This window comes from Lontra canadensis, unplaced genomic scaffold, assembly GCF_010015895.1.
Source record: "Lontra canadensis isolate GAN:19392208 unplaced genomic scaffold, GSC_riverotter_1.0 scaffold43, whole genome shotgun sequence".
Classification (NCBI taxonomy): domain Eukaryota; kingdom Metazoa; phylum Chordata; class Mammalia; order Carnivora; family Mustelidae; genus Lontra; species Lontra canadensis.
In genome coordinates this window covers 12397207-12465137 of record NW_022631037.1, presented here as the reverse complement: position 1 = coordinate 12465137, position 67931 = coordinate 12397207, and the positions used below count along the sequence as shown (strand labels likewise).

General features: G+C 52.8%; 4 protein-coding genes and 1 pseudogene across 6 annotated transcripts; 2 read left to right on the top strand and 3 right to left on the bottom strand.

Annotated features, from left to right (window-relative positions):
- The first annotated feature begins 27490 nt into the window (after window positions 1-27490).
- LOC116875940 lies at window positions 27491-27811 on the top strand (annotated as a pseudogene).
- Window positions 27812-34232: 6421 nt separating this feature from the next.
- Window positions 34233-49079, bottom strand: OSBPL7 (oxysterol binding protein like 7). 2 transcript variants are annotated; one of them, XM_032871403.1, is made up of 23 exons: window positions 48939-49078; window positions 47453-47607; window positions 47196-47321; window positions 46951-47004; window positions 46228-46341; window positions 45791-45889; window positions 45563-45680; window positions 44848-44951; window positions 44410-44502; window positions 44193-44325; window positions 44013-44107; window positions 43729-43824; window positions 42921-43058; window positions 42260-42353; window positions 41327-41574; window positions 41058-41195; window positions 37661-37724; window positions 37487-37565; window positions 36203-36347; window positions 35945-36089; window positions 35726-35852; window positions 35414-35536; window positions 34233-35265 (listed from the first exon to the last, which is right to left on the bottom strand). In XM_032871403.1, exons 2-23 carry the CDS (start codon window positions 47525-47527, stop codon window positions 35157-35159), a joined length of 2517 nt encoding a protein of 838 aa, XP_032727294.1. In that variant the 5' UTR covers window positions 47528-47607; window positions 48939-49078; the 3' UTR covers window positions 34233-35156. The 2 variants fall into 2 exon arrangements, 1 of the variants encoding a protein (XP_032727294.1); XR_004384273.1 differs by lacking the exon at window positions 34233-35265 and having other exon boundaries at window positions 35423-35536; window positions 35726-35808; window positions 48939-49079.
- A 2342-nt stretch (window positions 49080-51421) lies between these two features.
- MRPL10 (mitochondrial ribosomal protein L10) lies at window positions 51422-57227 on the bottom strand. The gene is made up of 5 exons (XM_032871402.1): window positions 57146-57227; window positions 54644-54813; window positions 53620-53784; window positions 53225-53369; window positions 51422-52018 (listed from the first exon to the last, which is right to left on the bottom strand). Exons 1-5 carry the CDS (start codon window positions 57195-57197, stop codon window positions 51762-51764), a joined length of 789 nt encoding a protein of 262 aa, XP_032727293.1. The 5' UTR covers window positions 57198-57227; the 3' UTR covers window positions 51422-51761.
- Window positions 57228-57541: 314 nt separating this feature from the next.
- Window positions 57542-62415, top strand: LRRC46 (leucine rich repeat containing 46). Its single transcript, XM_032871401.1, has 8 exons — window positions 57542-57657; window positions 57756-57861; window positions 59239-59347; window positions 60405-60451; window positions 60735-60844; window positions 61033-61102; window positions 61440-61588; window positions 61911-62415. Exons 1-8 carry the CDS (start codon window positions 57645-57647, stop codon window positions 62276-62278), a joined length of 972 nt encoding a protein of 323 aa, XP_032727292.1. The 5' UTR covers window positions 57542-57644; the 3' UTR covers window positions 62279-62415.
- A 502-nt stretch (window positions 62416-62917) lies between these two features.
- On the bottom strand, window positions 62918-66449 carry SCRN2 (secernin 2). 2 transcript variants are annotated; one of them, XM_032871400.1, is made up of 8 exons: window positions 66401-66449; window positions 65855-66028; window positions 65442-65623; window positions 64707-64906; window positions 64071-64286; window positions 63768-63933; window positions 63476-63656; window positions 62918-63215 (listed from the first exon to the last, which is right to left on the bottom strand). In XM_032871400.1, exons 2-8 carry the CDS (start codon window positions 66026-66028, stop codon window positions 63057-63059), a joined length of 1278 nt encoding a protein of 425 aa, XP_032727291.1. In that variant the 5' UTR covers window positions 66401-66449; the 3' UTR covers window positions 62918-63056. The 2 variants fall into 2 exon arrangements, with proteins under 2 accessions (XP_032727291.1, XP_032727290.1); XM_032871399.1 differs by lacking the exon at window positions 66401-66449 and having other exon boundaries at window positions 65855-66300.
- Between the last annotated feature and the right edge of the window lie 1482 nt (window positions 66450-67931).

Below are 67931 nucleotides of genomic sequence, written 5' to 3'. Positions count from 1 at the left end.
ATTTATATGTGTAGAGTTATTCACAGTTTTCTGTATTATACTTTTAATGTCTTCATTGTCTATAGTGATATCCTCTGTTTTGTTCCTAATATTGATAATTTGAGGGTTTTTTTTTTTTCCTCTTGCTAGAGTTTTGTTAATTTTATTTATCTTTTCAAAGAACCAGTTCTGGGGTACCTGGGTGACTCAGTTGGTTGAGCACCTGCCTTCATCTCAGGTCATGATCCCAGGATCCTAGGATCAAGCCCCCAATCGGGATCCCCACTCAGCAAGGGGCCTGCTTTTCCCTCTCCCTCTGCCACTACCCCTGCCTGTGCTCTCCTGCTCTCTTTGTCAAATAAATAAATAAAATCTTTTTTTTTAGTTTATTTATTTATTTATTTGACAGACAGATCACAAGTAGGCAGAGAGGCAGTCAGAGAGAGAGGGGGAGGCAGACTCCCTGCCGAGCAGATAGCCTGATGCGGGGCTCAATCCCAGGACCCTGAGATCATGACCTGAGCACCCACTGAGCCACCCAGGCTCCCCAATAAATAAAATCTTTTTAAAAAATGAAGTCTACTTTAAGATTTTAAAATAGCTACTTCTGATTTCTTTTCATGTTCGCGTGACTTTTGAAAGAGATTTTATTTATTTATTTATTTATTTGAGAGAGAGAGTGAGTAAGAGAGAACATGAGAAGGGAGAAGGTCAGAGGGAGAAGCAGACTCCCCATGGAGCCAGGAGCCCAATGTGGGACTCAATCCTAGGACTCTGGGATCACAACCCGAGAGGAAGGCAGTCGCCCAACCAACCGAGCCACCCAGGTGCCCCTCATGTTCACATGATTTATATTTTTCCATCCTTTTATTTTCAACCTGCCAATAATAATATATTTTAAGTGACTTTCTTGTAGACAGTATATAGTTGGGTCATATTTTTTTCATCCACTCTGCCAATCTCTGTCTTTAAATTGGTGTATTTATGCCATTTATTTTTAATATAATTACTGCTATGTTGTGGATTAAATCTCCCATTTTATTTTTTGTTGGAGGATTGTTCTTTCCGTTTTTCATTTCTGTTTTCTTTTTTCTGCTTTCCTGGAGGTTACTTGAATATATTTTTAGAACTCCATTTTGAGGGGTGCCTAGGTGGCTCAGTGGGTTAAAGCCTCTGCCTTCAGCTCAGGTCACGATTCCAGGGTCCTGGGATTGAGCCCTGCATCAGGCTCTCTGCTCAGCAGGGAGCCTGCTTCTCACCCTCCCCTCTCTCTGCCTATTTGTGATCTATGTCTGTCAAATAAATAAACAAAATCTTTTTAAAATATTCCATTTTGATTTCTCTATAGTGGTTTTTTTTTTTGTTTTGTTTTGTTTTGTTTTGTTTTGTTTTTTTGTCAGAGAGAGTGAGCACAGGCAGACAGAGTGGCAGGCAGAGGCAGAGGGAGAAGCAGGCTTCCCGCTGAGCAAGGAGCCCGATGTGGGACTCGATCCCAGGATGCTGGGATCATGACCTGAGCCGAAGGCAGCCGCTTAACCAACTGAGCCACCCAGGCGTCCCTCTATAGTGGTTTTTTAATAAACTATTTTTTAAAAGATTTTATTTATTTATTTATTTATTTATTTATTTGTCAGAGAGAGAAAACAAGCGTAGAAGCAGGCAGATCAGCTGGCAGAGGTGGAGAGAGAAGCAGGCTCCCTGCGGCGCTTGGAGCCCGATGTGGGACTCTATCCCAGGATCCCAGGATCCCAGGATTGTGACCTGAGCTGAAGGCAGCAGCTTAACCAACTGAGCTACCCAGGCGTCCCATTAATAAGCTATTTTTTTAAGGATTTTACTTACTCATTTGAGAGAGAGAAAGAGAGAGAGAATGAGCAGGGAGAGGGGCTCAGGGTGAGGGAGAAGCAGACTCCCCACCGAGCAGGAAGCCTGATGTGGGGCTCATTCCCAGGACCCAGAGATCATGAGCCAAAGGCAGACACCTGACTGACTGAGCCACCTCATCTATTGTGTTTTTAAGCATATCAGTTTGTATAGTTTATTTTTGTAGTTGCTCTAATTATTACATTATACATTATGCATATCTTTTTTAATTTATTTTATTTTATTTTATTTTTTTTTAAAGATTTTATTTATTTATTTGACAGAGAGAGATCACAAGTAGACAGAGAGGCAGGCAGAGAGAGAGAGAGAGAGAGAGAGAGAGAAGCAGGCTCCCTGCCAAGCAGAGAGCCCAATACGGGACTCGATCCCAGGACCCTGAGATCATGACCTGAGCCGAAGGCAGCGGCTTAACCCACTGAGCCACCCAGGCGCCCCTGCATATCTTTTTTTAAAAGACTTTATTTATTTATCTGTCAGAGAGAGAGCCAGGCAGAGGGAGAAGCAGGCTCCCTATTGAGCAAGAAGACTGATGTGGTACTCAATCGCAGGACCCTGGGATCATGACCTGATCTGAAGGCAGATGCTTAACTGACTGAGGCACCCAGGTGTCCGCACATTATGTTTATCTTTTCATGGTCTTAAAGTCAGTGTTATTTTACCAGTTAGAATGAAATATAGAAACCTTATCTACCCTTATGTCCTTTTACTCTCCCCATTTTTAGTATAACAGTCTTAAACATTTCTTCTATGTTTGCCTGTTTGTTTATTTGTTTATTTGAAGTAGGCTCCACACCCAGCATGGAGCTCAACACAGGGCTTGAATTCACAACCCTCAAATGAAGAACTGAGCTGAGATCAAGAGTTGGGTGCTTAAGGGCACCTGGGTGGCTCAGTCAGTTGAGTGGCCAGCTCTTGTAATCTCAGGGTCCTGGGATTGAGCCCTGCATTGGCCTTCATGACCAGCAGGGAGTAAAAGAATTGAATGCTTAACCAAATGAGCCAACAGGTATCCCTCCTTTATGTGTGTTTAAAACCACATCAGATAGCGTTATAATTTTTGCTTCAAGAATCAAACATAATTTAGAAAACTCAAGCAGAGAAGAAAAGCTTATTGAATTTACTCATATTTTTCCTTATTATGTTCTTACTTCTTGATGTTCCAAAATTACTTCTTTTAGAGTTTTCTTTCTATTTAGAGAACTCTTAGTCTTTTTTTTTTTTTTTTAGGTAGGTCTGCTGGTAACAAATTCTAGCTTTTTAAATCTGAGAATGTTCTGAGTTCCTCCTTCTTCTTTCTTTTTTAGATTTATTGATTTATTTATTTGACAGACAGATACCACAAGTAGGCAGAGAGGCAGGCAGAAAAAGAGAGGAAGGGAAGCAGGCTCCCTGCTGAGCAGAGAGCCCGATGTAGGGCTTGATCCCAGGACCCCGAGATCATGACCTGAGCCAAAGGCAGATGCCTAACCCACTGAGCCACCCAGACACCCCGATTTCTTTTTCCATTCAGTTTGACAACTACCTCATTCTTGATAGAACAAATGACTTTCTACTGAAATTTCTACATTTGGGTATTATGTTCTGATATGCTGGATCTTATTTAATCTTTCTGTTTTATCTGGCTTCCTCTGACACTGCTCAGGCAAAGAAAGAGGTGGAATCCCTTCCTTACTTTCAGGTGGAGGTGATGTCCAGATTCTGTACATCATTCCTGCTGACACGGTGTATGTTGGGGGTGGGGATTGCCCTCAGTGGGGATGAAATTTCTGACTTTATATTTAGCCTTGCCTTGACACCAGTCCAGTGGGCTGAAGAACGGAAGAGTCAGTCACCTCTTTATAGCCTGGCAAGGTTGGGAGTCTAGACTCCCCACTCGGTCTTTGCTGACCTGTGTGGGATTTAGGCTACCGTTTTTACTGTACTGTTGGGCTCTCATAAAGTGGATACTTCCCAGTGGTATTGAAGTCACTGGGGATTTGATAGAAAAATAACAGATATTGAATGTGATACACAACTGGCAGTCTTCAGTATGGTGCTGCAAGGTGACAAAAACCTTTCTTTAAAATTTAAAAATTTTACCGAGGAGATTGGAAAATTAGCTTTGTTAAGAAAGATCATCTAGTCTCTTCGTGATCAGTGATCTAAGACCACCGAGAGATAATTCTGTACTACATGTAATTGCAAAAGTTGAATTTTATTTCTATGCTAAAGTTAGGAGGAAGCAGAGAAAACAATCCATTGTAATCATAATCTGTTTATCTTTTTTCCCCCTATCTTCCCCATCTTTGTCTTATCCTACCTCATACCTCTTATGCCACTTTGGGTAACTTAACTCATAGTCTCCACAGCCCTCTTGGCTGACAGCAGCTCCTGCAGCAGCTACAAGCTTCCTTATTCAATATCATGAAGGAAGAACAAGAAAAGTCCCAGCATTTTCAGCAAAAGTCAGTCCTGTGATTTATTCTGATTGGGGCTGCTGTAGATCATGTGTCCCTCCCTGAATGATCATTTCGGCTGGGTCGATGGGAACATACTGATTGACATACCTCTAGATGTGGGGGCAGAAAGCAATCCCAGATTAAATCTCTTGGAAAAGGATGGAAATGGGCAGAGATGGCTCCCAAAGGAAATTCAAGATTTCAGTCCAGAAGGGATGCTATAAACATCCTTGAATGCTATAAACCCCAGAAGTCCATACACCAAGGAAGAACCTTCACTTAAGGCCTAGATGGATCGTCAGACCCTGTTGCTAAGAGACGAACCACAAGAGACCAGCTCAGAATCAAGTTTCATGACTGGGCAAGATTTCTGGCATTGGTTACTTGCACATGGCATCCCTAGGAATTGAAATGGCAGACAGCCAACTAGGATTTAAGGGAGTTGTATCACCAGAGAAATCCCAAGCCTGGCAAATGGGGGCTCTGATTGCTCAGCCCTGAGATAATTCCAACTCTAACTATGCCAGCAGGAAATGGGGCACTTGAGCAGGACACCTCCCGAGAGGGGAATTCTCTTTAAACTGGCCATGGAGGACAACGGATGAGATAAATCCAGACAGCAGTCAAAATCAGGGGCAATCAGACTTGCTAAGAGACACCTGATTTCACTGCCAGGGAAGCGAGTCCTTGCCGGTCCTGTCCTTCTGCTTGTGGTATTTTCTAGACGGTAAACCTCTGTTATTTTCCCTTCCTCATTCTCTTTAAAAAATATATGTTTAGGGCGCCTGGGTGGCTCAGTTGTTAAGCATCTGCCTTCCTCGCAGGTCATGATCCCCAGGGTCCTGGAATCGAGCCCCGCATCGGGCTCCCCGTTCAGTTGGAAGCCTGCTTCTTCCTCTCCCACTCCCCTGCTTGTGTTCCCTCTCTCGCTGTCTCTCTCTCTGTCAAATAAATTTTTAAAAATGTAAAAAAAAAAATAATAAATGTTTAAATTTTTTTTACAAAAACAACAAGTGCTCCTTTTTGTAACACCAAATAAAAAAATAAAAGGTTATTAAGTGAGACCCTTGTCTGTATCCCAGACAATATACATTATAACATATATATTATAAATAATATATTTAAATGTTTATTTCCTAACTTCTCTTTGGATTATTACCTGTGTAAAAATGACTTTCTTTTATTCCCATACATGACTGACATTTTGGCTGGGTATAATTTCCCCCTAATATCAGTTAGGGTTATCTATAAATAAGAGACCCAAAATAGCGGTGGCTCCAACAAGCTGAAGTTTATTTTTTTCTCATGTAAAAGACTTCTGGGGGCTAGGCGTCTCCCAGTTTTCTACTCTGACTCATGCAAGATGTTGTCTTGTCCTCATGGTCCAAGACGATGGCCTCATATTAACTTTCCAGGTAGCAGGATGCATGGGAAAAGGTCCGAAGAAGGAAAGGGACAGCCAGAACTTAGTCACATGGACACACTTATCTTCGAGGGAGGTGGGAAATGTACCCTTGGTTCTGGAATGCGACGTGCCCAGCTAAAAACCCAAGGTTGTATTACTGAAGTAGAATTACACACTTGCTGTAGCATCTACCCGCCCTCCTGTTGGCCTGCCTCTGGGGGAACAGAGACTGGGGATAACTAGTAGTCTTGCTATTCCCTTTGCCGTCTGCCGGCTTTGTACCACTGTCTTCTTGCACTGAGGTTGCTGATAAGATGTCTGATGACAATCTGATTTTCGTTCCTTTGAAGGTAATCTGTAATCTGTGATCATCCCCTGGATGATTTCAAATGAGAGACAAGTGCATCTGCGGAGGACAGAGCATTTGCTCACAATGTGTTACTAACCTGCACTTGTTCCTTTCACAGACGTCTTCCTTCCTGTGTCCTCTGTGTTCACCCATTCAGCCCGTGTGGGTGTTCACCAGCTTTGCGTCTGCAGCTCTCCTCTCACTCTCGCTGGGTGACAGCCTCCTCCCATGGCTCCGGCTGCCATCCACTGGGATGAATCCGAATGATCTCCGCAGCTTCATCTTTTCCTTCAACCTCTGGATCCAAAGCATGCAGTCATCTACTGACCGGACTGACCCATGGCCGCCCCCCAGTCCCCACCAAACATGCCATCTGAATTTGCCACTTCCTCTCACTGCACAGAACATTCTTCTGCGTCCGTCTTTCGAGGAACCACGAAACATTTTGCCCTTTTGCCCATGACAGAAACCTGCCTTTTCTGTGTGGTCTATACCTCTATATAGTCCTCTTTTTTCTTTCTTTTTTTTTTTTTTTTAATTTCCTTCTTCCTTTCTTCCCTTGGCTAATTTTTTTTTTTTTTAATTTGAGAGAGAGGGGCGCCTGGGTGGCTCAGTGGGTTAAGCCTCTGCCTTTGGCTCGGGTCATGATCTCAAGGTCCCGGGATCGAGCCCCACATCAGGCTCTCTGCTTGGCGGGGAGCCTGCTTCCCTCTCTCTCTCTGCCTGCCTCTCTGCCTACTTGTGATCTTTCTCTCTCTGTCAAATAAATAAAAAATAAAAAATCTTAAAATAAATAAATAAATTTGAGAGAGAAAGGGTGGTGGGGGGGAGAGAGGAAGAGGGACAAGCAGACTCCCTGTTGAACCTGGAGCCCAACGAGGGGCTGCATCTCACGACCCTGAGATCACGACCTGAGCCAAAACCAGGAGTCGGATGCTTAGCCAACACTGCCTCCACATGAAAGGAGTCTCTGCAGAACACAGCCAGGCAGAGATGAGCGGAGAAAAGACATGGGCAGGGAAGGAGTTCTGATGGCCTTGACTCCTGAGTTCCAGCTCTGCTGGCTCCTGGGCTCCTTCCCTCACTCCTTCTCTCACAGGACCTCCCCCAGGTACTCGAACCAACAAATTCCCTTTTTGTTTAAATTGCTTTGAGTGGGTTTCTAACACTTGTAAGGGAAAGAGTTCTAATAGAGAACTCCATAACAGTTTAATGAAAACGTGACTGGATGAACCATCCCCAGTGCCTGTTTCCCTGACCCTCGCCCCCTCTGAGCATGGCGGGACACCCCCTCAGCCAGGCTCTTTGGAGAGGGCAATACCGGCCCTTGCCTACACTTACTGCATTGAGTCGGAACTTCTCAGCCTGACAGTTGAGACTTTTGCCAGCTGACCCCAACTGCCAGCCGATGTCCTGTCCTCTTCCTAGGCAGCCTCTGTGGGAGCCAGGTAAAGCTCACTACTGCGTGCACTTGCCTTGTTGTTCCAGAACGTTACATGTATGAAGGAGCCTCAACCAGGAGTATTCTCCCTTTCTTCCATGAAGCCCAATCTACCCTCTAAGACTAATCGCGAGGGGTACCTCCTTCATAGCCTCCCTGCCCCCGCCTAAACAGGGTCCAGTCTCATTTGCTGTAGCAGTCAGCTTCCTGTACACCAGCACACTGACTGCAATTATGGTTTCCTCATTTGTCTCTTGCTTGCTAGACAGAGTTCCTCAAAGGCAGAGAGCTGCTCTTCACCTCGTTCTGTGTCCCATCTCCCAATACCCACAGTGGGTTGTCAGCTAACATGTGGTGAGTGAGTGGAGGTCTTAGGAAGAGGCTTCATTTCCTTATCTGTACATGGTAGAAGTGGAGTTCTTCTGAGCCCACACACCCCCATGTTTCAGGTTTCAGAAGAGAGGCAAGTCCTATGATCATTCACCAGGACCCGCTTCATGCCAAGAGGGTCGAGAGTGGAAAGAGAGTGTGGATGCCTCCTGACTGGCATGTATCTACACTGGCTTCTGGCTCAGTTAGTGATGGCACCATATTGTCTTAGGGAACTCTGATGCTCCCTGAGATTTTGAATTTTGAGCAGCCCTGCTTCCTCCCTCACGTTCTACCCCCCAGCAGTGGTAGAAAGAACCAAAAAGGTCCAAAAAGAGGGGTTCTTGTAAATCTTCCAATCCTCCATTCACGTGGTGGGACAGACTCCTCCCCGGGGTGTGTGGGGTGAGCTCTGGGGGAGTCAGAGAAGAAGCCTGGGGAGCTGGGGAAATTCTTTCTGTTGTACACACAGCTGTCTTCTGAGTGTGACCCTGTGTTGCTCTGTGAGGCCTCCCACACCAGTGAGAGGCAGCATGGCGAGAGTCTAGAATCCAGAGTGGCTGTGTGACCTCAGGTAAGCCACTTAGCTTCTCTGGGCCACAATTTCCTCATCTGTAAAGTAAAGATGATAATAGTACTTACCTCACAGGCTAGCTGTAGGGAATAAAGGAGCTGTTATTTGTGAAGTCCGTAATAAGTACTATGCAAATGCTCGTTCAGACTGTATTGGGATTTCATGCATGGAAATCCAATGGGGGATCCTAGAAGACTTTTTGACTTTAATAAAGAGACCCCTGGATAGGCCTGTAGTGGAGGTGGTGGTGGTCTAAAGGGTCCTGGAACTACCTGGGGGGAGCGGAAAAGACAGTGAAATTTCTCAAGTATCCACAAGAGGGCACCCAATTGCGCAAAAGAGTCCACTTCATAATGGAGAGCCCATGGCCTTATGGCCTTCATTTACTTCTACTGGAGTATCTGTTCCAAAGCAGGTCAGTCAGACCCAGACCACAAGTGGGTGACAATGGGTGACTGTGCTACCCAGTCATGATAAATGACTCATATGGAAACCTCCAAATTCAGGCTGTGTGCACCCCAATACACTCACTACTCAGAGACCTAGATATCCCCAATCTTAGACACTGTCCCTGAACCTGCTATCCTGAGGACTGACTGGATATTTAGGAAAAAGAGCATCAGGTGTTTCCATGCCTTGATATGCTTGTCCCCTCACTCTGACGCCCCTCCCCGGGGGAGTCAGACCCACCCGCTAGCTCACCTATTGGGTCCTCAGATGGTCCTAACACACCATCACGGATTCTTCTCCTACCCCTCCCCTAGCTACCTGAGTCTGACCAGAGTCTGAGCTGGGCAAGCTGTATCCAGCTCTTGTCCTCAACTATGGCTTCTCAGAGAGAGCTATAAGGAGGGGCTGGGGAGGTGGTGGGATGGAGATTTCTGTCTGCCTGCTGAGAGGGTGATGGCTGAGGTGGGGAGAACAAGCCCAGGCCCTGATTCTGTACAGAACTCCTGACTGACTAGAGACATCACTGCCCCTGGGTCACAAAGGGTTGGGAAGGTGGAGGTTAAGGAAGGGAGGTCTAGCCCAAACTCTCTCTCCTCCTCTCCCTTCCTCCCCACAATCCAGTCCAAGGCCCCACCTTTCCAGCAGCCAGCAAGGCCAGGATGCAACCCTGCCGCCCAGAACAGAGGGAGTGGGAGGCAGAGGAAAAAACACCGGGCTCTAGAACAGACCCAGCTTCCACACGTGGCCACTGTCACCTCCCTGAGCCTGTCTCTTCCTCTGTAAGTCCGGGTGGGGGAGTGGGAACGGATAACAACGTCTCCCAGCTCAGGCAATGCAGTGGCAGTCTGGTTCCTGCAGGAGATGGAATCCCTCTCAGAAGGATGAGAGGAACAGGAATCCTGCCAACCAGAGGTGGAACTCAAGAAATAGTTCCTTAAAAAACAGTTTAGTTGGGGGCGGACCAGAGAAGACAGTGGAAACTTAAGTTCCCTCTCAAACGTTGTCGGGGTCCCCCATCTCTGTGGTGCCCTCACTGTCAGTCTCTGAGACAGAACCCAGCATCCTTCTGTCCCTGAGCTGACGGATCCCCTCCCCAGTTAGGGAGCCCCCGGGCCGTGGGAGCTGCTGTCCCCCCACCTCACACGCCCCGGGAAACCTGGCCCAAACCCTCCAGACAGTCCTCAAGGCCAGGAAGCCCGAGGAAGGTTGAGGGGGCAGGTGCTCCCGGGCATCCCCTTGAGCGCGCGCGCTGGCACGGACACCCGGTGGCCGGGGCGCGTGCGGGTCGCCGGCGTCGCCGGAGCCCTGGGGGACCAGAGCCGCGCCGCCCAGCCCGGCGATCGGCTGCAGCCGGCACGGTGGCCGCGGGGCGGAGCCCGAGGACCGGAGACGCCCGAGTGTGGGGCCTCTGCCGCGCGGAGGGAGCGGGCGCGCCGCGGCCTCGGTCGCCTCTGGCCGCGGCGGCGCGGGGGCCCCGATTGCCCTGGCGGTGGGCTGCGGGGCTGCGGGGCTGCGGCGCTCGGGCCGCGCGGGATGGTGGGGCGGCCGTCCTCGGACCCCGTGACCCGCGGCGGGGAAGCCCGGCTGCGACGAGAGACGGAGGGCGCCAGGAGCCCCAATTCCCGGGCGGGACCGAGGGGGCCGGAGGGGACGCGCCTTCCTGTGCGCGGAAGGCGCACACGAAGGCGCGTCCCCTCCCCGACACCCGCACACGGGGACCGCGCCCCCCAGACGGCACCCCCAGGGCAGAGAGAGCTGCCCACCGCACCCCGGCCACTGAGAGTTACTGACGGGACGGAAAAGGCACCTCGGGTCCCACGCATTAAAGGACTGAGGGTCGAGAGGTGGTTGGATTGGGGGCGGGGCCACTTTGGAAGAAAAAGTCTGTGTGCGCGCGCGGGGTAGGTGGGGGGCGGTGGGAGGTGTGGGAGGCACGAGCCACTGCCAACAGCATTTTATACCATTTATACAGGGTCTGTGGACCCTTTCCAGGCTGAAATGCTCTTCGCATGTATTTGATTAAGTCGCTGCTGGCTTCTTTCTTGCAGATAAAAGCGATGCAAATCGATTGCAGAAAATTTGTGACAAAATTCAGAAAATTATAAGCTGCTCCAAATCTTACCACCCAGAGACAGTCATTGGTAAGCAAACTGTATTTAAATCCCTTTCCTGCTCTCAAGATCACTTTCCCATATCATCAAATAATCGGTGAAGGCATGATTTTTTAAGTTGTTCCCTATTTAAGTGGAAGGCTACATGACCACTTGTTCAGCCGAGTCTCTATTTGCTGGCCGGTGAGGCTGTCAATCTCTAAATAGTGTCTGGGAGCCGCAGCCAACGTCCTCCCACGGGGATCCGAGCCCACGAGGGAGCTTAGTCTTTTAGCACGAGAACTAAGAGTAGGATCATTGAGTGAATATACAAATGCTCTTTCTCAAATTTATTTGAATTCTAAAAGAAGTACCAGCTCCTTGGGAAATATAAAAGCCATCCTAAGGGTCCAAAAGAGACCACCAAACTCCTACCCCTTCCCTCTTTGTCTAACTGCCCTGGGGTGCCACTCACTGTTGAAGCTTTTGTAGAGAAGGTTCAAGATTTTCCCATAGGCATTGAGAGAGAGACACGCCCTAAGCTGTATATGTGTGTATGATGGGGCAACAGCAGATCACACAACCAAAAGTCAGAGTTATTTGAAATTAAATTAATCATTGTAAGAAAAATATAAATTCCCTGTAGACAGCAACAACTCATCAAATAACATTAGGAAAGAAAGAACGTAATTGTTATCATAATGATGAACACCTGAGAACTTAATTAGGAACTAGCTGAGTTGAGACTTGTACTCTCTTCCCCTTTCACCTGCCTTGTTGGGGGGGGGTGACCCCACCCTAGGGGTTCCCTGGGGGATGTCAACTCTGCCTTCAGAGCTAAGGAGCAGGAGGGATCCTACTACATCAGACCCGCCACTGTCAACAGGCAGTGTGAAAAACTCAGATCTCTGCAAACACCGTCATAGGCGTCATCTCAAAGTCCCTTAAGTAGGAGGTGGAAAGACATTCCAGAAAGGGAAGGAACACAGTGGGGAGGAGCCAAAGTGCCTCATATGCCTTTTTGTTTCTAATCCTTGTACCAGTCTACTTGGTGAACACTATTGCCCCATTTTACACAGAAAAAGTACAAAATCAAGGCCAAATTCTCCCCACACCCCTCTACATCTTTCAGTATCATTATCTGCCTTGGCACCTCACCAGAACCTCACCTCACCTGAGTGGCAGGGCACAGCCAGGTCCAGACAGAGGCACCCAGAACATGGTGGATAAGGAGATACAATATAGGCTTCTAAGATGATTTCTGGCCAGAAGGACAGGTTAGTGTGTGCTCAGAGCCAGGTGAGAGCGCTTCATAGGACACTGGCTCAGTCCTGGCACCAGGAGTGAGGTCCCGGGAGCTCTCCTAGGCTCACCTCCAAACCGGTCCAGAGCCAGGCCCTGGGAAAGGGCTACGGGAGGCGCCTGTCCTATATGCCACAAGGGTTGGGAGAGGATGGGCATTTCTTGCACAGACACAGATGGACACCCCGGAGCACATGAGAAACCCAGACTTCCCTGTTGAAAGCCCACCACCACCACCACTGACACTCAAAGTACAGCGCCCTGTCCTCTAGAACCATGGGTCCTAATGGCACTGGCATCATAGCTTCCATCCAACCTGCACTAACCCACTCTGGGGTCTCCCCTCCAGGACCCGAGGTTCAAGGGTCTGAGGGCCTTTCCTCAGGACCCTCACAGAGAGTGGGCCTCGATTTACCACCATGACCATGAAAGCAGATATGGGGACAGTAGGAGTCAGGAAGATGCTCTCAGTTCTGACTCTGCTTTCTTTCCTAATGTTATTTGATGAGTTGTTGCTGTCTACAGGAATTTGTATTTTCTTTGGCTTTTATATTTCCCAAGGAGCTGGTACTTCTTTTAGAATTCAAATAAATTTGAGAAAGAGCATTTGTATATTCACTCAATGATCCTACTCTTAGTTCTCGTGCTAAAAGACTAAGCTCCCTCGTGGGCTCGGATCCCCGTGGGAGGACGTTGGCTGCGGCTCCCAGACACTATTTAGAGATTGACAGCCTCACCGGCCAGCAAATAGAGACTCGGCTGAACAAGTGGTCATGTAGCCTTCCACTTAAATAGGGAACAACTTAAAAAATCATGCCTTCACCGATTATTTGATGATATGGGAAAGTGATCTTGAGAGCAGGAAAGGGATTTAAATACAGTTTGCTTACCAATGACTGTCTCTGGGTGGTAAGATTTGGAGCAGCTTATAATTTTCTGAATTTTGTCACAAATTTTCTGCAATCGATTTGCATCGCTTTTATCTGCAAGAAAGAAGCCAGCAGCGACTTAATCAAATACATGCGAAGAGCATTTCAGCCTGGAAAGGGTCCACAGACCCTGTATAAATGGTATAAAATGCTGTTGGCAGTGGCTCGTGCCTCCCACACCTCCCACCGCCCCCCACCTACCCCGCGCGCGCACACAGACTTTTTCTTCCAAAGTGGCCCCGCCCCCAATCCAACCACCTCTCGACCCTCAGTCCTTTAATGCGTGGGACCCGAGGTGCCTTTTCCGTCCCGTCAGTAACTCTCAGTGGCCGGGGTGCGGTGGGCAGCTCTCTCTGCCCGGGGGGTGCCGTCTGGGGGGCGCGGTCCCCGTGTGCGGGTGTCGGGGAGGGGACGCGCCTTCGTGTGCGCCTTCCGCGCACAGGAAGGCGCGTCCCCTCCGGCCCCCTCGGTCCCGCCCGGGAATTGGGGCTCCTGGCGCCCTCCGTCTCTCGTCGCAGCCGGGCTTCCCCGCCGCGGGTCACGGGGTCCGAGGACGGCCGCCCCACCATCCCGCGCGGCCCGAGCGCCGCAGCCCCGCAGCCCCGCAGCCCACCGCCAGGACAATCGGGGCCCCCGCGCCGCCGCGGCCAGAGGCGACCGAGGCCGCGGCGCGCCCGCTCCCTCCGCGCGGCAGAGGCCCCACACTCGGGCGTCTCCGGTCCTCGGGCTCCGCCCCGCGGCCACCGTGCCGGCTGCAGCAGATCGCCGGGCTGGGCGGCGCGGCTCTGGTACCTTCGCCCCCACCCCGGGCTCTCGCGGCACAGGTGGCCGGCACGCGCCGGACCACCAGCCAGCCGCGGCCACCGGATGTCGGTGCCAGAGCACGCGCTCAAGGGGATGCCCGGGAGCACCTGCCGATTTCTGCCCCCTCGACCTTCCCCTTTTGTCCGCCGGGGCTTCCTGGCCTTGAGGACTGTCTGGAGGGTTTGGGCCAGGTTTCCCCGGGCGTGTGAGGTGGATGGGGCTCCCTAACTGGGGAGGGGATCCGACATAAGATACTAGACGTAAAGGACGTGTTTTCTCCGTGGAGTGCACTGTGTTGAAGCCGGGATCTGGTATTCCTGCCTGACCACCAGAGGGAATGGGCACTTGATCGGGACACGTAGTCAGGAGCCCAGAAGGGAGGACTGTCCAGGCTGATAACATTTCTAGTCTATTGCCTTCTGAAGTGCACTTGCTGCTTGCTTGCCCCCCCCCCACCATAGTTTATATTCTGCTCAGTATCACCACCCTCTTAGACGTGTCTGTCAGCTTTGCGGGTGGGGGGCGGGGGTGGAGGACATGGGAGGAGGGATCAGGATTCAAGGCTGAGCCAGGCAGGGCTGAGAAACTGACTGTCCTAGGAGTACCCAAGGCCAGGGCTTTGTGGAGGAAACTGATCGCATAGGTTATGGCAAATGTGCATTGGAGTTGCATTGGCACGGTAGACTAGGTACACCTCTGCACCTTTCACACCAAATCTCAGGGAAGGACGGGAGAGAGACAGGGGTGCAGGGATAGTGCCTGCAAACTGGAAATGCTGAAGAAGTTCTAAAATATGGAAATCAGCCTTCCTGAGGAAGTAGCTCACTACACACATTTTTGGAGAAGACCGCTCTGGGTGGAGTGTGAGTCAGGGTAGCTGGCAGTGCTGCCTCTGGAGCTGGGAGCAGCAGCGATGAGGGGGAAGGCAGCACCATCCCCCCCTCATCACTGCTGCTGAGCGGCACGAGTGAGTGACACCTGCAGAGCTGTGGAAACAGACTGTGAGCCCCACGATGGAAAAGGCAGGATCTAGATGTCCTCGTGTGCAGAAGACGAACTCCCAGCTCATCCCTCCTGGCAGCAATTTGCTGCCAATGGAAGGTCTAACATCCTGAGAGTTAAGTGAGCAAACAAGAGATGCGTCAAGAAGTACAGTTAGTACCTCCAGGAGGCTGACTGGCAGTGAGACACATGGGCAGTCCCCAGTGAACCAGAGCTCCTGATGTCCCCGTCCTTGGTAGTCCCCCTTTCGCGCTGGCCCTGGGCTAGCCTCTGACCTGCTTGAATCGGTGCGCTTTGGCAGAAGTGTGCCAGCTCCGGGTTTCAATCTTGTGTTCTGTGTTTGTGCTCTTGGCAGCCCTGAGTCACCATTTAAGAAGTCCAGATACCCCCCACTGGCGAGATGAAGTAGAGATGGAACAGAAAGTCCCCCAGGCTACATGGAGAGACAGAAGCCTGGCTGTCCTGGCTGATCACTAACCCCCCCACAACTGACCTGCCAGCTGAATACAGCTATATGGGCCACCGGCAAGACCCAGAGAGCTCCCCACCAAGCCTGCCAAGGGTACAGAATCACGAGCAAATAGTTGTTTGAAGCCATAGTTTGGGGCAGCTGGTTAAACAGCAGCAAATAACTGAAACAGAATGCAAGATAACATCACACACACACACACACACACACACACACACAAGTCCTGAAAATTAAGCACTTGATTGTTGGGGCCGGGGGAGACTGTGTTTCAATTTTTTTCTTAAGTAGTCTCCTATGTTTATTCTTCTAGAATACCAGTAACATTTAAAATCACATCATCAAGTTGTAAAGAGGATGCTATTAAACTTTTTTGTTACAGAAATAATATATGTATATATTCATAATAACAAGCCAAATAATGCAAAAGGCATAAAGATGATTATAATAATTTCTCTCGCTTCCCACCCTATTCCATCCCCTTGACAACCACTGTTTAGAGTTTAGTTTTATCCTTACATACCATTCTTTATGCTTCTAGAAACATGGAAACATATACATGGGGTCATGATTTTTTCTTTTCTCTTTAAAATAATGAATATGGGATCATATGGTTGACATTACTATGAAATTTGCTTTTCTTATTCCAGAGTCAATCATAAAAATGCTTCCTTCCTGGTCAATAAATATAAATCTTCTTCATCATTTAATTTTTAAAATTTATTTTTCCTTTCTAACTCTCATCATATGGTAGTTTAAAGAGCTCAATTATTCTGGAAGGCTTGTGAAAAGCTCTGTTGTTCTCGAGGCAACCTCCCTTGATACCTTTAGCTCAAAATAACATGTTTATATAGCTACTTATTCACATAAGTATGAACATTGGAGACAGTATCTATTTATTTTTTAAAGATTTTATTTACTCATTTGAAAGAGAGAGTGAGAAAGAATGACAGTGGGGAGGGGCAGAGGGAAAGGGGGAAGCCGTCTCCCTGCTGAGCAGGTAGCCGGATGCAGGACACTATCCCAGGACTCCAAGATCATGACCTGAGCAGAAGGCAAGATGCTTAACCAACTGAGCCACCCAGGTGCCTGGAGACAGGATCTATTTACTTCCCAGTATGGAAGATAAGGATTTACTGTCCTTATCTCCAATCTTTATCTCATGAACATGCTTGCTTCCCCATACAATCTCGATATAATTATATCCTAAACATGGCTGGAAATGTGATACACTAGATCAATATTCCATGTTTACATTATTGCAACCATGTAAAACCCTGTTAATAACTGAAACTCATAGAATTACTTTCCTGAACAAATTTTTACAAGTAATCTCTACACCCAATGTGAAGGTCAAACTCACAACCCGGAGATCAATAGTCACAAGTTCCACCAACTGAGCCAACCAGGTGCCCTGAAACAGCTTTTCTTTTTTTCCTTTGAAGTTAGTAATTGCTTTTGTTTTCTTGTTCTATGACTATATCACTACTCCGATCCCAAACACTTAGCCAATTATCTAAATCTCTTCTCAATACTCTTGGAGACATCGAGAATTTTCATCCATTTCATCTGATGGAAGTATCTTTCCCGAACCAAATCTTCGCTCCTCTTCTGATCTGGGCTGACTGCTGTCCACACTGCCGCCCATCTTCACCCTAGGGAGTCCTGTTGCTTTTCTCTTGAGCTGGAGTCCTGATTCCTCTGTCCGGTGTCTTTTCTTTCTTGTCTTTTGCCCTCGTTTTGGTAGAGTATATGCCCCAGCAGCTTCCTGAGAAGGCCTATGTGGCAGGTAAGTATTTTCAGAATTTGCGCACCCCAAAAGTTTTTCATTCAGTTCACACGAAATTACGAATTTTCCTGGGTACAAAATTCAAAGAAATAACTTTCCCTCAGAGAAGTTATGGTTCATTGCCTTCTAACATCCAGTGTTACTCTTGAGGGGTCCAAAGCCTTTCTGATTTTTGATCTTTCACCCGTGAACTCTCTTTTGCTCTCTCCCAGGAAGCTTGTAGGGTCTTCTCCAGATCACTAGCCTGTGTGTTTTGTGATGATGTGCTTTGATATGAATTTATTTTATCTTCGCTGAAGAAATCTCTTCTGAAAGCTTTCAGCTAGCTCCAACATAAGAGGGTCAAAAATCCACATTTGGGGATGGGCTAACGCTTGGAAAAGACTTGCCACCAGGTTTGCAGACTGAGTGACCCTTTTGTCTGCTTCTGTTTGAGAATGGGGCACTAAACACGTATTGGAAGAGCTGAGTTCATGAGTGGGTTTATCCACAGCAGACTCGTGTAGAGGTCAGGCTGGATCTTTTGTGGGGAACCCTTTTGGGTCTGTCCTCATGAGCTAGTCAGAGTCTCTAAAAAGGACCCTTTGACCCCACTAAGTGAAAGAAGAGGTTTGAGAAGAAGGTTTCAACATTTGACATGTAAACGTCACTTATCCTTCTGGTTCATTTTTTTAAAAATTATTATTTTATTTGTCGGAGAGAGTGAGCATAGGCAGACAGAATGGCAGGCAGAGGCAGAGGGAGAAGCAGTCTTCCTGCTGAGCAAAGAGCCGGATGCGGGACTCCATCCCAGGATGTTGGAATCATGACCTGAGCTGAGGCAGCCGCTCAACCAACTGAGCCACCCAGGCATCCTGATTATCCTTCTGGTTCTTGAAGGGAGGTCCTGCCCTCTGCTACATCTGGCCTCTAGCAGCTGGCTCAGAGACCATTTATTCTAATCTCTCCACACAGTAAGCCCCCAGTTTTCTTTAGGGAATTGGAAGGGAATGTTGTTAAGCTGTGTTGAGTATGAAGAGAATCTGAAGATATAGCTGTTTCTTTTTTTTTTTTTAAGATTTTATTTAGGGGTGCCTGGGTAGCTCAGTGGGTTGAGCCTCTGACTTCGGCTCAGGTTGTGGTCTTGGGGTCCTGGGGTCGAGCCCCACATCGGGCTCTTTGTTCGGCAGTGAGCCTGCTTCCACCCACTCTACTTGTGATCTCTGTCAAATAAATAAATAAAATCTTAAAAAAAAAACCCATGACTTTATTTATCTTTGCTAGAGAGAGAGAGCAAGCACACAAGCAGTAGGGAAGGGGCAGAGGGAGAAGCAGACTCCCTGCTGGGCGGGGAGCCTGATGCCAGGCTCCATCCCAGGACCCCAGAACTATGACCTGAGCTGAAGTCAGACGCTTAACTGACAGAGCCCTGCAGGTGCCCAGAGGATGTAACTGTTTCTTAAATATTCTCTTAAATAATCCTCTCTCCCCATTTTTTCCAATCTTCTCTTTCCCCCCATTTCCAGAAGTACCTGGCACCTTCCATGCCAGAGCCTTTGGGGAACCATGTAAAAATCAGGGTTACCCCAGGCTTTTCCCCCTGCCAGGTCCACAGGCAGCTTTCTTGGGTTGGCTATCACTCACTGTTGGTTTTCAGCTTCCAAAATGTCATGGATACTCTCTCCCATCTCAATCACTATGCTCGTCTTTAATGTCTGTAATGTTGTAAATGTCTTTTAAAAACAATGCTGTGGATGTGAAAAACAGACAGAAATTTGGTTCCACCTGAAAAAAATGAAGTGCAGTGGAAATCATAAAAATTCAAATGACAATAAGATTCATTTTTCCTTATTTTTAATTCTTCTAAATAGCCTTTACTATAAAGATTAGTCCAAAATGGATCACAGACCTAAGTGTTAAACTATAAAAATGTCTAGAAGAAAACAGGAGACAATATTTTTGATTTCAGGTTAGGCAGAAATCTATTAAACACCACACCAAAATCATGATCCATCAGAGAAAAAACTGGATTCCATCGAACTTAAAAACTTACACTGGGGGGTGCTTGGGTGACTCAGTTGGTTAAGCATCTGTCTTCTGCTCAGATCACTGTCCCCAGGTCCTGGGATCAAGCCCCACATCAGGCTCCCTGCTCAGTGGGGAGTCTGCTTCTCCCTCACCCTGGAGGGCTCCCCCTGCTTGTGCTCTCTCTCTCTCTCAAATGAATAAATAAAATCTTAAAAAAAAAACCTTACACTGTTCAGATAACACTCTCAAGAGAAGAAAAGGACAAGCCATAGTCTGGGAGGCAATATTTGCAAAACATATATCCAATAAAGGATTTGGACCTAGAATATATCAAGAAGTCTTAAAACCCAATAATAAGGAAAAAAAAAAAACAATAATAAGTGGGCAAAAGACTCCAATAGCTTCTTCCCCAAAGGAGATTTATTCATGGTAAACAAGCACATGAAAAAATCCTAAGATATTGCTCTTTAGTGAAATACAAATTAAAGCCACAATGAGATGCCACTAGGTCTATAAAAATAGCTAAAAACAGGACGCCTGCTTCTTCCTCTCCCTTTGCCCCTCCTTCCCGCTCTCTCATGCTTTCTCTGTCAAATAAATAAATGAAATCTTTGAAAAAATAAACAAAATATCGCCCTAAAAGTCAGCATTAGAACAGAAGTGCTTTAAGGGGAACTTTAAAGCGATAATCCAGGCAAGAATTGCCAAAAGCCCAGCCTGCATCTCCCTCTGCCCTTCCCCCCCAACCCCCTCTCATGCTCTCTCTCTCTCTCTCTCTGACAAATAAATAGAAATCTCAAAAAAAAAAAAAAAACTAAAAACATAAAAACCAAATTCTCGACTATGACCACGGTGGATGAGGATGTGGAGCAGTTACAGATCTCACCATGAGAGATGGGGCAGCCACTCTGGGAAACGGTTTGGCAGTTTCTAATAAAGTTAAACATACACTCAACAGTTTTTTCATAAAGTTAAGCATACACCTAGCATAAGGTTCATCAATTTCACTCCTCAATATATATATATGAATATATATACACACATACACATGTATACATACATATATATATTTATTTATTTAAAGATTTACTTATTTATTTATTTGACAGACAGAGATCACAAGTAGGCAGAGAGAGATGAGGAAGCAGGCTCCCCACCGAGCAGAGAGCCTGATGTGGGGCTCCATCCCAGGACCCCAGATCATGACCTGAGCCAAAGGCAGAGGCTTTAACCCACCGAGCCACCCCGGCACCCCTAATTTATTTTTTAAGAGGGAGGTGTGGGGAGCGGCAGAGGGAGAGGGAGAGAGGTGATCTCAAGCAGGCTCCATGCTCAGGGCAGAGCTGACGCAGGGCTCGATCTCATGACTCCAAGATGAAATCAAGGGTCAATGCTTCCACCAACAGAGCACCCAGGCGCCTCTCCACTCTTCGGTATTTATCCAAGTGAAGAGGAAACTCAAGTTCACACAAAAATCTGTACAAGGATGTCTGTTGTGGCTTCATTCATAATTGCCAAGAACTGGAAATAAGCCAAATGTCCTTCAGCTGGTGAACAGATAAATTATGGTACATCCTTACAAGGGGAAACTCCCCAGTGACACAAGGAAGTGAACTGTGGATACGTACAATTGCGAGAATCTCAAATACATTATGGTTAAGTGAAAGAAGCCAGACTAAAAAGCTATGTATTGTATCATCCCACGTGTAGGCCATTCGGGACTGGGGACTAGACAAACGTACCCGTGATTGTGAAGGGCTGGGGGTAAGGGGAAGAGTTGGCAACAGAAAACAAATTCTGGGAGGTGATTGTGGTGGTGGTCTCCCTATTGTATGTATTTGTCAAAAGTAATAGAACAGCACTCTATAAAGGGTAAACTTTACTGCATGATAATTATACTTCGACTAAATGTATTTCATTTCATTTACTGGTGTTTTGGCAGGGAGAAAAAGAATGTACCCGAGCTCATTCAGTAGTCTACCTGAAAACATTCCATATGCATTTTATTTATTTTTATTTTTTAGAAGATTTTATTTATTTATTTGACAGAGAGAGACTCAGCGAGAGAGGGAACACAAAAGCAGGGTGGGGAGTGGGAGAGGGAGAAGCAGGCTTCCCACTGAGCAGAGAGCCTGATGTGGGGCTCTATCCCAGGACCCCGGGATCATGACCTGAGCTGAAGGCAAGGCGTTTAACAACTGAGCCACCCAGGTGCCTCTCCTTATGCAATTTTGAAAGTTCTTTCATAACCTTTAGTTAGTTTTACTACACTTTTCTATTAAAAGACATTATATGGAATAATATGATGTATCATAGAATTTAGAAATACTGCTTTGTTGCTCTCTCATTTTATGAAACTATTTGATCCAAATTACTCCTTTGGTATCGTTATTCTTGTTCTTACTGCTGGGACCGTTGGAGGACTTTCATCAGAGCTACTTGAAAACAAGCCATTTGTTTGCATCATGCAAGATGCTCTCCCTGGAAATGTCACCCCCAGAAACCCACCAGCTATTTGTGACCTTCACCTGTTGTGTAAATTATTAATTTTTATTAGGAAAATATAAAATGGACAATGTAGAGAGGGAATACAAGGAAACTCCATATTCTCGTCCCTCAAAATTAGCAATTATCAAGCTTTTTGCACACTTGCCTATTCTATTCTTTCTGTTATTAAGTGTTTGAAACTCCAGAATTCACATTTCTTCAAGTCTACATTTCGAACATATGGATTTTTTTTTTTTTTTTTCAAAACCACACTGGGCGTGTGCATGGCTCTATGGGTTAGGGCCTCTGCCTTCAGCTCAGGTCATGATCCCAGAGTCCTGAGATTGAGCTCCGCATTGGGCTCTCTGCTCTGCAGGGAGCCTGCTTCCCTTCCTCTCTCTCTGCCTGCCTCTCTGCCTACTTGAGATCTCTGTCTGTCAAATAAATAAAAAACACTGACATTATGATGCCTAAAATAATAATAATAATAATAATTCTCTGGTGTTGTCTGACATCTAGTCCATTGCTTTCCAGATTTTCCAAGGGTCCCAAGAATGTCTTTTTATATAGTTCGCTCATTTGAATCTGGATCTGGTTAAGTCCACACACTTTTTTTTTCTTTGAGAGAGAGGGTGAGCGAAAGAGAGCATGGGGTGGGGGTGGGGGTACTGAGCGGGGCAGAGGGAGAGGGCGAAGCAGACTCCCCGCTGAGCAGGGAGCTTGACTCTGGGCTCAGTCCCAGTACCTGGGATCATGACCTGAGCCGAAGTCAGACACTTAATCAACTGAGCCACCCAGGCACCCCGAGTCCACAGGCTTTTATTTTTTTAAGAATTTATTTGGAGGGTGTCTGGGTGGCTCAGTGGGTTAAGCCTCTGCCTTCGGCACAGGTCATGATCTCAGGGTCCTGGGATTGAGTCCCGCATCGGGTTCTCTGCTCTGCAGGGAGCCTGCTTCCTCCTCTCTCTCTCTGCCTGCCTCTCTGCTTACTTGTGATCTCTGTCAAATAAATAAATAAAATATTTTTTAAAAAAAGAATTTATTTGGAGGTGATGGATATTCTCTTTTTTTTAAGATTTTATTTATTTATTTGACAGAGATCACAAGTAGGCAGAGAGGCAGGCAGAGAGAGAGGGGGGAAGCAGGCTCCCTGCGGAGCAGAGAGCCCGATGCGGGACTCGATTCCAGGACCCTGAGACATGACCTGAGCCGAAGGCAGAGGCTTAACCCACTGAGCCACCCAGGTGCCTTGGATACTCTTTTTTTAAGTTTATTTATTTATGTATTTGTTTACTTATTTAAGTAATCTCTACACCCAACATGGGGCTCAAACTCACAACCCTGAGATCAAGCGTCTCGTTTTCCTCTGGTGAGTCAGGCAGGCACCCCAAGTCCACACTCTCTTAATCTAGAGTATTCCTTGCTCTCACCCTTCTTCGTACTATTACCTTGTTGAAGAAACCAGCCGTTATCCCGTACAACGTCCCCTATTCCAGATTGGTCTGTTTTGTGCCTTTGCGATGGTACTGAACTTGTTCCTTTATCCTCAGTATTTCCTGTGAACACAAAGTTAGGTCTAAAGTCTTGATTAGATTCAGGTTTAAGTTTCCTATTGGACCTTTCAGGGGTGCTCAGTGGCGGTGCTAAGTACTTCACCTCTTGTGTCCTTGGAAGGCACATAACTGTTAGGTTGTTCCATTCTTAGTGATGCCAATACTGATCTGTGGTTCCGGTTGGTAATCACCTGAAGCCTCTGTTATAAAGACGCCCACCAACTTTTCATTTATACCATGATTTTAAAAATAACCCGATCCTCTTCATGCACAGAAAAATGTGGAAATGCAAGGAGGAGAAAATAATCCTTCATGTTTCCGCCACTGAAAACCATGACGGATGCTGCCTTCTAAGATAATTTCTTTCTATTTAGTGCATTCCTTTTTCCTTGCTGTGGTCATACTGATGTAAAATTTTATATTCCACAGGAACAGTTTCAGGCATTACTAAAGCTTTATGAATTGTTACTTTAATTGCTGTGGTGTACTAACTGTCAGCGTTGTTAAAACCTCTGAGCCTGAGTAGGGTAAGGCTGGCAGGCAATAGGGAAGCAGCTTGATTTCTACAAGGCTGGGGGTTGGAGGGGTGTGGGGTGAGGGGTGACAACGGAGAGTTTTGCTGTCGTCTTGAGTAGCGCTCACTCCTGCCCAGGCCCTCAGGCTTTGGAGCTTCACTCCCTGGACTCACTCACTCTTGGAGAGAAGTGCCCTTTGACTCTGACACCTGGGTCTTGAAACCATCCCATATAAAAGCACAAACCAGGGCACGTGGGTGGCTCAGTCAGTTAAGCAGCCACCTTTGGCTTGGGTCATGATCCCAGGGTCCTGGGATCGAGTCCTGCATCAGGCTCCTGCTCAGTGGAAACCCTGCTTCTCTCTCTCCCTCTGCCTGCTGCTCTGCCTACTTGAGCTCTCTCTTTCTCTGTCAAATAAGTAAATAAAACTTAAAAAAAACACAAACAAGGAATATTTATTGCGGTATTGGGTTTTTTTTTTAAGATCTTATTTGTTTATTTGACAGACAGAGATCACAAGTAGGCAGAGAGGCAGGCAGAGAGACAGAGGGGGAAGCAGGCTTCCTGCTGAGCAGAGAGACCGATGCGGGGCTCGATCCCAGGACGCTGGGATCATTACCTGAGCTGAAGGCAGAGGCTTTAACCCACTGAGCCACCCAGGTACCCCTGCAGTATTGGTTTTAATAGCAACAACTTAGTGTCCAACCATGGAACAAATGAAAAAATAAATAACAATAGAAATTATAAAGTTATTTTTAAAATGTGTATGGAGTGGTTTTCAGATAATGACCACAGATGGAATATACGCCCAGACTTTTTCTTTGTCAAATGAATTTATTTCAACAATATTAGTTGAAATATAATTATCATATACTCATGCTCCACGTGCAGGAGCAGACTGTGGGAAGATCCAAGGTTGGAGGGCAGCAGGAAAGAGAGGGACTAGCAAGCAGAGGGTTTTAGAGGGAGGCTTGGTTGGATCAGTGAATGTGGAGTCTAGGAACTGAGAGGGAACCAGGTGTGGATGGGCTTGGTGAATAAGGATGACAGTGCCACTACCTCGGATCAGTCCTTCAGGTGCCATAACAGAGTACCATAGACTGGGTGTATTATCAACCACAGAAGTTTAATTCTCACTAGTTCTGGATGCTCGGAAGTCCAGGATCAAGGCAGCAGCAGACTTGCTGTCTGGTGAGAGCCCACTTCCTGGTTCACAGACTGCCATCTTGCTGGGTGCTCCCACTGGGGGAAGGGGAAGCCAACTCTTTGGGGTTTCTTTTATAAGGACACTAATCCCATTTATGAGGACTCTACCCTCATGACCTAATTACCTCTCAAAGGCCACACTTGCTTTTTTTTTTTTTTTTTAAGTAATCTCTACACCCAATGTGGGGCTTGAACTCAAGAGTTGCATTCTCCACCAACTGAACCAGCCTGGCGTCCCCCCACTTCCTAATCCCATCTCACTGGGGATTGGGTTTCAACATATGAATTTTGGTGAGAGGGGCACAAACATTCAGTTTATTTTATTTTATAAAAATATTTAATTTATTTATTTAACAGAGAGAGAGAGAGAGATCACAAGTAGGCAGAGAGGCAGGCAGAGAGAGAGGGGGAAGCAGGCTCCCCGCTGAGCAGAGAGCCCGATGGAGGGCTCAATCCCAGGACCCTGGGATCATGACCTGAGCTAAAGGCAGAGGCCTAACCCACTGAGCCACCCAGGTGCCCCAAACATTCGGTTTATAGCACTAGCTAAGTGAGTGCTAGCTTATGCAGGAAGCAGAACAGTTTGCTCTTTGCCACTCTCCCCAAAACATTTGTGGGTCTCCTTCATTCCATCTTTTTACAAAACCCAGTATTCGAAATGCAATGCTGATAATGATGGGAACTGTGGTTTAGTTTCAGTGGTACTGGACTCAGGTTGCCAGCTGTCTGAACCTATTTTTTTTTTTTTTGAGAACACTATTATATTATACTACTATATTGTTTGATTTGCTTTTATAATGAGTAGATGTTATTTTATTTATTTGTATAAAGGGGGTGCTGTTGTTTGCCTGATCTGCCATGTCCCCATCATATACATATTTGTTTTCGAACATATACATATATTTATACACATACACACACATGAAAAGGCAGGGCCACCAGCCCCAAACAACTAATGGGGATCCCCGAGGAGTAGGAGAGAAAGTGGATTGGTTGGTTATCTTGTCTGAGGTTATTATGTCTGAGGCCTTTTATTCTTTCCTTTCTGTTTGAATATTTTTCTAGAAGGACATATTTCTTTCAGGATAAAAGTAAACTAAGATAAATGTTTCTACCCGTTAATCCCTACTCTGCAAACTGGGGCTGCACACAGGAATCTCCTGGGGAAGGAACATTTTCAAAATAGTAAGACCCAGGGGCACCTGGGTGGCTGTCAGGAGAGCATGTGACTCTTGATCTCCCAGAGGTGAGCTTCCTTACTCAAAAAATTTAAAAAAAAAGAAACAAAACAAAACCCCACACAAGGCCCAGACCCCACCCATGGCCTTTTGTAAAACTCCCCGGAGCAATGGAATGTGCAGCCAAGCTTGAAACCACTGAATTAGATCTAATAATTCCATTTTTAGTAATTTAGCCTAAAAAGTCAGACGAGGACAAAGATTCAAGGACTTTGATTACCATATTATTATGATATATTTTAAAGGTTATAAACCCAAGCCTCTTGTTCTCCAATGGAATACTCCACATACTTTAAAAATCATGTTTTGAAGACTAGGAAGGAAATCCATGTATGGTGTGATCATGTAATATTTATAGCAGAAACTGTTAACGATTCAAAGTCCCTGGGGGCACCTCGCTGGCTGGTGAAGTCTGAGACTCTTGATATCGGGGTTGTGGGTTCAACTGGGTATAGAGAGTACTTAAAAAACAAATCTTTAAAAAAATAAAGAAAAAATTAAAAAATTAAAAACCCTTTAAAAAAGAAAAAGATAGGGTGCTTGGGTGGTTCAGTAGGTTAAGGGTCTGCCTTTGGCTGGGATCATGATCCTGGGGTCATGGGATGGGGCCAACACAGTGAGCTTCTGCTCAGTGGGGAGTCTGCTTCTCTTTCTCCCTCTGTTCCTTCCCCCGGTTGTGCTGGCGTGCTCGCTCTCTCTCTCTCTGTCAAATAAATAAATAAAATCTTTTAAAAAAAGAGAGAGAAAGAAAGATAGTCCCTGGGATATGAGATGGTGAGCTATTTGTATTTTTGCTTTTCTCTTTTTCATTATTTTCTAATTGTCCGACGATGAACATGCATTATTTTTAACAGGGATGAGAAATGGTAAAACAAAAAAACTCGTGCTATGTTGTCAGAGTTTTTTTTTTTTTTTTAAGATTTTATTTATTTATTTATCTACCTTTCTATATGTAACGTGGGAGTGGGGGCAGGGGGAGGAGCAGAGGGAGAGAGAGAATCTCAAGCAGATTCCCCGCTCAGGGTGAAGCCCCCCTCCGAACCCAGTCCCAGCTCCCTGAGATCATGACCTCCACGGAAATCAAGAGTCAGATACTTAACCCACTGGGCACCACCTAGGAACCCCTATGCAGTCCTTTTAAGAAATACAAGGAGACCAGGAGGGACGCCATGAATTCCCTTTGGCGACATCTTTGGGCTCCCAAATAAACACCATGAACCAAGCTCCCCTTCCCGAGTTGAAAACATTTATGGACAAGAAATTATCATGGACATTGAATGGTGTCGGGGGTTTGATACCTTTATGAATCCTGTGTCAGATGAGTGTGGGGAGATGGGAGCTAGCGAGCAGCAGAATAAAATTCGAATGTTGGGAATACAAAGAAATAGTGTTATCATGTTACAAGCTTTGAACGGAACGTAAACCATGAGTGTATTCAGAGGAAAAACCAACTCCTTCCACATGTCCCCTCTCCATAACACCTGTTTCACTACAACATAAAAATCAGGTCATGTGCATTTTCTACCGAACGTTTTTGTTTAAATAAACTTTTGTAATAGTCAAAAGAAAAAAAGAGAAGAGAAAGGAAAGAAAAAAAGAAAAGAAGAGGAAAGAACTACAAAGTGAAACCGGCAACCTAGAAAAAGAACTTGGTCACCACCTCCTTTCCAGACACGGGCCCTAAATTATTCTGCCTTCAGACATCCCGCCTCCAGACCTCTTTTTCTCACCCCTTGTAGCTCTTCGGCCCCATGCTCCCCCCTTTTCCATCCTCCCCAGAGCCAGGACACTCTTCTTCAGAGAGTCATCCCCTGACACACCCCAAACCCACTGAGATGGAGGAGGGGGCGAGGAGTAGAGGGTGTTGTGCCAGGGGAGGCCGTCCAGGATTGCAGTGCCAGCTCTCTCTGCCCGGCGTGCCGCCTGGGGGACGCTGTCCCAGTGTGCCCGTGTCGGGGAGGGGACCCGCTTTCGTGTGCGCGGAGCCTCCGGCCCCCTTGGTCCCGCCCGGGAGTCGGGGCTCCCCGCGCCCTCCGTCCCGCGTCGCAGTCGGGCTTCCCCGTCGCGGGCCACGGGGCCCGAGGACGGCCGCCCCGCCACCCCGCGGGTCCCGAGCGCCGCAGCCCCGCAGCCCTGCAGCCGGGCTCTGGGGCAACCGGGGCGCCTGCGGCGCTGCGGCCAGAGGCGACCGAGGACTCGGCGCGCCCGCTCCTTCCCGGCGGCTGAGGCCAAGCGCCCGGGCGTCTCTGGTCCTCGGGCTCCGCCCCGCGGCCACCGTGCCGGCTGCAGCCGATCGCCGGGCTGGGCGGCGCGGCTCTGGTTCCCCCGGGCTCCCGCGACGCCGGCGGCCAGCACGCGCCCCGGCCACTCGCCGGCCGCGGCCACCCGGTGTCCGTACCAGCGCGCGCGCTCAAAGGGAAGCCCGGGAGCACCTGCCCATTTCTGTCCCCCTTGACCTTCCCCTTTGTCCGCCCGGACTTCCCGGCCTTGAGAACTGTCTGGCGGGTTTGGACCAGGTTTCCCGGGTCGTGTGAGGTGGGGGGATTGCAGTTCCCACGGCCCTGGGGGCTCCCTAACTGGGTAGGGGATCCGTCCGCTCACGGACAAAAGGATGCTGCCTTCTAACTCAGAGACTGACAGTGAGGGCACCCCAGAGTTGGGGGCGTTTGCCCCCTCTCCCTTGACCAATGTGTGAACCCCCTCACCATTTGGAGGAGATGCTTTGCATTTTTCTTGGCAAAAGTATTGGGAAACTTAGGGCAGCAACTGGCATCTGCACACCCCCACTCTGAACTCTGCTCCCCTCTCTCAGGGAGCACCTACTGCTGCAAGGGGGTGGGGGTGGGGCTCTGGGAGTGGGGGCCCCAGAGCCAGTGGTGACACAAGCCACGGTTGCCTGGTGCTCCATTGCTGGGACAACACTGAGTCCCACGGTCTCCTTTGACGAAGGAGAGAAAAACCCAAGAAGGAGCTGGGCTGTTGTTATGATGCTCACTCTGCAAAGGGGAAACGGGAAGGGAAGAAACTGCAGAGCCAGGCCCTGAACTCAGGTCTCCTGGCTCTTAGTCCAGTGCTCTTCCCTGCCTACCCTGCCTGGCAGGTGGCAGAAGGGAAGTGTGGTGGCCTCTGGTGGCCCAGCTAGGAGGAGAGAGCCTACCCTGTGCCTGAATGCCATGCTGAAGGACAGAGAAGGGAGACAGGACCAATGATACCTGTCTTCCCCACCTCCTGCCTTCGATAGCTCTCCCCAGGGGTCCTTGGTGAGTCGCCTTCCCACACCAGACAAGCTGGCCCTGGCCCAGCTTCCTTCTTGGCCCCAATCTCATCCCAAATCTCATCCCTCCCAGGAGGCCACAAGAGGACTCTCCCCGCCATACCCTTCAGGAGCACTACGCAGGCCTGTCCTTAACATTTGGATGGCCCAGGACGGGAGTAGAACATGGGCCCGTAAATCGTATACTAAATACTTAAAGATGACAAGCAGAGCTAACAGCTTAAAATATGTTCTGTCATCCAGCCTTCACAGAATATAACTTCATTATGACCGGGAAAGGCTAGTTGGAATTTAGGATTCTCACACTCCCTTGAGCTCCTCGCCAGTGTAGGAAGAACAGGCTCTTGGCTAATGTCTGACCCCCACATCTGTCAGGCATTAGAAGCGGGTAAACGCAGTGGTGGGCGCAGTCCATCCTTGACAGGGTGTACTTGGGAAAGATCTAGAAGCTGATTAGGAATTCTAGGGTCCCAGGTACCCAGAATGTTATCTGTGAGGGGTCCATAGCTCATTCCCTTAGCCCCTCGGATCCTAGTCCCGTGAAGTACAGTCATGGTTCCTGCTCCAGTGTGTGATAGTTCTGGGGGCTGCAGAAGCAGGACGGGTGTTAGTAGAGACCCAGGGGAAAGTTCCCTTCTCGTGGCTATGTGTGTGGGGCGGGGGGGAAGGGAAGGTCCTGCACCAGCTGTCCTCCACCGGCGGTTACCTGGCAGGGAGGAAGCAAAGGGGGGCTGACTGCTCCCCCCAGCCCACCTGGGCAGTTGCTAGGAGTGGTTGGGGACACCTGGGTCTCCTAAAGAAGGGGTTTCCTGACCCTGTGTTCTCCGAAAAGCCTAGGAGGCCAGTGATCCAGTGCACCGGCAGTCTGCGGGAATGTGGGCAGGACAGTGTCTACACTATCATTTATCACTGCTGACCCGCGCCCCCGGCCACTGTCAGATTCTTGGGGGGCTTATGCTCTGAGCGGACAGTGGGTAAAGCCTTCTGCGGGGTGAGCTCAGGTTGTGCCTGAATTGGTCCTTTCAAGAGACCCAGGCGCCCTCTTGAGGATGCTTCAAGAATTTCACCATCTTGGTCCTGGGCTAACAGAAGCCAACTCTCAGCCCCATTCCCTCCCTTTCCTGCTCCTGCCTGACCTTCGGATTTCCTCTTCCACCTACACATTTCCCATGACCCGACCCACCCAGCATTTTGAGAGACCCCTCATATTAGGAACCAGAAGGACCCAGCATCCTCAGGGTCCTGGTATCATGGGACAAAGTGACGATGGTTGGGACTTACCTGTGGTTGCTGAAGATGCTTCCAGCTCCCTAGTGTGTAAGGAGGGAGTCCTTTCTTTACACTGAGGATTTTTTAAAAAAGATTTTTTTTATTTTTTCGACAGAGAGAGACACAGTGAAAGAGGAAACACAGGCAAGGGGAGTGGGAGAGGGAGAAGCGGGCTTCCTGCTGAGCAGGGAGCCCGACGTGGGGCTCGATTCCAGGACCCTGGGATCATGACCTGAGCTGAAGGCGGACGCTTAACGACTGAGCCACCCAGATGCCCCAACACTGAGGATTTTGTACCATGGCGTTGGTCAGGAGCTGTGGGTGCCCACCACTGCTCCCATGGCTTGCCTTTCTTCTGCTGCACAGTGTGGGGGAGGGAGACCCCACGCCATCCGTCTCAGACACATGCCCTCAGGTGAAGCAGGGAGGCGGGTGCTGGCCTGTTGGCTTCCTTCCGCAGTGAACACCCGCTCCAACTTCAGGGGGACCAGGCCCTCACCCTGATCTCAAGGAGGGGATGTGAGGTATCCATGAGAACAACAGAACCCAGCATTTAATAAATGCATTGAGCCCCGTGCACCAAACTGTAGCACAGTTTCTAGAAGCATAGGGCCGTGTCCCTCAAATGTCCCTAGGATGACCCCAGCCCCTCTTTAAAGTGCCTGTCTGAAGAATTCAGTGTTTGCTCTGGCAAACACCTGCTGATAGGCCCCCGATTTGCCTTTCTTAGAGCATTTCCCTAAAAGGGCCTACAATTATGACTCCTTCCTTTGTCCCCTTGAGGTATACCTGTATCTCCTGCAATGCAGGAGTGTCTTTCTCAAGGACCTGAAAGCCATTCCTTTGAAATGTGATCGGGAAGGACAGGGCCTGTCTCCCAGTCTCTGTGGGAGGATAGAATCTGGACTTTGATCATCGCCAGCTAGCAGGCAAGCCTGGCCTAATTGCATTTACCCTGGCCAATCCTTTCATTTTGCACTTCTTTGACTACTGGACCCCCACCCCACCGCTCGCCCCTCGCCCCTCCCTCCTCCCTTGAAAAACCCAGTCACCTCTGCGCAGGTCGAAAGAAGCTCAGCTCTTCCCCCCACTGTCAGTGGTTACTGAATAAAATCTGTTTTCACCCCTTTAATGTCTGGCTGTGCTTATCTTTGACACCTAGCTCCCTGGCTGGCTCAGCAGTCTTCCACTTCTCTGGTTTATTATAAACATATATGCCCACACCCCCAAACCACCCTTTATTCAGAAGATCCGGGAAATTTGGAGGTTATAAGTGTTCTTGGCCTTTTTGCCCCTGGCAATCCAGGTGTCGCCATCAGCTCTTCAATAGCTAAATTTAAAAAGACCATTTTTTCCTCTCTCTGGATGGAGAGGTTGGGGTCGGAGGGCCCAAAGTGGGTGAGGTGAGGACTGACACCTCCTGTCCACCTCCCTCTCCCTCTGCCGCCTTGCTGGGCCCCAGTGTTTCTCAGCTTCTCAAGCTCTGACCCTTATTCCCCCAGGGAGGTAGGTCCCTGGCTTTACAGACCAGGTACATTCTGCCTCTCACCTTTCCCAAGCTGAGATGCGGCACCATCTCCTCCCCTTTGCCTAAGGACCACCATATCCTCCAACCAAGGCTGAGGGTCCAGGTCTGTGGGGGTCTGCCCCAAACCCCGTGGTGAGCCGTGCTCCCATGTGTCACCAGACAAGACTGAAATACTCTTGAGAATGGGGTCCACCATTCCCTCCTCAGACCAGACCGGAGCACCCCCACACCTGTCTTCCCGGAGGCTGAAAGGCGGCCACTGTCCTCTGTACCCACAGCTGCTGTGGGCCCTGCACAGACTGTCCACGGAGCACAGCTGAGGGCCTGAGCTTCAGACTCCCCTCAGTCTGGCCCGAGCGCCCTGTCAGTGGGGACCTACCAAACCTGGGCCAGAGGGAGGGGGTTTCTAAGAAGACGACAGTCCTCCGCAGGGAAGGCCCTCCCACGAGCAAAACCAATCTGACCGTCTTCCTGCCAGTGAGTTGGCACCTGGGGATAGGATGCTGGTCAGGCCACAGAGGGCCCGATTTCCGCGGGCAAAGAAGTTGAAAAATAACTCTGGAATTTGGTCTGTTGGAAACTCTAGTTCTTAAAATACATGCAAGTGGAACGTGCGCTGGCCGGTCAGGTGCTGTGTTGCCCAAAGTGGAAAGGGTGGGGAGGAGGGCAGTGGACCGTGTATTTAAGAAACCTCAGTGTGTGCCTGCATTGGCTTTTTTTTTTGGAACGGGTTGAGGTTCTCTCTGGTACGTGGTGTCAGGATGAGTGTATTTGTTTCAACTTTCACACCCTCCAGAAATAAACTGGAAATGGGGGGAGGGGAGAAAAGGAGTAGGGTTGGAAGGGCTGCCATAGTTCAGGGGTCCCCCCTGTTCCTGCCACACACCCCCACCCAGAGAAAGTGTGACTTGCTCTGGGCACATCCATCAAACCAGAGCAGGGCCTGGGGGCCTGTCGTTTTAGCGGGACAGGGTGTGGGGCTAAGGGACAGCTGATGATATCGGGAGCTTGGGCCACTTCCCATACATGCTCCTCTGACATAAGAGAAGCCAAACGAACTGAAGGGAAAGCATGTGACTGAGACCACACAGCTGTGGTAACAGCTGGGATTTGGACTCAGCTTTGGTTTGGGGGGTGGGTGGGGAGCAAAACTTGTTCTCTGGTCCTTTCTAACCCTGAGCCCCACTCCCACCTCTCCTTGGACACTCATCAGTCTGGGGTGGGAGGAGACCTGACCACGGATGCCGGGCATGGGGATCAGCCCTCTACGCCAGAGGGGGACGGGGTCTGCGCAGTTTTCAGCCTGGTTGAAGAGTGTAGGTTTTCCTTTAGGTACTAGGATGCAATGGAACAGTCTCCCTCCTCTTTTAACATATCACCCTAAAAATCAGCATCAGAACAGAAGTGCCCCAGGGGGCCTCAAGGCGATAATCCAGGCAAGCGTTGTTAAAGGCCCAGCCCAAACCAGAGGCAATCCAGAGAGGGAGCCAGAGCTGAGAAATCTGAGACAGAATGGACAGGATGTGAGGACTAAGCAAGAGAGAGGACATGGGATGTTTAGTCCAGGCAAGTGGGTAGCTATGGGCCTTCACGGAGCTCCCGCATATGTGTATGTATATATGTATTATGTATGTATGTGTTTAGTGGGTAGGGGAGGAGCAGAGGCAGGGGGAGAGGGAGAGAGAATCCCAAATAGGCACCATGCCCAGTGTGGAGATCGACGTGGGGCTCGATCTCACGATCTGGAGATTGTGAGCTCGACATGGGACTCGATCTCACGACCCGGAGATCACGACCTGAGCCGAAATCAAGAGTCAGTCACTCAACCCACTGAGCCGCCCAGGCACCCCGAGGTTATGCGTTTTCAAATGAATGGTCTCAGTCCAAACTTTGGGACAGTCTTTATTGGAGCTGGAATGTCACTGTGATTCACCTTTCTCAAAAGCAGCCCGTGCGGAAATGAGCAGCAGGAGGGGTGGACACCCGGCACGGGCTGTCCAGGCTGCTTGGGGGACCCTGCTCGCCTGCAAGCAGTACGCGGACACACGCACACATGCACACACTCCCACACAAACTCACACTCTCTCGGGGGTTCTGAGGCCAGGCGCCCTGCCTGCTCCGTGGGCTCCCTGCCTCTGGGACAGGCCTCCTCCCCTCACGGAGGGACCTGCTGAGCTGTGACGGAAGGAAACCGCTTAAGGACAAGGCCGAAGGAGCTAGAAGCCACAGGCATTTAGCAGTTTGGGAGAAGGGGGATCCAGGAGTACAGGAGAGATTGTCAAGGGCCAAGCAAAGGGAGCCCCACCGGGCCAGGGCATGGGGCAGAAGATGCTGGAGAGCAGCATGGGGGGGACGGGGGAGGAAGAAAACACCGTCTCTTCTCCTTCACTCAGTCCAACCGCACAGCTGGGGCCAGAGCCCTGGGCATGGGAAGCCTGGGGAGCGTCAAGGGGTCCCCTGTGTCCTAGGAAGGCACTAAACGGGGAACAGATCCTGGAGAGCCTGGAGTCTCCCCCAAGGACCCCAAGGGGGACAGAAGGGGAAATGATGGAGCAAAAAGGGGTTTTCATGCTGGTTGTCCAGGGCAACGAGACTGGGGAAGCACAGATCCTGCTTCCCAGCCCAAACAGGGGGTGGGCAATGGGCTGAGATGCAGCCCCTCTGGCCGGCAGAGGGGACGGAGCCAGAGCCAGAGCTGCCCCTTTGGTCTCCGGGGCAGTGAGCGGGGGAACCTGGCCTGCCCTATGTGTCCGTGGGGGGCAGAGGCAGGAGGAAGGAATCCGAGCCTCCCGCCCGTGAGGACCGGGGCTACCAGAGCACAGCCCCGTCCAGGTTCCCGTAGCCTGGCTCGGCCCGAAGCCTCCAGTATGTGTTGTTAGTCACCCACCACTCCTTCCCACTGCTGTCCGTCTGCCGCCTGCGGGAAGGAGAGGGCAGAACAGCCAGAATCAAGGCCGGGGTTCCCGGATGCTGCCTCCCACAGCCGGCCCCGCTCAGAGCAAGAAGGCGCTAAGGGAGGCGGAGGGGGCCTGGAGGGCAGAGACCCTGGGAGCGGGCAGAGCTACCTGAAGAAGCGAGCCTGGTGGACGATATTGTTCTCCTCCATCACTCTGCGCCTGTCCCGCTGAAGCTGCTCAATCCTTCTCTTCTGGGCCTCAGCGGCCTGTATGTTCCCCTCCTCCAGGTACCTGAGCTTCCAGACGGCAGTCAGTGGAGCTGCCCCCTCCAGACCCAAGCCCTCTATGCCGTGCCCAGCTCTGCCCCCACAAGGGACCCATCTCCTTGAGGCAACTCCAAGAGGGGAGGGCAGGCCCACTCTGGTGGAAACCCACGTTGGGAGCCCAGCGGTTCTAGGGCGGGGCCCGGCGGACACTGACCTCTGGTCCGGCCGGAGCCGCGTGTCGGTGGAAGGCAGTGACCGCTTCAGCTCTGCCGTCAGCTCATTCAGCTCCAAGGCAAACTGAGTGAAGCCGAAGTTTCGCTCATGGTCTGGGGGCATCGAGTCTGGGGTGGGGGGAAGGCAAGGGGCTGGGGCTGGCGGAGGGTGCCAGAGCCGCCCTCACCCCCGCCCATCCCTCCGCGACCTCCCCACTTACTGGGTTTCCAGATGCACTGACCGCCGGGCAGGGTCCCCCGGTAGAGCCCCTCATGCCACTTCCCGGAGAGTCGGTGGAGGACACGGCCGCTCCGGCTGAACACGGCACCCTGCACCTCGTGGACGTTGGAGCTCCAGTACTTGGCCTGGGGTGGGGGGCGGGGTGGGGGGGACCGGCACTCAGGGGCGTGCCCCTCCCCTTGGTGGGGGGAGCGGAGCCGCTGGGGGCAGGCAGGCAGGGCCGGGGTGGCACGCCCACCTTGCAGAAGGTGATCTTGCAGTGACAGGAGCTGTCCTGTGTGTTCCTGATGAGCACCTCCCCATAGTGCTCGATCCAGCGCTGGCCGCTCAGGATGTTGTGAATGCAGGACGTCACCTTGTTCCACTCGAAGTGGTCCCCGAACCTGAGAGAGACAGAGCTGGGGAGGGCAGCTGACCAGCCCGGTGCAAGTGCCCCCCTGAGTCAGGGAGCGGGGCACAGGGGGTCTGTGGAGAGAGCGTGGCGTGCTGGTTCGGCCTCGGCTGTGAGGGATTGACGGATTTATCAAGCAGAGCAGCCTTCACAGAAAATTTTGAGGCAACATGTTTCCGGCTCATTTGATAAAGTGCCTGAGGGCCGAAGTCACGGGAATATATACATAGACTGGGTCCCTGCCCTTGGGAGCCAGGGACCCGGGTAGCGATGTTCACATATAATCCCCGGGCCACTCCCCACGGCCACTGGGTACTGCTCACTACCCTTACTTTATAGAAGAGCAGACTCGAGACTCTGGGGCATCAAGTCTCTTCACTGCTTGCATTAATTATTAAGTGGCAGAACCAAGACTCCCAGCCAGGACTTTGGACTCTGAAGGTCAGGGGTTTCTCGCCTGTGCACTGGCCTCTAGCTAACACCTGGGCCACACAGGCTAAGCTCCCTTCTTCTCTGGCTGTGGCCCCCACTTCTAAAATGGCATGAGGGATGCCTGGGTGGCTCAGTCAATTGAGCGTCTGCCTTCAGCTCAGGTCACGATCCCAAGGGTCCTGGGATGGAGCCCCACATTGGGCTCCCTGCTCAGCAGGGAGCCTGCTTTTCTCTCTCCCTCTGCTGCTCCCCCTGCTTGTACTTTGTGTGTGTGTGTGTGTGTGTGATAAATAAAACCTTTTAAAAAATATATAAAATAAAACAAGCTAATGAGGGTGTTTCAAATGTGGTTGTGATTGGTCTTGAGGTCCGTTTAGGTTTCAGGGGTGGGGGTGTCTGTGTGTGTCCGTGCATTGGCTTGAAGTCTCAAATACGTTTCTTACTGTGAGTCATGGTCAAAAAAGTGTGAAAGCCGCTGCATCAGATGACCTTGATGAGCCCTTCCAGCTCTACTATTCTAAGATTTTTCACCTTTCTTCATGCACAGCACTGTAAATGCAGGTGTAAAATGTAGACTCTGCCCCACCTCAAGCAGCTTCAGGCCAAACCTTTCTATCCTGTCCCTACCACCTTGCCACACCAGCCCAGAGGAATGCCTGTGGGCTGGGCCTAAGCTGCTGAGCACTTATGAACACCCACCTGGGCAGGCTGACGTTGACCATCCCCACAGGCACAATCTCCAAGGATTTGCCCCAGAACTTGTTCTTCCACTTCATGTCTAGAGGTGGATTGGGAGAGAGGGAGAAATGAGACCAGAGAGTTCCAGAGCCCACCCCCCGCCACATCCACCCCACCATGCCCCCCACCCCTCACCTTGCCAGAAGACGAAGTTCTCAGACTCTGCATGGCATGCCGAGATGGGGGGGTGGTGGGAGACCTTGGGGGGCAAAGAAGGTCTTTGACACTGACCCTGAGGACCGTGGGGTCCACTGGTGACCCCACGGCTTCCTGAACTCTCTGACCCCCCCATTCCCAGTTCCCCTTCAACCCAGAAGACCAGTTAGTTCCAGGTCTCTTGTCTCTGTCGTCTTTGGCCACCACCCAAATTCCGTCATCCTTTCTTCTCCCATGGGGCTTCACGTTCTCTCTTCTCATTCACTCCGAGAGCCCCAGAAGCCCTGTTCCAGCTGACAAGGTTCTCTAGCAGTGACGCTGGGGCCTCCTCCAGTGCCCTGCCTGGAAGCCAACCCTCCGGAGGACCCTCTCTCCCCACATTGTCTTCTCCCTCAGCCTCCACACCACAGCTCTGGAAAAACCTGGCCTTGATCTCCATGGAACAGCTCCATATCTGGAATTTGAACTTGGGTATCCCACAGCCCACAGCCTGGTCTCTCTCCCCATTCCCTGTGGCCCATGGACCCTGCCAAAATGCCCGGCTGCTCTGGTTCCTAGTGGCCCATCAGCCTTGGCTTCACCTCCTTCCACCCTGGCTGAGCTCGCTCCGTCGCCTGTACCCTGTCACCCAGCACCCTGGACAACCCGCCGCCACCACCCATCCCAACACCTAGCATCAGTCAGCCTCCTCCGTGCCCAGCCCTGGCTCCCTGCTCTTCAGACACAGCCACTGGGCCGCAGGGCCCACACAGAACTGGGAACAACACACTGGGAACTTGAGGACCGACACCCAAACCATCCCTTTCGTACCACACGAACCCCCCACACTCAGAGGGAAAGCAGAGAGGGCAACTCCTTCCACCAACTTACGGCTCCCACCCTGATCCCACTCCCCTGAAACCCACTGCCAGGCCCAGCCCCTCCTACCGCTTCCTGCAGGCTCCTCCCTCCCCATCCCCCCCTGCCCTGCAGCCCTCCCTCTCCATTTCTCTTTCTCTCTGAGTAGAAATATCTTCTGTTTCTTCCACCTTGGAGCACCTGGGTGGCTTAGCCGACTAAGAGCATCCCACTCTTAGGTCGGCTCAGGTCATGATCTCGGGGTCCTGAGAGCGAGCCCCACGGCTGGCTCTGCACTCAGCGCACTCTGCTTGTCCCTCTCCTCCTCCCGCCCGCCCTTTATTCTCTCTGTCTCTAAAATACATAAATAAAATCTTAAAAAAAAAAAGAGTTAAAAAAAAAAAAGAGTAAGTCTTTCTTTTCTGGACACACACACCTTGGCCCAAACACGCACAAAACCAACACTAGGAGCACTGGTTCCCTCACAAGGGCGAGCCAGGGATCATTTTCTACCGTACTTTAGGACTGCGTGAACTTTTCACTATGTTTTCAAAAACACTTAAAGGTGCCTGCGTGGCTCAGTCGGTTAAGCGTCTGCCATCAGCTCAGGTCATGATCTTGAGGTCCTGGGACCGAGCCCCGTGTTGGGCTCCCTGCTCAGTGGTGAGCCTGCTTCTCCCTCCCTCTGCTCCTCCCCCTGCTAGTCCTCTCTCTCTCTCTTTCTCTGTCTCAAATAAATAAATAAAGTCATTAAAAAAAAAAAAAACAGGGGCACCTGGGTGGCTCAGTGGGTTAAAGCCTCTGCCTTCAGCTCAGGTCATGATCCCAGAGTCCTGGGATTGAGCCCCGCATCGGGCTCTCTGCTCGGCGGGGAGCCTGCTTCCTCCTCTCTCTCTGCCCGCCTCTCTGCCTACTTGTGTCTGTCAGATAAATAAATACAACCTTTAAAAAAAACAGTTAAAATCTAAACAAACAAAAAAACTGCTTCCACTTCACCCCTACCTCTGGCTAAAACCCACTCTCCCTCTTCTTTCCCTGCAGGTAAAATTTTTTGGAAACAATCTGCATTTTTCTCTATTTTAATTTAATCTAATTTAATTTATTTTGAGAGAGAGAGAGAGAGATTAAACTCACACACAAGTGGGGTGGGGCAGAGGGAGGACAGAATCCCAAGCAGTCTCCCTGCCTAGCACAGAGTCCCACACAGGGCTCGATCTCATGACCCTGAGATCATGACCTGAGCTGAAATCAAGAGTCCGTCACTTAACTGACTGAGCCACCCAAGTGCCCCTAATTTTATTTTTTAAAGTAAGCTCTACTCCCAACATGGGACTTGAACTCACAACCCTGAGATCAAGAGTCACATGCTTTACTGACTGAGCCAGCCAGATGACCCATTTAATTCTATTTTAAGTAGCATTTTTCTCTGTTTTACTTCTTTTTACTACACACCCACTGTAATCCAGGCTCGGCCCTCAGCCTTCTTCTGAAACCTCCCTCACTTGGTTAAACCAACGACGCTTTCTGGAAGTCCTGTGGACCATCTGCCCACCCCTTCCCATCAGAGCTCCTCTGCCTTCCCTGCCCATCCTCCTCTCCAGACTCTCCCCTGGAGCAGCCCGTGACATCACCCGTCCTCTAAGTGGGGGATTCCTGGGTCTGTCGGCCCCACCCTGTGCTTGAGAAGCTCCGTGCCCACATGGCTCAGGGCCTCCTGGACATCTCCCCCTGGAAGTCAAGCCCACGTGGACAAGGAGTCTCCCTAATTCAGTTACCTTCCTCTCACCCTTTCCATCCTGCTCCCTGGCACGGCCACACACCTGCCCAATCCCCCAAACCAGAAATTCCAGGCCACCCCAACTTCTCCCGACTGTCAACCACCTCCCCTATCCCTTAGGCATAACAACATTCTGTTGACCACCGAGTCCTGTCAGGAGCAACACACACACACACACACACAGCTGCTGAGTCCAATGTCCACGCGATCCGGCGGCCAAGGGCAGGTCCTCAGCAGCTCTCACAGGGCTGACCGCAATGGCCTTCTAACAGCCTTCTCTCACCCGTCCTCCCACGAATGTTCTTTACAGAGTGCAATTCCGAGCCTGTCACTCTACTCCCTAAAACCCTCCCATCGCCTTCGCCTTCAGGATATGGAAACAACCACTTCACCTACAGGGCTCCTCAGGGTTTGGCCCTGGCTGGCTTCCAGCTGCGTCTCTTGCTCTTCCTAACCAGGCTCCCTCTGTCCCTTTACACGGTCTGGAGCATCCCGTTCTCCACGCCCCGCCCACCCCATACTCCAGGTGCCTGTCAATTCCTCCCTCAAGGCTTAGCCTGCCACATCAGCCCCCAGAGCCTGCCTTCCCAGGTGGAACCGACTAGTGGCCAGAGAGCTTCGGGGGTCCCAGCTCTGGAACCTGGCACAGCCACTCCTTGTTTCCAGTAGGTCCCCCGCACTCAGCAGGGGGCTCCCTGGAGAAGGCCGGCTGCCCCATGCTCTCCTCCAGGTCCCGGCCCTAAAAGCCTACGAGGCCCACACCTGCTCACTGATGAAGCGGAAGCCCCGGTCGGGCCGCTCGCACTCATAGGTCTCCCCCAGGACGGGGTTGAAGGGCTTACAGCCTGCTCGGTGGTACGTGGACGAGTACGCAGACACGGCGAAGGCCGCGATGTACACCTGCAGGGGGGAGGGCGGGGAGAGCCGGCTGGGTGGGGGGCGGAGGATCAGGGAGGGGGGTTGCCCCCCCACGGCAGGCAGGGCCCCGGGGCTGAGGTGGAAGGCCGGCAGCGAGGAGTACGTTGGGGTACCATGCGCTCGCAGGGGTCGGCCGTGCGGCTGGCCCGGTCCAGGAGGCTGCTGTACTCGAGCTCCTCGCACAGCCGCTGCAGCGTGTTGAGCGGCTCGTTGAGCTGCACGGGCATGGACACCTTGGACAGGTCCTTGCCGATGTTGTTCCGTAGTATGTTCCACAGGCTCACGTCGGTTCCTGGCCCGCTGGCTGCCGGCAGACAGCGGCGACGCGGGGGCCCCGCAGCTCTCCCTGGAACACACGCCCCTGAGGCCCACCCGGACACGTCACTCCCCCTCTGGGCACGGCATCCAGACCCAGCTGGTGCACAGGCCGGCCCGAGGTGCCCCCCCGCCCCCAGACAGGGCTTCCTAGATAGACTCACTCCCAAGCCCCTCTCTGGACTCAGGGCAGTGCAGGTGGGGAGCCAATTGCAAACACGTTTCTGGGGGATTAGGGGGGAAGCGGGGTGAGAATCACTCTGAGGGGGCGGTCCCCGCCGCTGGAAACCCTGCACCCTAGAAGCCCCCACCCTTATCTTCAGTTCCCCTCCGTAAACAAAGAAACCGATTTCAGGTTATATTCAACCCATTTTACAGATAAGGAAACCGGCTCCAAGAAGTAAAATGTCATGTCCAAAGCCACACTGCTCAAGAGTGGCAAGGTGGTAGCTTCCACCTCTGTATCAGGCCCTATGCAAACCTTCTCAGAAGACTGCACTGGACGCTAGCCCCCAGGCTTGAACCTGGCCCACCCCCGGAGCCACTCTGGGAACACTCCGTAGCTCACAGTTTAGCCTTCCTCATCTCCTGGGGTCACTTCTGGAGTCAGCATCCCAAATTGTCAGCCCACCAACCACCCTGACAGACTGCCTCCCAGGGGCCTGGGCTGTGGACAAACACCATTTCTACCCCTCCCCCAGCCCCTCCGTGGCCACACACCCAGTGGGCACCTTTCTGATGGCGCTCAGCTCCCCTGAGGTCCAGCACCTCCTCGGACAGGCTGGTGGTGATTTCACTGGTGCACGACTCCTCCTCCTCTGAGCCCTGGGACAGGACAGATGAGAGGCTGGGCAGACTGGGTCTCCCTGGGCAGCTGGGAAGTACCCAGGGCCTGGCAAGACTCTGCCCAGCTAATCTGTTGATGGGAAGGGGAAGACATGTATTTGGGCGGGGTGGGGGGCACGGTGGTCTAAGCCCTAAAACCGGCCTCACGGAGTGTGCCCTGCCACTTTGGGAGGGGGATGCCTGGACCTCTCACTGGTCAAGTACTTGGTGGCACACAGGGACTGGGCAGCACGGCATTGCTGAGATCCAGGCTCCGGGGCAGAGGTCAGGGGTCAGGGGTCAGGGGAGTGCTGGGGCTGAGAGGCTCGCAGGAAGATGGAGGGGTGAGGCTGAGGCAGCCATCTTGCTGGAGAACCGAGGGGGATAAAGCACATTGAACTGGAGGGACGATTCCCAGCAGAGACTTCTGAGCAGGGACACAAACCCAGCAGGTCTGGACGCGTTGCCAGAGACAGCAGTTGAGGCGTTAGAAAGGATTTGGGAATCTACAAATTCTAGTCTCTCCGTACCCCATCCCAATTTCCCCAGGGTTCCCCCCAACCTTACCTCATTTTCAGAAGAGCTGGCAGAGAGGAGAACCTCACAGGCATCAAAGAACTCTGTGTGGGAATCGGCGAGGGACAGGATGCTGCTCTGGGACAGCTGGGGGGTCAGCTCCCGCCCCTTCAGGTACAGAGCTTCTTGCTGTGGGACGGACAGATGTCAGGCTGGGCTCCCCGGGGAGGGAGAAAACATGATGGAACAGGAAGGCTTGATGGAAGGAACTGGGAGCAAGGAGACACAGGTTCCCTGCAGCCGCTCACCCTGCCTGGGCGCCAACTCTGAGCCCGGCTCCAGGGCTTCCGTGAGTATTAACACAAGCCATCCCGACACTCCCCCTATGCGGCAGGTGCAATTAGGACACACACACACCCCCCCCCCCCCCACTTTACAGGTCAGGACACTGAGGCTCAGGGTCACAAAGGAGGCATGCAATGGAGCCAAATGGAAACCATGGAGCCCGGCCTCAGAGTCTGTGCTCAGAACGCCTAAGTCCCAGCTCAGCCAACCCTCAAGCTGCAATTGTGGGATCCTGGGCCCCCATCAGTCAGATTCTTTGGGTCTCCGTTTCCTCCACCATGAACTTGAGGGTAAGGACCATGGCCTCACAGGACTCTGAATTAATGGTAAAATCACTCTGCACACACTGGCCGGGCAGGAATGACCACGATGAGGCTGTTGCCAATGTTACAAGAAAGGGCTGGAGTTAGGACTCCTGGGCCCTGTTTTGGGTCTGAGGACCAAGGGTGCCTTCACTTCTGCCGAGGAGGAAGGTGCAGGAGAAAGGGTCCCCACAGGCCAGCCTAGCTCCTACCTCCTCAGGGTTGAGGGAGCTGAAGGAGTCTGCAGTGGTGTCCGAGGAGACGGAGAGTGAGTGGAGGCGCCTCGGGCCAGCGGAGGCCTCAGAGACCTGCAGGGAGAGGGTGAGAGGCCAGGGGCCAGGAGGACAGAGCCCTCCCCAGCCCACCACGCTGATCTCTGCCTACACTGCCTCAGTCCACCGCTCTCGCCCTGGACCCAGCTCGGCTCTCGCCCCAGGCCTTCGGGCCTCAGCCTCCAGCCCTCTCCTCCCATGACTCCCTGGTCCCCGAGCCTCACCCCTGTCCGTGACAGCTCTGAACCCTGGTGCAGGTCCCTCAGGTGGTCCCACTCGGCGGTGAGGGCGGCCAGGACACTACTGAGGGAGTTGTGCACTGTGGGGACAGGGGGCAGGCATCAGATTCCTCTTTCTCTCCCTCCACCTGCCTGGTCCCTGCTGCCCCGCCCCCACGCACTCACCCTTCTGGGCCAGCGCCCAGAAAGTCCGCTGCAGGTGAGCGTAGTCGGGAGGGGGCAGCCCGCGGGGGCCTGAGGGGTCCCGGGACTCCAGGTAGCGAGACAGGTTGGGAACAGAGCCATGGAGACGACCAACCTGTAGGTGAAGGTCAGGGGTCAAAGGTGACAGCCTCTTTTGGGGCCTCCCACCGGGCAGCTTGGGGTCCACACCTTTCCTCACCCGCCCAATCGTGTCATCCTTGGCAAAGCTCTGTGTACACCACATGCGGCTGGTCCGCTTCCCCTTCCTGGGTCTCTCCGTCGTCCCTGAGGCCTGGCACATGGAAGACCGCGGGGAGGTTGAGGGGGGAGTGTCACTCGGGGTGGGGAGAAGGGCAGCAACCACAAAAGCCAAGGAAAGAGGCAGATGGGCCCGGGGGGTGCCCAGAAACATCTGACATTGCAGAGGAAGAAGAAAGACTCCCTAGCGATGCGCAGGTACAGCAGGAAGGGTTCAGACCCAAGGGGCAGAGAGAGACCCGGAGATGGCCTGGATGTGGGAGGGGAGCCAGCCAGGCACACACGTGGGTCTCCAGGGAAGTGCAGCGTATAAGGGGGCCTGGGGCTCTGTCCCAGAGAAGCGGTGGGAGTCCCCTGGGCTTCTCCCCGCTGCCCTCACCTGGTGCGTGGGGATAACAGGGGCTGAGGGGATCCGGTGCAGGGACTCCAGGCTCTGGAGGAGTCTGTGTAGTTCCTGGAGCTTCCCCTGACACTCTGAGAGCTCTGCAGGAAGAAGGAATGAGGAAGTCCCTCTCCCAGGTACCCCAAAGTCTGTCCCTCCGCTTCCCGTCCTCCTCCAAACACTTCACCCGGCAGCCACAGACCCCAGACCTTCGGCTCAGGAGCCCAGAGCAGCTGCCACGTCTCAGTCTGGGGCCAGGCCTCACGTTGGATTCCTGAGAGGGCTGGCATCCCACCTCCCACAGCCTCCATGACACACCTTAACTCTGCTGCTTCCACACAGACTGACCCTTTCTGTCCCCACTTGCTGGTGCTTCCCTCTCCCAGGCCAGCATCACAGGTGCCCCCTCCAGGAACCCAGCTCTAGGGCCCGCCCCATCCCTCCCTGGACTGGCATTCTGTATCTTCTTGTTGGGGAGTCTGGGCCCTGAGTCCTGTCGGTGTGCCCGGGGCACCAGCCCTGTCCTCTCTAGGACTGGTGCTCCCCAGGGCAGGCCCAAGTAGACCCGGTCAGTTGGAGGCCAAGGCTGTCTCGTCCAGCAGCCCAGGGTCCCAGAGGCAGGGGACAGTCTTGCTTCTTGTGACTGCTGATGCCATCTAGACCCAATAACACAGGCCCTGCCCACAGAGGCACGGTGCCGTGGGCTCCTCACCATGAGAGCAGCGGTCTAGCCCATCACTGTCCCTCAGCCAGGAAGATACCTTCTCCCGAGGTCCAACCCCAGGTAGAGCCGAGGCGCTGCCAGCTGCTGGAAGCTGGGCACCAGGAACCTGTGGGGTGAGTCAAGGGTGAGGCGGGATAGTTCCTGCCTCCCTTGGTCTCATGGTTCCCTGAAGCCACCATCCCTCTGTCACCTGCCCCTGCACAGGGCCCTTCTTACCTTCCGGTGAGTGGTGCCGGGAAGCGAGCCTCGGGGCATGGCCAGACGGTGGGCACGAAGCTGCGCCACCCAGCTCTGGAACAGGTCCTGGGATTTGATCTGCAGAGGGGATGGAGATGGGGACAGAAACATGAAAGGAAGGACTGTTTCACCGGGGCAGGAAGTCAGGGCTCTGATCCCCAGGCAAGCGGTCTCCCCCTATGGTCCCCAGCTTGGGCAAAGGCTTCCTGCAGGGAGGTAGGGCATAGCTTCCCCCTTGGTTGTTTACCCAACAACCAAGAAGGAAGGCAGTTTGCCATTGGCCATTGCATAGACAGTTACTCCCTTGCTGTCAACCTCAGGAACAGACCCTCTGCCCCCACTCCTCTCTCCAGTAGTGCCCTTGTGTCTCTGCTAGGCTGGGGCCCAAGCCACTACTTGGCTCCCAGGAATGTCACCTTGAGGTGGTAGATGTTGTCTTCAGTGTCAAGGTCAATGCGCTGGGCCTTTTTGTTGATGGACATGACAGACAGTCGGACGTCAATGGAGCCATGAAGCTTCCCCTTGGTGATCTGGAGTGGAGGGTTGGCAGGGGGGAAATGGGACTGTTTTTAGGCCCCCGGGGACCAGAGAGCCACCATCTTCCTGAGGCTCAAGGGCCAGGCACTGGGTTCACTTTGTCCCCAAGTCACAGCATCGGCAGGGACTTGTCAGTCATCCTCCCGTGCACACAACACCCCACTATGTCAAGTCCCATTCTGAACTTCAGGGAGTAAGGGAGCAAGGAAAACTGCTCTCAGGAATCTGCAAGGCCGAGAAGGCAAACACCCTCTCGGAGGGAGAACCTGAGCACGCGGGTCTTTGGTTCCTGTCCCCAGCACAGGAAGGGGATGAGGGCACTGATGAGAAAGCTCCTGCTTCCTGGATGCTAATTTTTGTGCCAGGCAGTGTTTCGAGGGCCTTCGCCAAGAGGACAACCGGACAAACAGGGGGTCATACTCTCTCCATCTTAGAGATGAGGGAGTTGGGGCCCAGGGAAGGAACTTGCCCAGGACCCCACACCCAGAAATGGTGTAACTGGGATCAGACCCTGCTCTGGTCGACTCCAGGAGTCCCCTGCCTATTTGGAGCATTCTGGGGCCACACTTATCCCCCGACCCCAGGCAGAGGCCCTGACTCACGTCTTGCTGCGTGGTTGCATAATGAAGGATCCCATCCTCAAGCACAAAGTATCTCTGTGATGAGGCCCAGAAGGAACGAGAATCCAGGAGGCCGAGAGAAAAGGGTTTGGGGAGAGAGCAACCGCACACGTGGACTTTTCTTCTCCGCACGCACGCGCACACGCAACCTCCCCCACCTCTCCCCCCACCCCCACCGCCCGCCCCTGCATCTGGCCCCTCCCTTTGCCCTGCCCACCCCACCCCACCTTGTGCCAGCCCTTCAGAGGCCACTTCCTTTTCTTGAGCAGGTGGCCTTCCTTCCTCTCCGGCATGACACCCTCTGCTCCCAGCCTGCTCCGAGGCTCCTCGACCACCTCCCACAGCTCGGAGGCCTGCAGTCCAGGACAGAGAGGAAGGACAGTGGCTGGGAAGGTGACCAAATCTGCCCCCCACTTTTGGGCCAAGCTCTATCCGCAAACCCACCCCCCCACAACCGCCACTGCCTGCTTCCCCACCCGCAGACCTGCTGGGCACTGCTCGGCTTTGCAGACTGAATGCTCTCGGCCAACGAGTTAGGGACCCTCTCTTGGAAGTCCATGGAGAAGGGAGCGGCTGCTCCCTGCCGAGAAGGTGGAGCGGGGTGGAAGGAGAAGGATGTCACCTTGTCCTGAGTGGACCCTGCAGCAAGAGAGAGACCCCATGAGCACAGGCCCGGCTATCACCTTCTCCGCCTCCACCCCATCCCGCAACGTCTGAGATAAGAGCTCACGGATGTCTACTCACAGGCCTCTCCGAGTCTGTCCCTTCCCCACCGTGGGCCGGTTTCCCTGCCCACACCCCATGGCTGCGGCCGCTGCTCAGAGAGGTGAACGAGCTGAACTAGCCCGCAGCCCGCAGGCCGGGGCCAAGAGAAAAACCACAAGAGTCCGCCCGGCCCCACCTTGGGCCCACACTCTCGGGCTCTAGGAAACACTCAGTGCTTTCTCTGGAGGATTCCCTGGGTGTGATCAGAGATGGGGCATGGGAGTGAAAAAAGAGGCTCTAAAAAGGGACAGAGGAACTCAGAGACTGGACTTCCTCCAGGACCCCTGGACATCGCTCCAGCCCGCTGCCGCCATCATTTGGAGACCACTCTGCCGTGATCGCTCTGCAGAACACTCGTAACCCCTTCATCCCAACTCCCTACCAGTCAGTCTCCAGGTCCTCCATCTTCTGCATAGGGAAACTGAGGCCTGAGACCGCACCCCCCATCCCCATTGTTCCCTGCGCCTTCACCCTGGGATGCCTGCCTGAGACCCTCAGTACCCCCCACAAAGCCTCCCTTTATCCTCCCAGTCCTTGGGGCTCCTGAGAAGTACCACCCACCCGGAGAGAGCAGGGGACTGGGCCCATGGAGGCACAGTGTGCAGGAGAAGAGGTGGCCGAGAATATGCCAAGGTCCACACAGGTCCCGCAGCAGTGCCCACAGGCGCCCTTGCCACCAGCCCTGGCCGTCCTGGCTCCACGGGGAGATCAATAATGCATGAGGCTCCGTGTGTGTGAGACAGGGAGGGGACTGGAGGGGCGAGGCTGGCCCGAAGCTGGGCAAACAGCTCAGATCTTCCAATGGAGCCAGCAAGCACCTGAGGAGCTGAGACCAGGAAGGGGCAGGGATGCGGTGGGGTTGTGGTGGCCGGGAGGCCGGGACAGAGGGGTCCAGAGTGCAAGACGCTGACCCGGGGGGTTGGGGGGCAAAACTCCTGCTTCTGGCCATTGAAAGTTCCCAAACTCTTCCAGTGTTTGGGTACCTCTGTGCCCTTTTCCTGGCCCTGGAGGATCCCGGACCCTCACTGCAGGCGGGTGGAGGCAGAGGCTCTGCCCCGAGAGGGTGCGGGGTCGAGGTGAGCCAGGTCGGTGCCCCATTTCTACTTCCATTCCCACCCCCGTCTCCGGAGGGGCAGACCCACCAGCTTCAGGTGGGAGGAAGCCTGCCTGGGGGATGTCAGCTGATGCCAGCGTGGCCCCCTTACCCCAGGGTCCATGGACGCCAGTGCTCCTTGGCCCGCGCACCGCTCTGCCTCTGAGTCACCGTCTCCGAGTGGTCCGCTCCCTCCTCACGGAGCTGAGCAGTGGCAGCAGCTGCTGCAGGAACCAGGAAGGAAGGAGACGTCGGAGCCTCCCCTCCAGCCGGATCTCCCCACCTCCCCCTCCCCGGCCCCTCCTCCGCCAAGCTCCGGGCGGCCGCTCAGCTCTGCCCCCCTGCTCCCGGGAGGACTCAGGGCTGAACGGACTCCCCAGCACCAAGGTAGCTTGGGAGTGGGGGCAGAGTGCCCACTGGGTGCCGTTCCAGACAGATCACGGAGGACTAGGGAGCTGCTGGCCTCGGGCCAGCGTTGGTAAAGGGTTTACTCGGACTAGGATGGCCTTGACCCCAGTTAGTACCCAAGGCCATTTCCTTATTAACCAGCCCCCTCCTTTTACATCTGAAAATAGACTGCAAAATTTGGAGGCAGCAAAGGTATCAGGTTGACGGGAAGGGATGGATGCCCCTGGGGGACCACAGTAGACAGTGCCAACAGCACAGTCAGCAGCGCAGCCACAGCTCAGAGGGCCAGGCAGCGGCCCCCACCGAGGCTGTTATTGTGGGTGATGCCCCACCGGAGTGGGGGGCGGGACCCACTGTGGCTGGAGGCACCTATACGCTTAACACCAAATCCCCAACTTGCAGTCCTTGGACCGGGAGCAGGCCTGCAGCAGTGACCAGGTGGCTGTTAGGGAGGGCTGGCTGGAGCCAGCTCAGGGACCCCCGGCCTCCCTCTCTGAGCACCTCTGTTCTGCTGGAGTACTGTGTCCAGCTCAGTACTGGATTCTAACTAAAAATCAACTCTTGGGGCGCGTGGGTGGCTGAGTGGGTTAAACCTCTATCTTCGGCTCAGGTCATGATCTCAGGGTCCTGGGATGGAGCCCCACATGGGGCTCTCTGCTCAGCAGGGAGCCTGCTCCCCGCCCCCCGCTCTCTCTGCCTGCCTCTCTGCCTACTTTTGATCTGTGTCAAATAAATAAATAAAATCATTAAAAAAAATAAACTCTTAAGAAATATCTAAACCTGGGACACCTGGGTGACCTAGTTGGTTAAGCGTCCTCTGACTGTCTTCCGCTCGGGGTCTGGAGATCAAGCCCCGCGGAGGGCTCCGGCTCAGCGCAGAATCTGCTTGAGGTTCTCTCTGTCCCTCTGTTCCTTCCCCCTCTCTCGTGCATGCACTCTTAATAAAGTCTTTTTTTTTTTTAAAGTTCTAACCCTCGTTAAAATGAATGCAAAATGGACTCACAGCTTTAAGCAGTGAAGCTGCTTTCTGGGAAGTGAGTTTTTAATGGCAGGGCCTCAGGCATCACCAGCAGGTGAAGGGTGCAGTGGGGGTTCTTTGGTCCAGAAGGGATAAGGGCCACCTCCTCCCCCCAGGCCTCGGTTTACCCTACAGGATCTTACACATTTCTCGGGAGATGCCTGTTTTCTCAGCCATTCAGAGCCTCAGCACAGCTCCTGCTGCCCCAGGAGGGCGTTGCTGGCACCCAGCAGGTGTCTGGGAGTCAGGGAGGGCATTGGGCAGCACTGGCCAGACCAGCTCTGACATCCAAGAGCCTCGGGAGCCTTTTAATTCACTTCGGATTGATCAAGCATCCCTGGGGTATACAACATCAAGCTGGGAACTATGGGAAATCGGTCCCAGACCAGGCCACAGAACAGAACACAGCCAGAGCGGCTGTGGCACAGCCCCAGATCCGGGAGGAAAGCACTACAGCCACCTTCCCTACTCCAATCAAGGACAAGGGCAGGCTTCTAGTTAAACATTCTAATTCATTAGGAAATTTTGGTTCTCCAAGATTGGGGTGAGGCCTTCCATCAAGAGCCTCCAGACACCCTCATTAATACAGAATTCTGGTTTGGCCCAGCTGTTGTTCAGAATCACCTGGATCATGCTGGCTAATGTGCAGAGCTGGCAGCCACCTTCAAAAGGACAAACATGTAAGAGATGCCATGTGGGATTGGTCCAGGGAGGCAGGGGACCTGGACATGGAAGAGGAAGGATTTTCTAGGAGGGGAAGTGAGAATCAGAGGTGGCCGTGAGAATAAGTCTACACGGAGGATAAGCTCACACACAGCAAAACAGAGGAAGTAAAATGCATTTCATTTTATCATCAACCTTTCCATAATGTGACACACCCCGAGGGTGGAGAATTAACACTCAGGCACAGCCCGGACCCTAATGAGGAAGCTCGAGGGCAGAAATCCAGGGAACAGTCTTTTGAGCAGAGAGAGAGCCTAGTTCAAGTCCCTGTTTGGCCTCTTATTAGCTGCATGACCTTAGGCAGACTACTGAACTTCTCTGTGAAATGGGTGTGATATGGAGACATGGTGAGAAGAACGGAGGTGTGTCAAGCGGTGAGCACAGAGCCTGGCTCTCAGCACAAGCACCAAGGGGGATCCAATCCAGCACAGCGCACTGTTGAGGGGACAGGCCAGGAGATACGTGCAGCAAGGGACAGTGACATGGAGGCAGAGTGCAACTTCCTTGTCTGTTCAGCTTCTCTGCCCAGGGCCCGGAGAGCCGAAAGCCTGTTCCTGTTAGGTCCCAGAGTGGGAACACTGGAGACAAAGACAGTGATTCAGAGCCTCTATTTGGAAATGGGGTGTCTCTGCATCCCCGCGTAGCCCTGTGTCTGGGAAGTCGGGCTCAGCGAAGTCAGGTCACAAACGCCACTCCCCACCCCAAGTGCTTCCACATCTCTGATGGATGAGGGCGCGGCCCACGGGGCAGAGTGTGTTTATGGGTGGGCCGGGTACAACAGGCTGACTAGGAGTTCGGAATAGGGTCAGGAGAAGTGGGCTGCCCGCCGGCCAGCGCCACAGAGTCCCCCGCCTGTTGCTCTCTGATGTACTGGTCCAGGAGGGCCGTCAGCTGGAAGGACTGGTGCTGAAGCAAGAGGTGGGTCTGGGCCATGCGGAAGGTGAGCCCTCCTACCAGCTCGCCCTGTACCAGGGCCAGGCTGGGAAGCTGGGAATAGTTGATGAAGCCTTGTCTGCTGAGGATGGCATCATCGATGCAGCCACCTGGAAGAACACGGGGTCAGCCGAGCGCCACGAACGCCTCTCTCCTCTGAAAACAACGATCGAGGTCCCAACGCATGCTCTGTTGCCCTTCTCCACCTCCCAGCCCTCCTCGAATCTGGTTCCCATGCCTGCCCTGCCCAATTCCCCCTCAGTCGGGGACTGATCCCCTCCCTTCCTTCCTAACTCTTCCCTAGAAAACCCTGACATAGGACATCCACCTGAGCCAACTGCCACTAAGTCATGGTTTCCTAAACTTTCTTAAAGAACCACAGGGCGCGGGGTGCCTGGGTGGCTCAGTGGGTTAAGCCTCTGCCTTCAGCTCAGGCCATGGGCTCGGGGTCCTGGGATCAAGCCCCGCATTGGGCTCTCTGCTCCGCGGGGAGCCTGCTTCCCCTCTCTCTCTGCCTACTTGTGATCCCTCTCTGTCAAATAAATAAATAAAATCTTAAGGAAAAAAAAAAAAAAAAAAAGAAGCACAGGGCGTGTGTTAGCGGGGTAGGGGGTGGTCCACGGAGACCTATAAAACCAGTCTTCTCTATAAAAGAACCATCTCTGGGGATCCCCAGCATCAGGGGAGTCTGGGAAACACTGCTCCCTGCCCTTTGGTGTCCCTTACCTCGGGGGGTTTGTTTTAAGTATCACCGTCTGTGTGGCTTTCTGTACGCCACTGCAAGACTCAAGGTGTCTGAACTTCCTCTCCCGGCAGAGGCCTCTCTGCTTTCCCTCCTCTTCCCCCCAGGGCAGAAATGATGCCGGACTGGGGGTGCCTGGCTGGCTCAGGCGGTTAAGATCCGACCTTGGTTTTGCCTCAGGTTATGTTCTCAGCTCCTCCAGCCCTGCACGGGAGCCCCTGCTCAGCACAGAGTCTGCTTCTCTCCTTCCCCACCTCCCTCTGCCCCTGCCCCTCACCCGCCCCCTGCCTGAACTCTGTCTCTCCCTAAAATAAATAAATATAAAAAGGAAATAAAGAAGGGACGGAGAGATGGAGGGAGGGAGGGAGGATGGAGAGACGCAGAGTAGTGAGCCAACATAGGTTCCGGAAGGGCTCAACAAATGGTGCTACCGACTCAGGCCCCATCTGTGAGTGATGGCCCCCCACGAGGATGGCCACAGTCCTACCCACGTGTACTTAGCAGATGGCATCAGGCCGCAGCAGCACCCACTCCCCTTCACCCCCATTCTCAACCCACAAGGGTGCTTGCTCACCTAGCAGTGGCAAGAAGGGCACACTCTTCAAGACTCGTACCATCTCCTTGACCTTGGGCTCCTCGCTGACCAGCAGGAAGTTGTGCCCCACAAAGAGGGGCAGCAGGTTCTGGTACTTGGAATCCTCTAGAAAGGGCTTCAGAACCTGGAACAGCAGGATAAACGGCTTCCTGGGGACAAGTGGGAGGAAAGGCTGCCCACCCCAGTCACAGGCCAAGTCAGGCTGTGGGTGCAAGCTGACAGTCTCCTCGGCCCCCAGCCACAGTGCAGGCACCAGACTGGAGGGTTGCTTGGGGCTGGGGGGGTTGAACACTCCCGATCTGGGAAGGGGCCCTGCAGTCCGAGTTGGCAGAGGTGGGGGAGCAGGGTGCCCGCACCAGAGGGCTGCTCCCTACCTGGTTGGGGAAGACCTTCAACAGGATCTTGTGCTTCCGCAGCCGGTGCCGTATGAGCAGCTTGTCCTCTGCGCTCAGAGCCACATTCTGGCAGACAGCTATCATTCGGTTCTCTCGGAAAACCGTGTCTATCTCCCGACGGAGGAGGCGGATCAGGCCTGTCTCCTGTAGTCAGGAAGAGATGACCCAGGGCACATCAGCTGCCCTTCTCCTTGTCCCCCTTTCTCCCCAGGGGAACGGGTGCTGGGACCTCCAGGGATGCCCAAACGGGGGAAGTATCAGTGTTCAGGAGGAGGGTTGGGGCCCTGCCTCTCAGGACATGCTCCCCCTCCCATTCTGCCCTTCGTTTTTGTCAGATAACCACAGTCTTTAGAGCAGTGTTGTCACACCTGACAAAGCTCGTCCCCATGACCTGGTCACTGGTCTGACCCAGTCAACATTTGACAATAATGTGGTCAAAATTACTTTCTCTCTCTGATGCTGCATTCATGTTGAATCAATTCACCAATCATAAACATAAGATAACTTTTTTTCAGTGTTAATTCAGAACCGAGGACAAGACTTCATTTTCTGAAGACAGTGTTTCTCAAAATTGACAGCATGTGGGCCTGACAACAAGCATAAAGGTACAAATTCCCCTGGTCTTTCTGCTCTTTTTAAGGACAAAAAAGTTCCTCCCATTCCTCTAGGAAAACACAGAAGCTTCAAGTCCTTTCAAGACAAGAGAGATACTCTCCCCTATCTCCACCTGCTTGCATAACTTTCACACAATTTGGGGGAGACAAGTAAAGAATGAAGGAAACCCAGGAGGCCCATCCAATCCATAGAGCCCAAAATGCCAAGCAGATTCAAGCGCACATTTCATTTTAAAACATCAGCGCACATTTCATTTTAAAACGGGGTCAAAGAGGGGAAGTAGTGATGTGGAGGGGTAGGTCCTGGAGAGCTACTTCATTATGGCGTCAGAGACAAGGTCACATCAATCCACCATCCTAGCACCAAGGACGGGCAGTGTCCTCCTTACCTCTGGTGGGGGACTGGGAGGACACGGTAGGCATCTTGGGTTGATAGCGGGTTTTGGGGGGATATACTCAGTCACAGCCATCAGCTTCTGCCGCTGGAAGTGCATCACACGACGATGGCGGGTAACAGCCTTAGAGCCACAGCGGATAGTCTGGAGGGTGGGCAGCCGACCTGGGAGGGGAAATGGCAACGCTGTGACGTGCAGCTTCTGGGAGTCCTTAGTCAGTCTCAGATGGAGAAAAAGCCCACCCCTGAGCAAGACAACCATGGCTCACAGAGCTAGCCCCAACACAAGAGAGGGACAAGGAATTGTCTGCTAGGAATTCTAAATCCCCCAAACTTCCCTTCTCTTTAATGAATGACCTGAGGTCAAATGTTTGATCCTTTGAGGCTCCCATTTCTCCAGCTCTTCTATATGTACAAAGATGAGGGGAGGAGGGAGATGAGAACAAGGGAGAAAGTATATTTGAACACGTTAAAAAAGGGGGGAGAGGATTGAGCAAATTTTTTTCCTATTTTTTTTTAAGATTTTATTTCTTTCTTTGAGAGAATGTGATGGAGGACACAGAGCAGGGGTGGAGAGGCAGAGGGCGAAGGAGAAGCAGATTCCCCACTGAGCAGGCAGCCTGACACATGGCTCCATCCCAAGACCCCGGGATCATGACCTGAGCTGAAGGCAGATGCTTAACCCACTGAGCCACCCAGGCCTCCTGCAAATTTTTCTTAAATAGCCAAACAGTAAATCTTTAAAGTTAAAGAACCATACAGTCTGCAACTACTACTCAACCGTGCCATTGTATCATGAAAACAACCCTAGACAATATGAAACAAGCAGAAGTGGCTGTATTCTAATAAAACTTTATTTATAAAACATGGTGACCAGTCCTGCCACAATATGGCAACCCCTGGTTTAAGCCAACCGTTCTCAAGGTGTGCTCCCTTTACTCAGCCAGCAACATCAGCATCTCCTGGCAACTGGTTAGAAACATAAGTTCTCACGGCCTGTCCTGGTCCTCCTGAATCAGAAACACTGGAGGGGAGCCCAGCAAACAGTGATTCTAATAAGCCTCCAAGTGTTACAGATGCATGCTGAAGTCCAAAACCACTGCTCTAGAACTGCTCTGAAGCCTTCACCCATGAATTGAAGCAGGAGGGAAAAGAAGTTACACGGCTCTCACAGTTCCCCCAAACAAGCCTCCCCTTCCCTTGTTCTTGTTTATAGGCATCGCTGGAGAGCACGCCTCAGAAGATAAGGGAGCCACTTGAAAGCTGTAAGCCTAGCTGACCCCTTCATCTTCAATGAAAGGACCCAGGCTAGCGCTTCCCACTTTCAGCCCTTCCCAAGTTTGGGATGGGGTCTCAGGGAAAAGGTCAGCTAGAAGGTGGCTGTAATAGAGAGCATGGAGGTTTACTGGGGTGATAGGTTTTATTGCCAGCAGCCACAAAACCTAAGTTAAGAACACAGGTTTGGGATCAGATGAACCAGATTTTTTTTTTTTTTTTAAGAGAAAGAGGTGTGTGTGTGAGGGGGCGGGGGGGTGGTGGTCAGAGCGAAAGCAAGAACGCCAAGCAGGCTCCAAGCTCAGCAGCACCGAGCCTGAAAAGGACTCAGTCTGACCACCCTGAGATCATGACCCAATCGAAAACCAAGAGCTGGATGCTTAAATCTACTGAGCCACCCAGGTGCCCCCCAGATGGAATCAGATTTTAATCTCTTCTGCCACTTACTAGCTGTGACCTTGACCAGTCACTCAACTGCTCTAAACTTGAAATTCTTCACCTGTAAAGAGGAGATAATCATGACTTCTTCATGACATGCTTTAAAATTTAAATGAGATAATACATGTAAATCATTTACCACTGTGCCTGGCCTATATTATGTGAGTGAAATCATTCATTAAACAAATGTCTACTGCATGCCTAATGCCAGGCACCACGCCACCTGCCGGCTATGCTGAATGAACATAAGGGTTCTGCCTTTACGGAGTGTGAAGTCTAAAACAGGAAATAACACATAAACAAATGCAAAATTACAGACTGAGGGGTGAAAGGGGTCCATAAACAGACTGCAAAATACACATTTTAACAATGGAAACCTGCTTTGCAGAAGGTGGCCAGGGCAGGCCTAAGCAGGTGACATTTAGGCCAAGACCGTGAAAAGGTGGCACAGCGCCAAGGTCTGGGCGAGCAGTGGTTCAAGCAAAGGAGGCGAGCAGGAGCTGGGTGGTGGATTACAGAAATCCAGAGAAGGAAGGGGGCCTCTGGAAGAGGGAAGAAATACTGTGGTTGTCGCTGACATTGTTGCTGCGCTGCTGTTACTACTAGTGTCTGCAGCCACAGGGAATTAGACGGAGAAAGGAGACCAGCGATCTAGATGGGCTCAGGGGTCATCGGGAGCTGTCTGGAGTAAGAGATTGTGGGAGAGGATCAGTAGTGGAGGAGGGGAGACAGAACTAGAGAGCGCCGTCCGGAACGCGCCATGAGGACCTGGGCCGCTCCTTACCCGCCCGGGGCAGGAGACCCCCTCGCAGCATCCCAGACACTGCCGCAGCCATCGCCACCGGAAGCACAGACGGGAGCCGGGAGGGACAGAAGGAGCTAAGGATTGTGGGAGGTCCTGGGACCGGAAACAGCCCGCGAATCCGCCGGTTGGAGCACTAATCCGCATGCGCTGAGCCGCTGCGAGCCCGCCCCACTGACGCCCAGTCTCCTAGCAACGACGCTTATAATCTGGGGCACAGCTCTTTTCTTTCGATCCGCACCCGCCACTCTCTACCCACAGTCCCCCAGTTTTACTAACCCCTTTGCACCCGTCAAACTCCAGAGCTCCCGCTTCGATTTACTTTTGTCTTCTACTGCACCTCATGAATTGGCTCTGAATCAACCACTTTCCCTCTGAGCTTCTCCCTCCTCACACCATCCTGGGTTCCGCCACCCCTGGGGCTATCCAAGTTGGTCGGCTTCCCTTCGTCCTAAGCCCATGCCAGGCCAGTAGCCTTTAAATGATGCCCGGAGGTGAGTAGGGGATGGGGTGGTGAGTAGAAGATTCGGATAACAGTACGGTCGGGCTTCCAAGAATAAGAAACGTAACAATTGGACTCATCTTTTCACAGCTAAGCTTGCCCAGAGTCCAGAGGAAGGGGGCGTCTGCATTACTGAAGCCCTTATCACCAAGCGGAACTTGACGTTCCCTGAAGATGAGGATCTGTCGGAGAAGATGTGAGTGCCAGGGGGAGAAGGAGGTGGTGGACAATTGAAACACACAGGATGACCAGTCCCCTGAGCTGTACTGGTTTGTCAACTCATCTTTATCCCTCTCTTTACTTACTCCATGCATTCAATCAGTGGTCATGTCCAATTGATTTTGCCTCCTTAAACATTATCCTGTTTCTCTTTTTCTTTCTTTCTTTCTTTCTTTCTTTCTTTCTTTCTTTCTTTCTTTTTTTCTTTCTTTCCTTTCTTTCTTCTTTCTTTTTTTTTTACCGTGCCCACTCAACTGCCTTAAATAAGGCTCTTAAGCCATCACCTCTCAACAAACTCCTAATTAGTTTCCCTGTCCCTGGGCCTGGTTCCCTGGACTGTTACCAAAGTGATCCTTTTAAATGATAACTCTGATCAGGCACACCTTGATGGAACTTTCCTTGGCTCTCTAGTACTTCCAGAATAAAATCCAAATGCCTTAGCATGAGTTGAGCTCTGCTGCCTTTTTAGCCTTATTTCTTGCCGTTCTCCACTATTCCTCTAAGACCGGACATTCTCACACCTTAGCGCCTTCTCAGATTGGTGCTGAGCAACATCACCTGGGAGGTTGTTAGTAATGACTCTCAGGCCCACCCCAGACCTACTTAACCGAAAACTGCATTTTAACAAAAATTCCAAGGGACTCATGGGCACATTAAAGTTGGAGAAAGCCTGGATTAGCACACACTGTTCCTTCTGTTTGACATGCCTTCTCCTCATCCCCTTCTCACCTTCCCAGCCAACTCCCACTTACATCACCTCCTCCAGGAAGCATTCCCTGTCCCCCAATTCAGGAGTCCGTGCACAGTTCAGGCACTCCTTTGGTCCCTTGTACTTGTGTCTGTCATCCACTTGTCATAGATGTTTGGCCTGCTTCTTGAATAGTGATGGGCAGGGACTCTCATTTGTCTCTAGTGGGCACTCAGTAAATATTGTGGGAGGAATGAATGAGTGAATGGAAAAAAGGTCCTTCCATGGACCACTCAAAAGGGAAGCAAGGAAGGATCCTCCTTCCGAGTTGTCTCATCTCTGCCTGGGTCTCTGCTTCCACCATCCACGCTGGTTCAAGGAAGTCTTCTCTTGCCTCTGGGTCTCTCCAGGAACCATAATCTGCTATCACCCATTTCCTGGTCCAAGGGCCTTCTACTCCTCTCACCCTCTGATCCTTCCCAGTGCTTCTGACCAAGATCCAGGGCTCCAGTTTCATGGTTTCATGATGGGGACACCGCCTCATGAGTTCCTGACATCTCATCAAAGGCACTTACCTTGAAACCCCTTTCCTCCCCCTCCCATCTTCCCTGCTGAGACAACACAGAAGTGGCATTCCATTACAACACCTGCTGACCGTTCTTCCAGGTTTCACACTCTGGCTGAACTGCAGACTGTCCGCCTGGACCGGGAGGGGATTACCACTATCGGGAATCTTGAGGGCCTCCAGAACCTTCACAGCCTTTATCTGCAAGCGGTAACTTCTTGCCTCCTGCCCTTCTTCCCCCTTCACCCTCTGTGGACCAAGTCTGTTTAATCCAAAAACAACCAATCAGGTAACCTTGCCCATTCCCTGCCATTCAGGGGGGCAGACCTTCATTGAAACTGTTCCCAGATGGGCGCCTGGCTGGCTTATCTGTGGAGCATGCAACTCTTGATCTCAAGATTGTAAGTTCAAGCCCCACATTAGGTGTAGAGATTACTTGGAAGGAAGGAAGGAAGGAAAGAAAGAAAGAAAGAAAAAGAAAGAAAAAGAAAGAAAGAAAGAAAGAAAGAAAGAAAGAAAGGAAGAAAGGAAGGAAGAAAAGGAAGGAAGAAGAGGAAGGAAGGAAGGAGGGAGGGAAGGGGAAGAAAAGAAGGAAGGAACTGTTCCCAGATGAATCAGGAATTCTCTTCAGTTGAAAGATCAATCCTCCCTGAAGAGATCCTAAGCATGCTCTTGAATCACTGGTCTTTTGTCAGACAACTTCTCCGGGTCTCAAAGTTCTTTTTGGTATCTACCCTATCATGTTATGTATAGCTCGAGCCCATTTCCTATTTTGTAAAAGTGGAAGAGGGAGCCAGAAGATTCTACTGCATCCTTCAGAACCTTGAAGGCGGTTTTGTTGTCGGTGGTGGTGGTGGTCATCGTGGTGGTGCTTGACTGACTGAGTTTCAGGGTCCTCCGGGTTGACTATACCCCGCTCCTTTCGTCTTTCCCCGCAGGAACTTTACGAATCAAAGTCACGTGTGCCCATTACTCCCTGCGTGTACCTAAGCCACCACTCAGGCCTCCACTACTGCCCCGTGGCCTCTTGGTCTCCTTCTTGACTTCCAGGCCCCTCTGTGGTTGTGGGCTGAGCAGCATATACTTTAATGAAGCATAGCCAGCCCCCAAGTTGACCCCCCTTGACCATCCACCCAGAGAAAGCAAATCATCCCCAGGTAGCGAGAACCAGTTCAGAGGGCAGAGGGTCATTCCCAGGGTGCCAGTTCGCCAGCTGCAACAGGGGACAGGGTCTACCCAGTTTCCCCAACTCATTTGCTTTCTGCAGAATAAGATCCAGCGGATTGAGAACCTGGCCTGCATCCCCTCCTTGCGGTACGTGGTGTCAGGGCTCAGGCCTGGGGGAGATGGGGAGAGCAGGGAGAGGGGGAGACCCGGCCATGCCCCAGAGAACTGGTCCAGACTTCTCCAAGTCTAATGTCTTGTCCACCGAGGACCCAACAAGTCCTGCTCTGCTTCCCCCACCCAGGGGGCCACAAGTCCCCACTCATCATCAGGCTGCTCAGCCAGGGCACCCCGGGCACCCGGTGTCCTCCTCCCTTCCTCCCGTGGTTCCATGATGCAGCTCTGTTTTTGCATCCCTTCCTTCCCCCCGCAGCTTCCTGTCTCTGGCAGGAAACCAAATCAAGCAGGTGGAAAACCTCCGTGACCTCCCACATCTCCAGTTTCTGGACCTTTCTGAGAACCTGATAGAAACACTGAAGCTGGGTAGGAAGGCCCTGGCCCCAGCTCATGGGATAAGCCTTGTGTGGGCCCCCCCTTCTCTGCTACCATCTCCCCATGCTTGCATTGGCAGCACGGCCTCTGGGGGTCTGGGGAGGCTGTACAAAGGGACAGAGGCTTTGGGCCAGGAGAGGGGTAGGACACCCTTGTTCCCTTCTCCCTGGTGCACGCAGATGAGTTCCCTCAGAGCCTTCTCATCCTCAACCTGACCGGAAACAGCTGCACCAACCGGGATGGATACAGGTGAGGAGGACATGAGGGCAGGAAGAAATGGAGGGTGGCCGAGCTCCTCCTCCTACCTCCACGCAGGCCCCCTCTCAGTCCACAAACCCGGGGTCACCATCCACGGCGCCTTCTCCTTCACCCCGGCTCAAGTGGGACGCTTTTTCTCTCCAACCCTGAGATCCACACGGAGCCAGCCCTTAGCTTTTCGGGACTGACCACAGGCCCATCTCCCCGCCTGTGAACACCAGCCCTCCCGGTGTGGTTGCTGCGGCTTGTGTCTGCACTTCCTCCCAGGCTCCCCACCCATGGGTGCTCTCCCGGGATGGGGGGGTCCTCTGCTCTTTCTGCCCTACAGGGAGCTGGTCACAGAAGCCCTGCCGTTGCTCCTGGACCTGGACAAGCAGCCTGTGTTAGAGCGCTGGGCCTCGGATGAGGAGGAGAAAGCCTCAGACGATGAGGAGGAGGAGTTCCCAGAGCTGAGCAGCCCGTTCTGCACAGAGCAAGGTGGTCCTGCTTTCCAAGGCTTGCACCCTCTCTAGAACTCTCCTCTGCCCTGTGGGGCACTGGGGCAGCTAAGGTGGCAGTGACAGCTAGGGAGGCAGCCCCAAGCCAGAGCGGTATCTGGGTAGGAGAGAGACAATCCCGCCAGGGCCAGGCGTCAGTCTGGGTGCAAGTGACGTGTCCTCCCCACCCCAACCCCGGGCCCCTCCTCGCAGGGATGGCAGCAGGTTAGTCCTCTCCGGGGGTCAGCCAGAGACCTCCCTGCCGACAGCCTTCCTGCCAAGCCCAGGGCTCCGTCTACCACCTACTGTCTTGTCCCTCCCAGGCTTCCTCCAGGAGCTGGAGCAGGAGATGGACAGACACAAGGAGCGCAGACAGCAGGCAGCCCTGAATGAGCACCTTCAGAGGATGGAGACGAAGCCCGCCCTCACTGACCTCCCCCTGCTGCCTGGGGGGCCTGTGGCTAAGGACAGCAGTCCCTCTGTCACCCCCAGCCAAGGGAAGGAGACACCCCTCAAGCCCGCCTCCTTGCCACAAGCCACCTCTGCCACCAAGAAACCCTGCCCTCTGGTTTCCAGCCAGCAATGCACTGTCCAGGCAAAGAAGGGGACCAAAGCAGCCACAGGTCCCAAGGCCTCTGTGTCCAGGGCCCCCAGCACAACCAAAACTGTGACCAAAAGAATCAAGAAGTGAAGGGCAGCCCGTCCCTACCAGCAATTCCACAGGAACGAGGAAGAGGGAAGAAAAGGGCATGGGTGGGGCCTCACCTCCTCCTCAGACCCCTCACCTGTGACAGAAGGCTCCCCCAGTAAAATGTCACCCAGCCCTGAGTATGTCTTTCATGTCACTGGGGGGCATCAAGCAGTCAAGGCAGTGGGAAGGAGTCACAGAAATACAGAACCCAACTCTACTGAACACGTTTCTGGACATTTCAGGAACCACCCAAAGGACTGGCCCACCTCAGGTCCCCACCTGGCTGCCTGGGCCCTGAGCAGGCCTCACGGTGTGGAAGATGCCATCTTCCAGAGGGCACAGCTCACTGCCATCCTCGGGGCGTGCCCTCCAAGGTTCAAGCCAAGGACCCAAAAACCCGTGGTCCTCATTCTCCTTAAACATTAGCTCCATAGTGTGCCAGGCACATTCTCTTGGGCATACCCACTCACACACCTGGGGAGACCACCTCTCCTCACATGCCCCTGCCACAGCCTCCCCCATCGAGTCCCCATCCCCCAAGAGAAGACTGTGCTGCCAGCAGACAACCAGAGGCCCACGGCTGCCCTTTGCCCTCACTTGGCTCTCCCACCCCCACTAGAGCCGGGATCAAGTTCACTGAACAGTGAAATAGCGTACTTTATTAAGGCAAAGGCCGAGCTGGCCTCCCAGAACAAGACTGAGGGGAGTAAAGGGCTTGTGCTGATCTTGCCGTCCCAGGGGCCCTGTACCCACCCCAGGCCAGGACCAGCTGTGGCGCTCAGCCATACACCTGGCTCTCCCTCTCTACAAAGGCCTGGAAGAGGGCGCCCAGCTCCTGCGGGGGTGGGGCCCACTCCCCGGCCAGCAGCCGCCGTGCAGCCTCGAGGCCTTCCTGCTCCAGGTCCCGCTGCTTCTGCCGGAGCTGCTGCCCCCGATCCTGCCCAGGAAAGGCAGAGATGAGTCCCTGGGACAGGCTTCCCTCCAGATCGCGGGGAGATACCTGCCATCTCCCACAAGCAGGAGAAAGGACAGGGTCCCCGACATTCTCCTGGACAGCTAGCTTTGAAGGCAGAGACTCCTCCGGGCAGTCTAGAGTCTCTCCTCCACGCCCAGGCCCACTCATATTTCCAGAATCCCAACTGGGCATGGGAGAAGTGAGTCATGTCCCCAGAGTAGCCCCTAATCCCCGGGGCTTACCTGCCCACTCTCCATCAGCCCCAGGGCCACCTGGTGTCCGAGGTAGAGGCTATGCCGGCGATCCACCTGAGTCTGGAATCGGGGCTGGGTCCGAACAGGGTCCCGTGCCCCAAAAGTGGGGGACACCACCTGGGGGGCCGGGGTTGCGCCCGCCCCAAAGATGAAAGGTTTGAACACTGACCTAGTGGGACAGAGATGGAAGGAGTGAAGGCTATCACATCCCCCCGGACACACACACACACACCCAGCCTGGCAAGCTCTCCCCTGCCTTCCCCACCCTCATTCCCCTCACCTGGATGGGTCTGGTGTGGCAGTGAGAAAGTGAACACAGGGCTGTGTGGGATCCCGGGGCAGGATGGACACCATGCTGGCCGTGGTGCGAAAGCCTCCCGAGTCCATACAGATGCCACTCTCCTTGTTCCTGAGAATGTCCATCATCACCTCTGCTGTGATGCCCCCTGCGAAGGAGGACAGGCTGAAGGGCCCCCAGGGCAGAAGGGGACCCTCTGGCCCGGGGTCAAGGCTGTGGGAGAGGAGAGAGGCCAGTACTGCCGCGGCCCTCGGGCCCCCAGCCCGCTGCTGTCCAGTCACTGACCTCGCTGCTGCTGCAGCAGCTCTCGCCCGGCCTGGAAGCGGGCTTTGGCAGCCTCCATGCGCACAGGCTGCTGAGTCAGGGAGAAGACCTGAGCGAAGTCGAAAGCGCTCTGCCCACCCCACCAGCCCTGGGCCAGGGCGTGGGTCCGCAGCTCTGGGTGTTCAGCGGAGATGTCTGTGCCAATGCTCAGCTGGTTGGAGATGTTGTGGGCCCCCTCTGTGGAGGAGGCGGGAAGGGGAGGGAATGGCCCCTTTATCATGAAGCACCTACTCTGAGAACAGGGCAGTTATTAAAGAGAACAGCTTTGCCCTTGTGGAGACGGAGACAGACGTGTGAGCTTGAGGCTGTGGCAAGTGCAATGAAGAGGCACCTGCTTGCACATACGGGGGAGAGGGGCGGAGGGGAGCTGACCGCCAGGGAGTCCAGGAAGGCTCCCCAGAGGAAGCGGCAGACTAGAGCACAAAGAGGATTTAAGCAAGCAAAGGGGAAGGAAAGGGTCCTCATCGGGCTCATCTCCCACCTCCTCAGGTATGCCAAACACCCTGAGGTTTGCACCTGGATCCGCCCTGCCTGGCCCCCATCCCACCCCCTCCCAAGGCTGTCTCCGGGAGGCAGGCCCCAATGCTGGGCCCTCACCCTGGATCCTCTGTGCGGCCCACAGCCTCCCCGCCGTCTCCAGCACCCACGCCTCAGTCCGGTCAGCCAGCAGGAAAGTGTTGTGGTAGCAGAACGGGGCAGGGTCCTCCCGGCAGCTGCCCCCTTGCCCATGGCTCTCCAGCAAGCCCGTGATCACGTGCAAGGCCTCCAGGGCAGAGCGGCTCCGTTCTAAGGCCAGCCTGGCACAGGGAGAGGGGCCGGGACCAGAAGGGCAGTGAGGTACTGGCGGTGGGTGACAGAAGCCCCAGTGGACAGACACAGCCCAGGGAGGCCCGCGTCACACAATCTTCCCACAGTGGTTGTGTGGAGCGTGGTTAGGCCAGGGGTTTTCAAGTTTGGCTCTGGGGGTCCCCTGAAGAGGCCTGAAACATGGTCTCGGAGAGAGAAGCGCACCGGGTCCCCCAGCCTCTCTTCAACCCGAGTGGCTCTGCTTTAACTCGCTTCATACCTTGGGACTCCATTGGGGGGGGAGCACTTCTACTGAAAAAAGAAATGTGAAACCACTGCCCTATTTCTGGGCCAGGAGAGGCTCCTTGGGAGCTCCTTACGAGACTGGAGATGGGGCCGGGAGAGAGGAGGAGCTCGGGCAGCCTGTCTGGGCTGGCAAGGGGGACAGAGAGATGGGGGCCCTGTCACCTGGGCTTAGGGGAGGGGGGATGGTACTCAGCTCTCAGACTTCTAGCACCAGACGATAAGGGAGGGCAGTGTCCCCACCTGAGCAGATCCATGCCCAGCAGGGCTTCCCCCTTGCCAACTGGCTCCTTGGTCCACACCGCCTCATTGCCAATGCAGACACCATGCTCATTGGCGCCCATCTCTGCCCCCCAGAGCCACGAAGGGCGGCTCAGGATCACAGCATGAGTCTCTGACACCTGGTCCACCTCAATGTAGGTGCACTGCAGGTAAGAGGGGAGAAGGGGAGAGCCCACTCAGAAAGGGTTTTAGTATTCCCACTTGCCAAGGAGCAGGCTAAGTCAGAGGCTAGGCCCAGGCTGGTAGACCAGAAGGTCATGCTCTTTCCCGCACCTGTGGTGGCTTTCCAGGGGCCTGAGGAGCGGAGGAGGAAGGTCTGAGGCAGACGCTCAGATCTGCCACAGCTCCTAGCTCTTCCGTAAGGCCTAACCCACCTGGAGCCGGCTCCCAGGGGGGTGAGTGCTTGCGGGTACAAACACCACCTCCTGCACTTCGTCCCTGGGCCGGTCAGAGTTCTTGGCAAAGATCACCGCGGGGATGGCCGAGGCCGGGGGTACCGAGACAAAGCAATCGCAGGAACGCGGGGCGTCGGGGTTCCAAGAAGCCATCTGGGGAGAGGTAGGGACGAATGGGTCCTCTTCGGGCGACCTCTCCACCATCCTGGCCAGAGCTCAAACCCCCTGGGAGCCCCTATCCTAACATGTGTCAAGAGACACTCGGAGGTCACTGCTATTGGGTTCGCGATGCTCAGCACCGCACACAGGCGAAGGCACCGCGCGGCGGAGGCACCGGCTCTCTGCCCGGCTCCAGGCTCGCGGCTCCGCAGGCGGGCGCAGAACGCACGTTCCCAGGGCCCTGCCCTACCGGGAGCCCGGCTCTCCGGCGCAGTCTCGGGACCCCTCCCTCGCCACCCCACCCCTTCCTCCACGCCCTCATTCTGTCCCCACTTTCTCTCTTCCCCAATACGGTCTGCCCCTAACCTCACTCCCTCCAAGATCCCCAGCTTAGTACCTACCGCCACCGCCGCCGGTTCGGGTCATTGGGCGGAGGCTCCCAGGTGACCTGGAAGGCTTTGGCCCGGGAGGCGGAGCCGGAACCAAGCTCTTGCAGTTCTACCGTTTTCCACCAGGGTGCGCGCCAGCACTATTTCTTGGAGCGGAGCAGGCTTGGAAACCGTGTTAGGAAGCCTGTCCTTGCCGGCGCCGCTCTCAGGCTGGAAAAAGGCTGCAACGAATACGGGGCCACTTCCAATGGGGTCCCTATGGGGAGCAGGAGCTGGGGGTGGAAAGAAGCCCAGGTGAAAAGAGAGGAAAGAAAAAACAGATCTGTTAGTGAGCGCAGATTGCTGGGGCATCTGGAGGGGAGAACTCAGCTACTTGTGTCCTGGTTTGAATTACAAAGGCGCGACCTACCCCAGTCCCCACCAGGGCGTAAGATCTGTCAGATTGTCATAGGGCTGAAGGTGTAGGGATAACTTAAGTTAATGCATTTTTTAAAACGCACATATTCTCAAAACCCACCTGACCCCCAAAAGGTGGATTCTGCCCCACAGTGCTTGAACTCCTAGAAAGATAGCTTTGAAAGGATATTTGAAAATTTCTAGTCCAAAGATTTGGTGCCTTTACACAGAGTGAAACTGAAACAGCAAAGAAGTCTTGGCCAAGGGGGCACCTATTGATGTGTGGGTGGACTCTGATCCCAAATGTTCTGCTTTCCAGGTCATTTTCCTCTATTAACCCTCTCTGTAATCGGCACTTAAGCAAATGCAGGCTACTCCTTTTGCTCTGTGGAGCCCTCCAGGATTGGGGACAGGAGAGATACTGAGGATTCTCTACTTCTCCCACATCCATCCTGCCAACAAATCAGGGCTGCTGCTCAGAGCCCTTGGGAGAGCGTGGCAGCCTGGGGTCATTCCTGGGATGGCAATGAAGGCCAAGTTTTCCCTAGGAGGCAGGCTATGGGCGGGTGCACCAGATAAGGCTGTTGGGGGATCTGAAATCTGAGACAGTTCCTAATTGCCTAGAGGTATCCAAGGCTGATTCTGAAAAGGAAGTTGTCCCCAAGGAGATGGGCTTCACTTCAGAAGGTGCACTGCCACTTGCAGAGAAGAATGATCTAGAAGCTGGGCAGGAAGCAGGGAAGAGTATCACCTAAAACTCAGAACACTGGCATCTCGTCTTGCTTCTGCAGTGGACCTGGAGTGTCTCTTTGGGCAGGTCACTTTTTCTTTGAGGACCTGTTTCCCCGGTAGTAAAATGACAGCATCGAACTAGATCTGTGATTCTCAACCACGGGTGGGGAGTGGAGGGGAGCAATTTGCTTTCCACCCACAACTCCCACTGTACAACAGAATATTTTCATACTCTGTGGACGGCCAGCATCAGCGTCACCTGGAAGCTTGTTAACAATGCAGAATCTTGCAGCGCCTGGGTGGTTCAGTCTTTTAAACGGTGGATTCTGGATTTCCGTGCAGGTCATGATCTCAGGGTTCTGAGATTGAGTCCCGCCTGG

What these genes read in the sequence shown, in the direction of transcription:
- OSBPL7 (XM_032871403.1), bottom strand. Translation starts at nt 47,527, where the DNA reads ATGGACTTCCAAGAGAGGGTCCCTAACTCGTTGGCCGAGAGCATTCAG. An exon ending in CTGGGCGCTGGCCCAGAAGG is followed by an intron (nt 44,108 to 44,192) that starts GTGAGTGCGTGG and finishes CTGTCCCCACAG; the next exon opens with TGCACAACTCCCTCAGTAGT. An exon ending in GTCAACGTCAGCCTGCCCAG is followed by an intron (nt 36,348 to 37,486) that starts GTGGGTGTTCAT and finishes TGTCTCTCTCAG; the next exon opens with GTTCGGGGACCACTTCGAGT.
- MRPL10 (XM_032871402.1), bottom strand. Translation starts at nt 57,197, where the DNA reads ATGGCTGCGGCAGTGTCTGGGATGCTGCGAGGGGGTCTCCTGCCCCGG. An exon ending in GGGTCTCCTGCCCCGGGCGG is followed by an intron (nt 54,814 to 57,145) that starts GTAAGGAGCGGC and finishes TTCCCCTCCCAG; the next exon opens with GTCGGCTGCCCACCCTCCAG. An exon ending in CTCCCAGTCCCCCACCAGAG is followed by an intron (nt 53,785 to 54,643) that starts GTAAGGAGGACA and finishes TCCTGACTACAG; the next exon opens with GAGACAGGCCTGATCCGCCT.
- LRRC46 (XM_032871401.1), top strand. An exon ending in GCCTGCATCCCCTCCTTGCG is followed by an intron (nt 60,452 to 60,734) that starts GTACGTGGTGTC and finishes TTCCCCCCGCAG; the next exon opens with CTTCCTGTCTCTGGCAGGAA. An exon ending in GATAGAAACACTGAAGCTGG is followed by an intron (nt 60,845 to 61,032) that starts GTAGGAAGGCCC and finishes TGGTGCACGCAG; the next exon opens with ATGAGTTCCCTCAGAGCCTT.
- SCRN2 (XM_032871399.1), bottom strand. Translation starts at nt 66,079, where the DNA reads ATGGTGGAGAGGTCGCCCGAAGAGGACCCATTCGTCCCTACCTCTCCC. An exon ending in CCCCTGGGAGCCGGCTCCAG is followed by an intron (nt 65,624 to 65,854) that starts GTGGGTTAGGCC and finishes TCTTACCTGCAG; the next exon opens with TGCACCTACATTGAGGTGGA. An exon ending in GCCACACCAGACCCATCCAG is followed by an intron (nt 63,657 to 63,767) that starts GTGAGGGGAATG and finishes CTGTCCCACTAG; the next exon opens with GTCAGTGTTCAAACCTTTCA.